The following is a 72,089-nucleotide window of genomic DNA, read 5'->3' on the forward strand; positions in this document are numbered from 1 at the left end:
GAGTAATGGACAAAGAACACTAAACTTCACCCAGAAATTCATTTTTGAGGGTAAATTGGTTTCTCCAATAAAATAATAATGTCAGAAATATCAACAGAAACAACATAAATAACTTTTTAATATCTTCCATCCCAGAAAAATCTGCCTGAGATACACATCACCAGAGCAGCCACGCTCATTCTCAATTTGTTCCAGAGAATGTAATTCCCCTACCTGAATCTTTTGAGATTATAGAACAAATTCAATTTTTTTTGTCTTCAGACATATTCACCTGCCTCCCACACCCCCCCAACCCCAATCTCATCCCACCCTCACCCCCTCCTCCTCCACCACTCAAGAGAACAACTGTACAAGACTATACTTGACGAGCCAATTAGTGTGTTATCATTATTTCGAATTCATTATTTCTGAAACATGGCGTTGATAGCAGTTCCTTTAAAGAATGGGATGTAATGTATGATTGTGATGAGAATGCTAGATATTATCGTTTTGAGCATGAGTACACTGACAAGGAACTATAAGAGCATGAATGACAGTTACAACATGCAGCTGCTTTTGTGACCAACAGCCACAAAATTTGTGGGGCCTAATACTACACCATGCAGTGGGAGAAAGCTTCTTCTCCCGGGCAAGTGACAGCTAAGCCCAATGAGACATGAAGGGCAGATTTATGACAAATAGGTAACACTTACATACCTTCAGTGGTTAGTTTGAATGATAGCTTGCTGCTCATGCTAGTGTTTAGATAGCATATTGCAGGTTAACATACCTAGTAAGCTAGCTAACATTTTATTGAAACTTCTCCAAAGTTTAATATGGATTATCCTTTTGTCTCATGAAATGATCCATGTTTAATGATACAATCTATAACAGCATACACCAGCATCATGCATCACACTCATAAGTCATAAATAAGAGAATGCTAAGGAAAGGTCGATGTGACATTTATTATTCCAATGATGAAAAAGTTGGTTATTGCAAAACCCAGTCATCCCATGAGCACTACTTACTGAAGTCCAATCCACATCTAATACAATCAAAAAGAGTGTAAGGAACTGTGGGTAACACAGAGGAGTGTTCTGGATGCAGGGTCTAGAAAATAAATACCCAGAGAACTACAACTTTAAACATTTTAAACCTTCCAACAGTGGATAGATCAACAAGATTGTCCTTTAAGGAAACTGAGTGCTGGCACACTGCTGATTGGTCAGTATATTTTGGACAGGGTCACATGAATTGACCCCTAACTTCTGGCCTCACCCTGAATATTGTGGCTGAGTGCAGTAGCAGGGACTGTAACCTAGGGGAAGGTGGGTTCAATTCTAGGAGGCAACCCTAGGCTGAGTCTGATTTCCATCAATGATAAATGATATATTAAATGAGTGTAAGCTAAAGATAAGTTGATCTGCACAGCAAATTATTTGCTGGAAATTATATAAAAGTATTCCATTGTGTTCATGTCCTCATCTATCACCCATGCGCCATGCTTCATCACCTTTGTCACCTCACCTCCATCAAAATAGCTTCCCCTTCCAGATCAGTTAGAGAGGGTTGCAGAGCTGCACAAAATTTAAGGCAAAAATGTCAATAAAACATAATGTAAATGTAAGGCTGCATGAACAAATGTCTTGCTTGTAAAAATAAATAAATAAATAAATAAATAATATAAATAAATAAATAAATAAATATTGCTTATTCCCATATGTATTTTTTTTCATTATTCTATGTTTCCAAATACTGAGTAAAAATGATTCCCAACCATAACATCTTTTCAAGAAAAATATCTCCCTCCAGCCCATAAATACTCATAAGATATCTCTATATGTACATGACAATCTGTGATCCAGTGTCCAACAGATGCAATGTTCCACAAAAACAAAGCAAAAAAAGAAAATTTTTTTTGCAATGACTTAATTTAGCACAGTGATGCCCGTTTAAAGGTAGAATGGTTGAAATGATTGATTCCACTGTTACTTTAACCTCCAGTGTCCTGGTATTTCATAGCCTCTCTAAAAAAAAAAGGTCTGTAAAAGCACCCGAACAAACCCTGGTAGAGGTAAGATGGTGGACGGGAGTGGGAGCAGAAGTCAAAGGTCAGTATTTGGGTGGGATGACCAGTATGGGATCTCTGTTATACGGCCTCCACATGAGAACCTGGGCATCGTTGGCATTGGGTTTGACCAGGGCGTTGGCTGGGATTGGCTCGTTCCTGGGCAGGATCTGGGGCTGCTCCTGGGCCGTGGGCTCCACCAGACTGGACCTCTCGCCCAGTGGCTTGTCCGGGTCTATGTGGATGCATAGCTGCATCCGCCAGCGGATGGTTTGCAACACCAGCGTCTCGCCGGTCGCCTGGTTGATGGCCACCAGCCAGGTGGTGAAGCTCTGGTCTCGGCGAATGCCAGTGAGGAGGGGCAGGTTGCTGTCGCTGATGGGCACGCCCCACGTCACGCTGGGGTAGAAATTGTCATTCATGCTCACCGTGAACTTGGTGTCCCTCCTGGTGGGCCCCACGATGGTGCAGGTCTCTGTGGTGTTGCCGTACCAGGGGTAGTTCACGCCATCTGAGTCACTGATGGCCTGGATTTTGCCATCCCTGAGGTCTGGCAGCTCCCAGCTCGACCTTCAGAGGAAAACAAGGGAACCAGAACTCAAGCACTCAGCTTCTCAGTACAGTGCAATGTGCAGGTTGTGCATAACTATGTAGAATTTGCAGGAGGTGCATGACTGTGTCGAACAGGGATACTCAAATTTGGCCCTGCTGGTTTGCTTTTATGCCTGATAGCTTATTGATCAATTACTGTCACTGACTGGCTAGAGCTTTAACTCACCTTTTTTCTCAAGTTTAAACCTGCCCTGATCAGAGGGTAAGAATGAAAACCACCAGTACAACGGGCCTTGAGGACCAGATTTGTGTATTCCCTGGTGTAAAATTTGCTGGAGGTGCATGACTACGTAGAATCAGCAAGAGGTGGGGGAGAGCGGGGAAATAACTAACAGTTTTCATATTTGGCTCAATTCTGATAACACTACTAGAGATAGATTAATCATTTTTTGATTCAAACAACCTACATCCCTTGGCTATGATTACACACCACAATGACAATTTCTGGGACATACCATTCACTAGCAATCTGTCTGAAAATACATTGAGTGAAATGTTACATTTAACCCCAAGGTTGGGGTAAAAACTAACACGGCGTGGGGTACACCTAACAGTCTTAATAGCTTTAAAAGTTCACACAAAGTAAGGCAATTCAATACAATTCCATGTTGTATGATACAAAGTGTCTTTAATTTATTTTTTGATTATATTAATATTCTTTTCGTGGGGACCTATATCATTGGCAATCTATCACAAAACTGTACAACCCTGATTCCCTTCTAAAGTCTGTTCAATCCAAACAGTATCAGTCGATGTCCTAAAGTTAAAGTTGAGTTAAATATACTGTATGTACAAAGATCCAGTCTGAGTTGAACAAACCCATTCAATTAGTTCATTAATATTCCACTGACACCAGGCTAACAACCCTGTTCGGTTTAACCTCACATGGGGGGTGTCTGCACTTTTGCCCGGCTAGCAATCCCAGCAACACACATTTGGATTACTTGACATTGGATTACACACACACAATACAGTAGCTGAAAAACACTTCACGTAAAAAAATTCACGAGCATATAGCCAAAACAGACTTTGAACTCTCTGCCATTTGTTAGAGAAAAGGGGATGGAAATTCTGCGTGTTTAACCGGAAATATGTCATTCAAGCTCAATGCATCTGCCTAAAAAGTCATTTTACATTTTACCCTGTGAGGTTTTGCCCCATTCGTCACTACGTGACTGGATAAAGTCTTAAAGAGGTAGGTGCATGACGGAATAAAATCTATCTGCGTAAAATCTGCGTAGAGATGCATGAGTGCACACTAGCTGCTGTGTCTCCAGGGAGGAGGTTCACCACACAGCGGCTGCAGGTGGGTTGGCTCAAAGACATCTCTGCCGCTTCAAACAAAAGCAGCAATACAACACCAGAGCAGCCTGTGCGCCCTTCCTCTCTGCATCGATTCACATGCTGCAGGACAAGAAAGGTGACCTCTCTCTGAGAACACTGCAGCATCAGTCTGCACCCACATAGCAGACGACAGATGGGGTATTTACCAACAGCCATCTTATACACACAAGCATTATCGGTGCAGTTAACTGTCAGCATATGAATATTCGGAAAAGCTCAAATAAAAAGAAAGGAGGTAAGCACCTCTGTGAATATGTGTGTGGCCTGCAGAATCCAAATCTAAAAAAGGCTCTACACACAGAAATATGCTACACTTCTTTTCATTCATGCCAAACCAAACAAAATGTCACACCTAATAAAGATCTTTCAGGTCTGAATGTTGTTTGGTTTGGCATGAATTAAAAATGGGGTGCACACTCTGATCCTGGAGGGTGCGTGCTGTGTTTCTTCTAACCTTAGTTTTAGTTTTTTGACAGCTCTATAAGCCATACTAGTTCACTTCTGTGCTTGAGCACAATAAAATCTTTAGAATGCACTTGCAGTCTGCAGCTGTAGCTGATGCTTTTACAAATTGCAGATCACAATGATTGACCTACTTCAATAATTAATAGCAGAATTATCCTGACATGAAAAAGCCATTGTAGTGCACCCTCAAATTAAAGAAGAGGAGCAAAATTCTGTGTGTGCAGCCTCTTTTTGGGATTTTTATGCAGCACACCTTTTTTCCCCACCAACAGACAAGAGGACGGATGGGCATGTCACTAGCTTAAAAGAAAGTGTGAGATGTGAGATTGAATTGCTGTACCCATTTATATACTTTCTGGGCTTGGAAGGCTTCCGTAAGTATAGAGAGAGGGGGTGGTGCAAAGTGGGAAGAAGAGGAAAAAGAAAGGGAGAATAAGGCACGGAGACAGAGAGTAGTTGGACAGACATTTTGAGATGGAGGGAAGATAACTAGCTGTCCAGACAGTTTTTAAGAGCAATTGATAAACGATGCTGTATAGAAAATGGCAGTAATAGCCATCTGTATTTTTCCAAGGAATAAATAAGTTATAGGTTGAATCCTTGTGTCGACTGGCTGTTTTCATATATTTGCTCACACAACAGAAACACGGAAAAAATGAATCACTTACCCACAGCCTTACAATAGTGACATGGACATCCGTCCTCTTGTCTGTTGTTTTATTTTTTTTAATAGGTCTTGGCAGAGCAAGTTTCATGATGTCCAGCCCAACACATGCACACTTCACTCAGTGCTCTGCTTTTGTTTCTGAAAGTCCATGTTCTCCTGCCCATGTCCTGATTGACTACTGTCAGCTACACTGACCACATCCACAGCAAAGCCTTTAGCTGGGCACTAATCGCACTGGCAAGTTAACAGCTGTTATTTATAGTGCATCACAGTGTTTGACTGACAGTGTAGAGACTGATGATGTAATCTGTGATTTACAATGGGTAGAATTTCACTTTGGTATACAAATGAGGTAGCACACATAGTGAGCTGGGAAATGACTCAGGTTTGACACAATGGAACATTTGAATAAATTGATTCAAACAGATTCAGTGTTATTACATAACATTACAGGCATTTAGCAGATGCTCTTATCCAGAGCAACTTACACAACTTTTACATTGTATCCAATCATACAGCTGGATATATACTGAAGCAATGCAGGTTAAGGACCGTCGAATCGAACACTATGAGCCGCTTGAACCTTCAGCTCCATATTGGCATCTGCTGGTGTACGGCAGTCAGGACAATATCATTGTTGTTGTCTATACGCGCCTGCTATCTTGGGTAGAAGATATTAATCTGCATTTTGTATGCGCTGTAAAACTACAGAAAATCTTACTTAAACACTTTGCCACTGCAGTTTTTCTAATTCGATTTAAGCAAACACTAAAGACAAAACAGTTTGAGTTCAAATAGGCAATAATTTCCCCAAACCTCTTTTTCAAAGTAGGCTGCCAATAATATTTTTATTTTATGTGTTATTATTAATATTATTAATATGATTCTATGATTTTATCAAGGTTGAACAGGGAAATACATTTATGCCAATGTCCCACTTGCCTTGTCATTTGCTTGTCACATGCTGAGAACGCAAAAATAATAATTTGCTTATTTTACAAGCCTATTTATTTATTTTTTATTCATTTATTTATTTGAGTAACTCAGTTATATAACTGCAAAATAAAGCTAATTTTCTATACACGTTTGGAAATGGAAAAGGTAGTTTTATCAACAAAGACATAATGTACTTTGGAAGTATACACTTGAATTATACATCTACATTATACATCTGACTTTGAATCTAATATCCCTGCTCTCTATAGCACAATTTTGGCAACACGTGATTTCATCGGAGTAATTGCAATCTGTACATTTTAAATGTAGCCCTGGTTAGCCAGATTATTTACATTTTAAAGTTTTCAGCGGTTAGCAGTATGGACAAGAAGAGTTCAGTCAATACTTAACTCTTACTCTTCATGTACTACAGTGGTATTGGATTAGCTATCATTAAAAACAAAACTGATGTGCTCATGATTTCTTCTGATGACCCACAAAGATTCATTGGCTGTCTTTTCTTACTGATCCATGAATGTAGCCCACCATGTCTAGCCTACAAAACCATAACCTGTTTTAGAAACAACTGACTCCTGAAGGGTATTTTATCATGCAGGAGTTAACCTGACAATTTTTGCAGACTAAATGTCTAGAAATAACTCTGGTTACTTCTGATTATAACAGATTGGTCCATATTCAAACAAAATGTTAACTGGTGAACAGTGTAATAGCCTACTGCACCATGAACCATTTATTTTATTTTATTTTATTTATTTTAGCATTTTTATCTCAAATTGTATCTTAAGTTTTGGTACGCACTTCTCGTTTAACATTGTTTCTTGTCAATCACATTAGCATTTGTATGGGATGCACATTGAACTGAATTTACTTGTATGAACAGTGCTATTTGAATAAAGTTTGTTTGATTGATTGATTGAAAGATTAAGCCCCTACTTACTAGCCAATTTTGGCAGTTGTATACATTCTCAAAATCATCTGCAGTGTAATGCCCATTGAGATATACTATATACTGTACTATATATACTATATAACAAAGTCCCCCGAAGATGTATATGTGTTGGATAGGCTACTTGCATACCTAAACTCTAGTACCTGCTTAAAATTTTGGATAAAAGCACCTTCTAAAAATGTAACACAATGCACTGAACATGGATGTGAATATTTGTGACCCATATTTTAACCAAATGCATCATTCAAGCATATATATTTTGGTCAATTCCAGCACTGTATAACACCTTCATAAGCATGAGTTTCTTGTTATACTGCATGCTGTGTAAACAATATGAAACCATGCACAAAAAAATACGACTTATCACTTGATGGCAGACATAAAAATAAATGTATACATACTTTATAATGTGACCTAAACTGGCAGTAAAAGCAAATCTAATCAACATGCTAACACAAAATGATTCCACAGCAAAAATCCTGGTAGAATATTTCATTTTTGAGTACTGTATTTCAATATTTAAAATACAAAACCTTTCTACAAAATTGTATATCAAATGCAAATACTTCATATATACACACTGTGTGCATGAGGGTATGTGTGCATATTTGTGAGTATATGTGCATGTGTGCCTGTACTTGTAGGAGTGTGTGTGTGTGCGTTCGTGTATGTACTGTATATGTGCATGAGTGTTTCTTTTTGGAGCTTTCCCCTTTGTGAAGGCGCAGGATATCTAAAATGTGTTAAAAGAGTTCCAGAGCAGGGCTTCATAAAGCCCTGCAGATCCACTCTGCTCCATTTGCTGATTAAATAAATGGCATAACACTGAGCTCAGCTGTTAGGGAAACTAATCCACCTACTCTGGCCAACATGTTCTCTGCCGTGAGCAGAAATGTTTCCCAAACAAAATTCACAAGTGAAAAATATTTAATCATTAGAACAGTGGATAGAGGCAAGAAGATGTCAAGCATTTATAAGCTTTTTTGGTTCTTCCTGTCACCAGGCCCTGGAGGCAGGGGGGTGATGTCCTGGTTTCTGCAACAGAGGAAACAATCCCTGGAAACGTGACCATAAACAGAAGCCATATCCATTTGTCCACACTCACCCAATTCCTTAGGGCTGGGCCTCTGGATCTGTGTCCCCACAGTCAGATGCATTGTCTGGACAGTGGCCCATATATTACCCCCTACTCCCCTCTCTCCTAACATGCGCATGTCTCCTAAAATAAGGATGTTTTTTAAGAACAAAAAGCTATTAAGCTGAAGATTCAATCAGCAGGCTAATTTGTGGCAGAATTTTGATGATGATGGGGTCATTAAATTTGGCTAGATGCTTTTTCTGTGTTATATCAATTGACATCATCTGCCATTTCTGCTTGGTTTCCTTTAATTTCTATAAGAAAAAAAGGATCACATGACAACAACAGTGAGCAATACTCTCTGTAGCACTGAAATGATTCGTATGGCATAGAAACATGCCTGTCCATACTAGCTGATTAGTTCATATATGTGTACAATACAGTAGATTTTTGGAGGCATGAAGGCATCATGGGAAATGAGACCCCTATATGACAGGGAGATGTGTCACTTCATTTCACTTCACTACACTCCAGTCCACTTTATTGGGCTTTGTTATGGTTTCCACACATTTCCCTCTGTCTGCACAGTAATTCAAATAGCTTTAAACTGAACAAAATGTCAGCACTTACACCCTTAACCCCACCCTTACCCCACCCTCAACCACATACACACACACACATACAGTACACACACACTAAAGCATACATACTGTACATGCAGACATATACAAACCAACATCCACACACATAGATACACACTCATGTCCATTGAAAGCATCTTGTTTTGAGCAGTTTTTGCAATCTCTTAAAGGGGAATTACACTTTAAAACACATGGACTTATTTTATTTCTAATTTTCTTCTAATGAATGTGTTGACCTTCATTTTTTGATTAGTTATTTTGTTTTGTTCATATTTTACAATGTTTTGTTGCTTACCTTTACAAATTTAGGAAGTAGACCTAGGCAGCATATCATTGTACGACTTCAAAGCTATGCTTTTCTTTGAAGAAGAAGAAAAAAACTGAAACTGTACTCCTATGTGAACTTGCGCTAAACAAAAAATAGGTCCTTGTTTCTAACGTTAGACATTTAAAACGAAATAACTAATCGAAAAATGAAGGTCGACACATTTATTAGAAGGACAATATAAACAAAATAATCCCATAAGTGTTTGAAAGTGCAATTCCCCTTTAACACAGGACCCAAAGAATCCAAAGAAGGCTAAAATGAGTTGAGAGCAGTTGGCAGTTCAGTATTTTAACAATTAAGCTTGTTTGAAAGGAAAGGGGTCAAAGCCAAAAACTTTCAGGTTTTCAAACAAGTGCAATGAGCAGACATCACAGCAACACTAATCTACCATTAGAATACTACTTTTACATTTCCTGTTGCTTCATGAGTTGAAAGATTTTTTGAGTGATCAGGCTAAGGGACAAAATGAAACATTACTTTTTTCCATCCCCTTAGCTTGTGTCCCTTCGGTGAAATCTTGGTGCAGACTTTTGTGTGTGTTTTTACAGTAAAATAGAATAAAAGAAAAACAATTCTAACCTTAGAAAAATTTCCAAACATTCACAGGAGTTTGGTACTCCACTACCAAACATATTTTTCATTGAATGCTGCTTCATTAAAGTCCATGATTAGAAAAGCAACTGGATAAATACTAATTTATTTCTGTCAACAGTTTATTTATTTATTTATTTGCTTATTAAAAACCCATTCAGGTCTGTAAGTAAAGGCTGAGGCTTTTAGCACAAATTGTGGCAAGGTAAATATGGGCCATGTCCTTAGCTATTACTGGGAGTTCTCATCTGCAGTCTTCTTAGGGCAGAAAGGTGAGCTTAGGTCAACCTGGTTTACTGATGCATAAGCAACACCTAGTTATTACTATGTGGCTCAGTTTATACAACATTCTGGTAAATGTGAGGGCATTAAACAAGTGCCTGTGCTTCATCTACAGTGCTCTCTTTAAAAGTACATTTGGCATAACCCTGATCCAAAGCACAGAATAATGAAGAAAGGGGGGGGTTGATGTTGGAACATTATTGAATCTTGCACATTATTTATTTGCTCGTTTTTATTTCTTTAAATGTCTGGGAGGTGTTTATATGTACACTTTATCTACTCCATTAATATTTTTACTATATTGAATATTACAGTCTCTCTAGGAAATTAAAGAAAATCTGAATGTGTTGTCTTAGTAGGCTATGGGCCTATTGACATTCTCTAACCTGCACAAAGCAAACTGATAGTGAAGCAAGATTAAACCAGACAATAATCAACTACTTTAAAGGCAGTGATGGTCCTGGTGTGTGGGACAGCAACCTGTTTTTCAGGTCATCTGGCATACAAGCAATGCCACCTATCAGCTCAATCACCAGGGCCCAGGAGTTCAAAACTTTTTATCTCAATCAGATCCGATCAGGGAAATCTGAAATCCCATAAGAAAAAGAAAAGGTTGTTTACATTTGTAGGGCCATAAAAATTGACACTCAAAAAGTTACATATTGCACCTTGAAAGCCCCCCGAATATTATATATAATTTGAAGGTTAGAAAATCGTAATCTTTTTCAGTAATGTTCCAGTGCTTTAAAGCACTGATAATCAGGATCTGGTAATCTTGAAAAGTCTGAATCTGGATCAGGGTGATCCTATCCTGAATTTCTTTGAAATACCAGGACAAAATCTGGCTGAGTTGCCTGATCCTGGATCACAAAATATGGGATTTCTAAATCTGATTGGGTTTCAGAGGTATGTTTCAGAATAACGAGTAGCAGTTAAAATATCATGTTTTAATTCAGTTTGTAGGGAAGTTACAAGCACAAAAAAACATCCATCCATCCATTATCAATACCCGCTTATCCTGGGCAGGTGCTGGAGCTTGTCCCAGCATGCATTGGGCGAGAGGCAGGAATACACCCTGGACAGGCTGCAAATCTATCACAGGTCACACACACCATTTACTCACCATTCACTCACACACTCATACCTATGGGCAATTTAGAGTATCCAATTAGCCTACCTGCATGTCTTTTGGACTGTGGGAGGAAACCAAAGAACCCAGAGGAAACCCACACGGACACGAGGAGAACATGCACACAAAAAACATACCTGACCAAAATATATCTGGCTGTATTCCTGTATGAAATACAAGAACCAATAGCACCTGGAGAGGCAATAGTTCTTCTTTCTTGCACACTGAGGTGCGCGAACACTCTTGATGGTTCTTAGGGTAAAAAAAAGACGTAGGTTCCAATGCATGCGAGCATGAGCTTAAGGTTGACGGGTGTCCCTTGTTCAAGGTACTTAACTAACTCCAAGACTTCATGGAAATTAAAATTTTGACACAGTCAAAAAACAGCAAGACTCCATAGCCATAATCTAAGACTAAACTACGGAAGCTCACGTCTGTTTGAATAGCATCCTCTCTTAAAGAAACGGTAACCAATTTCTCTCTATTAAACTCGGTGTAAATAATCTGTGTACATACAGTACAAATAGTTAAAATTACTGAAAATACTACAGTTCAAATTATACAAAATAAATATTTAAATATTGCTAATAATTATGTAAATATAACACATGTATTTATCCATTTTTAAATTTGGCTTCTACAACAGGTATGGTGCAACTATATCAATAGACAACATTGTTTTAGCCGTGATGCTTCACTTCACAAGAGCGCTCAATTACTTTGTTGAACAGTTTGGTTATATTTACTCTTAATCACTGAAGCTGAATACCTTTCAGTGGTACTATACTGTACTTTATACAGGGGGCTCAAATAAATATAAATAATTGAAAGCCATTATTTGAATTTTATATAATTGTAAACCCATTACTTCTCTCCCCTTTGCAACAAATACATCTCTAGACCTTATTATAAGTATCAAAGAATGGTTCTAAATAAGTGATGCCTAATATGGAATATTTTTAAATTCAGTCCATCTAATTAATTCGGAGGCCAGATGCTGGATGGTGCCACGCAGCAAGGTTTGAAAAGCTCAACAAATAGGGTTATATTGTCTCCAAATTAGATTATTTAAATTAAATGCAATAACTGGATGTAAACTTAGATCACCTTCAATCACCAGTTGGCTCAGAAATATGCCCAGTATAACTCTCAAGACCACTAATCAAGCATTGGCTATTATCTAACATTGACTATCACTCAGCTGTATCTTGGCCAAGAATCTCTGTGCTGTTGGTACTTATTTCCCACCACTGTGGAGCAAGACTGCAAACAAGAGTCATTTAGGCTGACATGAAACATTTTGCCGTTAGATATGGTCCCACGGGCTTGCTCTGTGTTATTTATTGTACATAACATTATTGTAAAGATTACATTTAAAATACTAGCCACTTATAAAACTGAATATTTCATTCTAAAGCAAAAGAAAGTGTTCAGATTCAATATTTTGCACAAATTAACGTCCCTGACCGACGCAGGATCTTAATGTGCAATCTCTGCGTTACACGGATTGGTCCAACTATTACCATACATACACAATGTTACTGTATGTCCGCTAGAGAGATTAGAAGTTGATAGACAATACAACATATAATAACACTTTATACTTACACGCCATTATTTCCATACATGTTGTGAAACTCCATGTGATTGCACGCTTGAATCCAGCCTATGGTCCAGGTCTCTTTTACCGACACGCGTGGCACAAATACTCGCGCAGAGGCTCTGAAGTGCGGGGTCCGGTATCTAAGAACCACATTCGAGGATTCGTCGATACTGGTGCGGTTAGAGTCGATTGAAGCGTTCACATCGAGGACGATTAGACTCTCACGGAAACTCTTGGGTTTACACCGAATGCTCTGAAGGCAGCCCATTGCACGAAAGATAAAAATGTTCCACAAGTACACACAGGCGTCCCCAAGATAAGGACACATGGATTTATGTGAATGTACGCCGTGAAATCACACACAAGAAGGTCTTATTGGTTATTTTCCTATGGACGCTGAGTTTCAGATTTCTTGCTACAGTTTGAAATGGGCACCGGTCTATATAGCCTAATCCAAAAGAATAATCCACTCAGCATAACGAAACGGGTTGTATTTTTATAGCACTTAAATAAAGCATCTTATTTAAAATTATGCCAGTATATTGTCAATTTTTCCGGTTTGGCACAGACAAAAGATTGTAATATTGGACTGTTTCGGGTCTGTGATTAAATCTTCCTCCATGCATTATGTGGGACGTTTGAAACGATATTTTCTGGTCTTTGATTTGTTTTTGTTTTCTTTTGTTTTTTTTTTTTTTTGTTTTGTTTTTTTATAAAGCCCATGCATTTTTGTTCGAAATACACCTTTCCCCATCCATTTAATTGCAGTCTTTAGACATTGACGTCCAAGGTGACACACACTTCGGTTCTTGCTGTTATCGATGTTGTCTGACTGTAGGCTATTTTAAAATATTTCATTTTCTCAAAATGTAATAATAGGCTATAATTGTTGTGTGATGGCACGAACATGTTCCTTTCCGAGCTACATCCATGAGTACTGAATGACTAGTCTGTATAACCGTTCAGTTTCTTGCAAACTGAGAAAGAGTACAAACTAAAACATCTGATCTAGTAGTGACTCAAACTGAGAATAATAATAAATAAAAATCTTCACACGCATCCGTTTGTAAATAAATAAATGAGACATAGTCTACCACCTGCCGGTTACACAAGCCCGCGTTTAAATAGAACTGACAGGATTAAAGGCAGGCTATAAATGACTGACCTATCCAAATGCACGCTCCTGAGGAGCATTTCCTTCGTTATCATCCTGTGGTTCTCAAAGGCGACGTTATGATTAAACTCCTTGTCCTGTTTTGCACTTTATAGTCCGGTTGATGTGTCATCAGGGTAAATTTGTTTCACGGACAGTGTACACAAAAAACCCAAATGATACCCAGTCGAAACTCTCCTTAGCGTCCCTTTCTTCGGCCATTAAGGAATCATACATAGGCTACAGAAAGGTTTTTATTGTTAAATTTAAACGTAAATTATGCCGGCCGGGAAGCCTTCTCGGTTCTTGTCCAGTGCGATGTTTCGGACATAAATCTCCTGAGTGTTTCATCCCCAACTGTCCCACCGCAACCACTGCAGGTTCCCATCTCATGTAACTCTCTATCCCAGCTTCTGCGTCTGTTTTATCCGTGCAGCTTTCAAACGACACTTCCTGTCCCCGTTCTCAGCATCACGGGAAGTGTAGTGTCAGCATCCAGGTTCCAGCTGCAGAATTCCTTCTGTTCCGTTAATGATTAATATCATTAAAATGGTGGTATTTTCACGTGTTTGATGCTAGTTTAAAGATTTGTTTAGCTGATTCCAATGATATAAACTCTTAAACAGCAAATGCGAGCATGTAGCCTACCGTACAACAGGGTATTTGGCTAATCCTTGCCTGATGAAACAACTTATTTTCCCCACTGAAAGACGTCACATGTATGCTATTCTTCAATTCGACAAATAGGCCAAATCATGTTCCGGTTTAAGCCGCAGAAATAGCACCAGTGAACTGAATTGTTACAGTTGTAACGGACTGACATTCACTTTTTCGTCAATCCATATGTTCACTTTTGTTCGTTTACTTGGTTTGAGAGTGGTGTAGGCTGCATACCACTGTCCATGGAAATTAGTGAATGTATGCTACGTATTAATCGATCAATTACTGCCACTGTAAAGTGTGTTAACGTAGCCAAAGCCAAAATACTGATTCGCCTTGCGGAACGCAGTGTTTCCTTCAAGCACCATGGAGAACTCCCAGCTGGAATAGCGAATGAAAAAAATCTAGGGGAGGGGGAGGGAGCAAATTTGGATGTAGGATTTGCTGAGGTGAAAGACTCTGCATTGCCCTTTAGGTACATCAACACTTTGATCAATGTACGTTTATAAGGGTGAGTGAATGCTTCTGATCAGGATGCATAAATATAGAAATGCACACAGCTGTTTTCCATCAAATTCAGCGCATGACAGGAATAGAACAGAGCCGCATTTCGAACTGGGTCGATAAACTGAACTAGCTGGTCTTAGATAAAACAGTTTTTGTAACCTTGTGAGAATTTTGCAACTCGCATCGAAATTAATTTAGATACAGTAATTTTGACAGTTTAGTACATCGACCTACATTTAGTACAGTTAAATACATATCGGCTTAGGATAGCCTACATGAAATCGTTTAAACTGCAATGCTGCGACAAGGAAGGAGGCAATACACTTCCCAACATGCTATTCGGCGGGTCTTTAAATATCCTTCGTACATTGGAAGCCATGTCACTTCACTGTCAAAATCTAAATCCTAGATTGTTTTTATTTTTCCCAAGACTGACCATTGTCTGATTGGCTAGCGCAGCTGTCACTCGTTCGGCCAGACCCCTGCTGCTAGTGGAGCGCAGAATAAACAGTATTGGCATGTGTTCCGCCCTGTTAGCCCACTGTGTTATGCTAAATATAGCTGGAGAAGTTGAGGCTGCACGGCAGCGGGTACAGGGCGAAAACCGTATCCGCATATAAACCTTGAACGTCTTTCTATAGTAGGCCTTGCGAAAGTAAAGTTATAAATATACCGAAAGGGTATTTTTAAAAGACAGGGAAGCGGAAAATCAGAATGCCTGCAAATCAAAGTAGATCGAGGACAAGGGATCGGAACAACGTCCTGAACAGACCCGAATTCATGTCTCTGAACCAGCCCATCAGGACCAATACCAGCGCTGCGCGGCGGCCCATGAAGCACCAGCAAAGCCAACACCAGCCAGCCGAGCAAGAACAGGATGGTCGAAGAGAATCCACGAAATTACCTGAGGAAGACTGCATGCAGCTAAACCCTTCCTTCAAGGGAATAGCGATTAACTCCCTTTTAGCTATTGACATCTGCATGTCCAAGCGTCTTGGGGTTTGCGCTCACACCACGTCTTCTTGGGGAAACATCCGCTCCATGGTCAACCTGCTCGCATTTACCGGGCACGGCATTCCCTGGATCTGTGGCACACTTGTGTGTCTCACAAGGAGCAACACGTTGGCAGGACAAGAGGTTTTGATCAATCTGATGTTGGGTAAATACTCCACACGGAACAACAGTGCATACACGTATTATAATTCGTTATTTTTGAAAATCTGATAGCAAGAGCTGGTACCGAAATAGATTAGCCTATAACGAGTGACTGAACACCAGTGTGTTTCATGTGAAGAGATGTAAGCTACAGTTGTTTGTCGTCCTCTCACTAGGTCCGTCCCGTACCGTGTGTCTGGCGGCTCGGTAGTTGGCTTATTTTACTCTGCTGTCCCAATCTCATTCGTCTCGTCTATGATTAAAATATAGGTAATTCGCAGTGTATTTGCCAGCGATTGAATCTCAGTTTACCACCAAACCGATTTGATTTGTTGCAATGTGTCTCCGTTCCAGTCGTGTTCATCTGGCTGTTCTAGTGAGCGGTAGGATTTTAGACGCGCCATCCAACTCCGTTTCTTGTTGTAGTAGGCCTATTCATCCTTGGGTATCAATGGCGAAGTTACAGTCAAAATCAAATATATCAGGCAGAGTACAATGTGGTCCATAAATGTAAAAGTAGTGTTTCATTCTCAGGATTGCATTTCTGTTGTGTGTGAAACTTCATGGGTTTTCGAGTGCGTGAGCTCTTTTACAGGCGTTCGCCGATATCAAGAGATTGTATTTTAGGAGTTGCAGGTTAGAATCAAGATTTTTGTATACGCATTCTGCTGTTTAAATGACGTTGCTGTGACAGATTAAAAGAAGATTACCCATCAGACTAGTCGTGAAATGTTTATCCCCAAGGATGAAATTGTGACCTGGACAGTAACTTGGAAAGGGCATAGGCCTATATAATTGCAATCCTTATGGTAGATGGATATTTTGGAACATGCCTGGGATACCAGTTAAAGGAGTGACACTCTCTGTTTCCCAGGCTTTGTGTCAGGCAACTATGGTAGCCTATAGGATGTCCAGAAGGGTAGATTTCTGGCTCCCAACCTCTTCCATTATGAGAACAGAAAGTCACATAGACGTGTGAGAGGAAGATGCTCTGTCCCAAAGGTGGTTTTCACTCACCTCATTTTATGTCCTCATTTTGGGGAACCCCGTGCAAGCCCCAGATGTGACAACCCCCTTAATCCTGGCCCCATTTAATTACAAATCAGTATGTTCTCTTTGCTTGTTCCTTCCAAATGGGTGAGCCCTTCAGCCTCAATTTTCTTAGACACTTCTGGAGGACTGAGGAAGAACTATTTGGATGCACCAAAGATCTTGAGTGCCAACAGCCCATAGGTATTCTTGCCTTAGTTGCTATACTGTGTATCATTATATAGTGACATCACACCACACAGCCCTCACTTTTCCCCACATCCGCTCTCCTCTCCTCTCATTTTGTGGGAACACAGGTGTAGTCCAAGGATCAGTTTCTCGGTTCTGCCAATCAGAGTGAGATTAATGTCCCTGTGCAATTATTTCATATTACACAATATACCTTCTAAAATGTGAGATAAAGGAAGATCATGTTAAATTTAGGCTTACTGCAGAGGCTGCATCATGATGTAGATGTGGTTTACAGGGCAGTGAGGCCTGAGGTTAGCAATGAGCTCTATCTCACCCCCACCTGAGTTACCCCTGAGTATATAGAACCACTGGACCAGCGCTGATCTGGCATTCAGAACCACAGCTCCAGTGGTAGTAGTGACCAGCGGTGCAAAATGCTGTGAATTCTGAGGTCCAGCCCCAGCCTGAGAGGTTATGTTCCAGACCTACATCTTCCACCTTAGTATTACCTTTAGACACATACTTTGAAAGTATGTAGTACCAGTGGCTGTGCTACAGACATGGGCTATGGGTTCCAGCAGGTGTAGAGTACTTAAGAGGTGCAATTTAGCACATGAGCTTTCACTACAGAATGTGATGTCACCCCTCTTGAAACAGTATTACGCCAGGATACCCTTGGCTGGGGACCTTGGTCTTTATCTCATAGAGCTAATTGTATCTTGTGTATCTCTTGTTGTTGCCCCGTGGGACTTTTAAGGGAGAGAATATAGCAGTTTTCATAGATGTGAATTAGCCTGTGAGTGTCCACTGCGGACTGTGACATCACCTGCTTGAGAAGCACTAAGAGTATGATTAGTTCCCTTTGCTGGGGACCTCAGTCTTTAGCTCAGCTAGCTAATTGTATCTGTTGTGTGGTGCTGCTGGCTGGAGCCATGATTTAAAACACATTTCAGATCCCTGTTACAGTGCTTCCCTTATTAAAATATTCTAAACTCTTCAGCACAGGAGATAAGTCAGTTATGAAATGGGTTCTCATCAAGTACCCTGCCTCACATTTCACTTTTTTAATTTACTAATTTAGTTTAAAATTTGCCCTTTTCATACTCAGGCTTTTTTAAACTCAGCTACTGTATGATGTAGGCGGTTGTCAGGGAAGAACTTGCATATAATTTGATTGAACAGGTTCAGTTCGAATCTATTAAGTCAGGTGTAATGGAGTAACTGTGATATAATTTATCTCGATTCATTTAGCCTATGTTGTAGCCACTCTTTTCCAAGGTTGCTATGGCACAGATACATTAAATGCATCTGGCTGCTAATTGGTTATAATCTGGGCCTCATTGGTATAGAAAGACCAAAAGCAAATACAGCCTCTCTCTTTGTATCTCCAGTACATTGCACTGACAAAGTAAAAGGGAGATGCATTTTGTCCACAAACAATGGCCTAAAATCTTTATTTTAGAATTAGAAACCTTCCTCTGACATTCTATAAGCCCTGTGACCTGTTGGGTTTTTTGTTTATTTTTTCTTGGGGGTGTGGAGGGGCGGTTGGGATGCTGTGAGGTTTGCGGGTCAGTGGATGGGGGAATATAATAGAGGATCGGAGCTATTCTATCTCTGACTGGTAGACACATGGGACTATCTTTCTTTCTATCTGCGTGGTGCATGCTGGGAGCATGGGTGAGAGCATGGTGTGGAGCGAATGTGTGTGGGGCGAAATTTGGATTCTATTGAGTTTCTACTTTCCTCATTTGTTTTCCTTCTATCTGTCCTTCCTGTGATTGGCTAAGAGTTTTTTTTCCTTTCTTTCTTATATCGGTTTACTACTGCATAATTGTATTAGTTGTGTAGTTGACTTGTAGCCTAATTCTGTCTATCTGACTGTTTGTAGCAAGTTTTGGTTTGATTGTTTGTGTAGGGTTTTTGTAGGGGTGGCGTCTGACACTGCAAAGTTCATTATATCAGTTTCAACAGGAACATGCAGAATGCAGAAGCTGGTAGGTCTTGATTTATTAAATAAAAAGAAATGCTTTAAGCTGAGAAAGCCTGTCACTGCTTTGGGAAAAGGAGCCATGTCTAAGAAAGGGAAGACTGTTGAAAACCAGAGAACAAAGAAAGCAAATAAATATCAATAATACATATTAATAATGATCATGCATCACAGGGTGTATTCTCTCCTACTATTTCCAACTGATTTCCCCCCTTTTTCCTATCTTAAGCCGATATGTGCAAGGTCTAAAGGTGGGCTCTTTAAACATCAATGGTGGAATGGATAGCCAGTAGAGGGCTGTAGTTTCTAGTTTTAGTGTGTGGGCAAAAAATATTAGATGTAGTTTATTGCAAGAAACCCATTTATTTAGTAATTTTAATAATGATGTTGTTTGGGGCGTATGGTGGAAGGGTAACTAAGCTATGGGACTAATTTATTATTTATTATTGTATTGTAATAAGAGGGGAATGGAACTGCACTGTCGAATTTAACTTAGACAGGACAAGTGAAGTACCACACCTTCAGTCATCTACTTACTTTATCTGGGGTAATACCTCAGCTGGAGGCAATTGCTGCTTGGGAGGTTAAACATCCAGCTCTAAGTCAATATACTTGGGTAAAGGTGTTGAATAATAGGGTGAGTGCAGCAAAGTTACACAGGTTTTATCTTTCACAGGCTTTTAGTGCAAGATTATCAAATAGTTTTATATAGGCTATCTTGTTGGTTTTATAGATCATTTGACTACCATTGAGTTATGTCTCTCCCCTTCAATGAAACCACAATCCTACGGGGGTTTTAATACCAAAGTCCTGCAGGACAATGATTTTAGTAGAAACATTTGTGTGTTTTTTGGATCTTTGGAGAGCTAAAAAGTGGGAGTTTGTCTCTTTGAGCCAATGGTGGGAGGTGACAAAGGCACAGATTTGTGTCTATTGTCAGCAAAAATATATTACTAACACTGAAAGCAGTTTGGTTAGTCATAGCAACCTTGATGATAGAGAACTGCTGTGAGATGAAATGCATGATCTGGACTGTTTTTTCCAATAGCAAGTAAAGGGGGCTATGCTCAGAGCTCAATTTTCTTAAATTTAAATATGTGGATGCACCACATTAATTTTGCTTTAATTTGGCAAAATCAATGGCTTGGAGCAACCAGATGAAGATGTCTTCACCTTCCAAATAGGAGGCTGACCACAGACATGAGGAGACATGTAGTGGGTTTCTATACTGTACTCTGTAGAGGGGAGAAATATAATAAAGAGTGCTGCAGAACTTCTTCAGAGACTGCCTTAGTGGAGAACGACATGCCTTAGGCCAGAAACATACAGTGCCCTGCAAACTCAAATGATAAAGCCAGGTCAACGCACTGCAAACACACATCCTGGTTGTACATACTCGATGTGCCTTATGTTCATGTGGAGGTAATAAAACTGAGTCCTCAAAGGGGCGATCAAGGACAGTTGTGAAAGATACAGTCAGCGTCCAGCTTCCAAGTATTTTTTGGTGTTCATCATTTTGGCTCTGTACGCCACCACAATGGATTTGAAATGAAACAATCAAGATGTGATCTAAGTGTAGACTTTCAACTGTAATTTAAGGGTTTTGTCAAAAATATTGTATGAACAATGTAGGAATTACAACCATTTTTATACATAGCCCCCCCCCCCAATTTTAGGGGCTCAAAAGTAATTGGACAAGCTAACATAATAATAAATTAAATTGTCGTTTTTAATACTTGGTTGCAAATCCTTTGCAGTCAATGACTGCCTGGAGTCTTGAACCCATACTCATCACCAGACGCTGGGTTTCTTCCCTGGTGATGCTCTGCCAGGCCTCTACTGCAGCTGTCTTCAGTTTTTGCCTGTTCTTGGAGGCATTTTGCCTTCATTTTTGCCTTCAGAAAGTGAAATTCATGCTCAATTGGATTCAGTTCAGGTGATTGACTTGGCCATTGCAGAACATTCCACTTCTTTGCCTTAAAAAAGTCTTGGGTTGCTTTCGCAGTATGCTTCAGGTCATTGTCCATCTGCACTGTGAAGCACTGCCCAATGAGTTTTGAAGCATTTGGCTGAATCTGAGCAGATAATATAGCCATATACACTACATAATCCATCCTGCTGCTTTAGTCAGCAGTCACATCATCAATAAATACAAGGGAACTAGTTCCAGTGGCAGCCATATATTCCCACGCCATAACACTAACTCCACGATGCTTCACAGATGGGGTGGTATACTTTGGATAATGAGCAGTTCCTTCCCTTCTCCATACTCTTCTCTTCCCATCATTCTGGTACAAGTTGACCTTTGTCTCATCTGTCCATAGGATGTTGTTCCAGAACTGTACAGGCTTTTTTAGATGTTTTTTGGCAAACTCTAATGTGGTCTTCCTGTTTTTGAGGCTTACCAATGGTTTACATCTTGTGGTAAACCCTCTGTATTTACTCTGGTGAAGTCTTCTCTTGATTGTTGACTTTGACATAGATTCGCCTACCTCCTGGAGGGTGTTCTTGATCTGGCAAACTGTTGTGAAGGGGGTTTTCTTCACCAGGGAAAGTATTCTTCTGTCATCCACCACAGTTGCTTTCCGTGGTCTTCCTGGCCTTTTGGTGTTCTTGAGCTCACCAGTGCGTGCGTTCTTTTTTTTAAGAATGTACCAAATAGTTGATTTGGCCACACCTAATGTTTTTGCTATTTCTCTGATGGGTTTTTAGTTTTTTTTCAGCCTAATGATGGCTTGCTTCACTGACAGTGACAGCTCATTGGACTTCATATTGAGAGTTAACAGCAACAGATTCCAAATGCAAATGCCACACTTGAAATCAATTCTAGACCTTTTATCTGCTTACTTGTAAATGAAATAATGAGGGAATAACACACACCTGGCCATGGAACAGCTGAGCAGCCAATTGTCCAATTACCTTTGGTCCCTTAAAAAGGGGGGGGGGGGGGGGGGGGGGGGGGGGGGGGCACATATAAAAAGTGCTGTAATTCCTACACCGTTCACCCGATTTGGATGTAAATACCTTCAAATTAAAGCTGAAGGTCTGCAGCTCATATTTATTATTTAATTTCAACTCCAATATGCTGTGGTAGACAGCTAAAATAACAATAACTTTGTCAATATCCAAATATGTATGGACCTGACTGTAAGTGGAAAAAAGCAGAAATCAAAGAAGACAGCTTCATCTTGTTATCTGCTATAATGCCACTTGATGCGATACTTGAAACTACAGCTCGCGCTTGCGTTGCATTAAGAATTTCAGGTGACACATTTTAGAAACGCAACGATGCATGAAATTGGCTTTATGTAGCGTGATATGTCTGCATTCGCATACTTATGTAGCAGGGTTTCCGCCAGCGGCCCGCCGGGCCTAAGTTGACCCCCCGCCGGGCCTAAGCATCGGGGAATTTATTATTTTTTTAAATGTATTTTTAATATGTTTTTTAAACTACAGTTACAGTGGGGCGACTCGGTTGGAAAGCTCCCCAGTGACATCTGTTGGTTAAAACGTGAACGCACATAGGAAAACAGCAGGTCGGAGATCAGTGTTCTTTACCCTCATTGTGCATAGAGTGACGTTCAGCACTTGACGCTTCCAACTATCACAAGCTAATGTTACCTAGCAAGCCACCATTTCTTATTTAGTAGGCTAACCTCGTTACAAACTGCGTTATCACTTCATCTCGTCAGTAAGTACATTGTTTTTATATTAACTTAAGCAGCGTGTAGGTAACATTAAACTAATAGCATAAATGTAACGTTTGATACATGGTAACATTACATGACTCATTAATCGCCATTGAAATAACGACTTCACTTGTTTATTAATAATGTTAGCTTGATGACATTGATGTGCACGACAACATGGTCATTTAGCTAACTTAGCTAGCTAGCCAAACAGTCAGTAACACTGATACATAGATATTTTGTTGTTGATGAAATGTGCCCAGCATTCCAAGGCTGTACATTGTTGTAAGATTCAGTATCCAATCAGTAGGCAGTGTTGTGCATATCCCGCCAGCTCCGTTCCAGCCCAAACCACTACAAAGAGAGCAAACTTTTTTTGTCCATTTCCTTCTGACATCTACGACGGCAATCGCAACCACAACATTTATTTTGCCTTTTTGTATAGCTATTTCCATAGATAAAATCGCATTTATTATTATTATTTATTGGTAAAAACATTTACTTCATATCCAAGGAGATAGCCAACTATTTGCTCGTTACATGACGTGTGTAGCCATTTAGTAATACGATAGCATTTCAGGCTAGAAAATAACCAGTTAATCCAGAAAAATTGCTGAGTTACATTACAGGCATTTAGCAGACGCTCTTATCCAGAGCGACTTACACAACTTTTACATAGCATTTTTACATTGTATCCATTTATACTGGATATATACTGAAGCAATTTCGGTTAAGTACCTTGCTCAAGGGTACAACGGCAGTGTCCCACCCGGGAATCAAACCTGCGACCTTTCGGTTACAAGTCCAGTCCCTTACCCACTGTGCTACACTCCGTCCTAGTTATCTTAGAATCTTTATCGCAACAGAATGTATCAAGGCTGGCAGCCCGAATCAAATTTTTTGCGACAGCTGCCGTCCAAAACAAACACCTGAGAGAGGCTGCCTGTGTGCGAGCCTCCCAAGCGGCCAAAACCAGACTTTGTTTTTGAAGCTCATTTCCTGGTCTTGTTGTTCCTGGTTGCTCACTAGCGCCACTACGGTTGGCTCCAGTATAGGTGTTTTCATATCCGGTTTCCATGTAAGTCTACGGTACAAATGCAGTCAAAATACAAAGTCAGTAATTTTTTCTCATAAGAACAAATAGTCACAATATGTGTATTTTATTCGTCTTATGACTGATTTCATGATTTATTGTGTCATTTGGGCACTGTTATAATATTTGTTGTGGACCAATGAGGTACAGTTTGCATCACTTTCTGATTACTGCGGAGGACTAAGCTACAGTAAGGGCTACAGTCTATGGTCACTGGGGTGGGAGGTGGCGCCTCTTGGCCTTAACATTGCAGCTCCGACCACGGTCCACCTGTGCAAAGTCAGAAAATGCAGGCATCCCATTTCGTAGTGATTTCATTATGGCGTGTGCTATTTACAGCTGCACTAGACGACCATAAAATAATCCTCCTCTGAAGTTTTTCGGTAGCCGAGTCATTTTTACTATTTCCTTTAGCCTACTTAACCAAATAATTAGTTGGCAGAAAGCGTAATCAGCTTGCTATATTTGGTAGTCCAGTAGCCTATGCTAAAACAGTTCGCAACTTCGGCTAGCAAGCCATTTGACTAGCTAGCTAACCCTAAGCTGCAAATATTCAATCTGTCAAACGTGGTTGACGGCTTGTCAGTCGTGTACATTTTGTAAATGTCTACCTGGGCCGTGGTTCACGCATGTGACAAAGCTACTATAATCCCGATTTTGGGATAAACACTGCAAAATTTTCAGTTTCACGAAGCGAATTAAGAGTCTTAAGGTTTATTTGCTGAATAGCATACAACACACAATGAAATCACACACACAGAATTTAACGAAATTAACCATCTTTGTAAGACTGGCATTTAGAAAGGAAAATGTTTTTAGCATTTAAGAGACCGACAAGAGCATTTAAGACAGTGGTTCTCAGAATCGGTCCTGGGGGCTCCTTGCGTATATTGGCTTTTCTCCATTGGTTTTGATAATAAAAATAAAAGTCTAATAATAATTAGAAATTCAATGTAGGCTACATTATTTTTGTCTTTATGCAACAGGTGGAAAACTTGCTCTTCAAAGTGCGTTGTCATATTTACACGCCTGTAGATCAGTTATTAAAATACTCGGTAGATTTGTTAATCACCGCTGACAGTGTTAATTTTTATTCGGTAGAAAGTGACTTGCGAACGATCGGTCAGCTAGCGTCACCCAGCAAGTAACACCACAAACGGCGATGGAGTAGTAGCAGTAATGGCTCATTAACTGACTGTGGCGAAAACCTACGACGATAACTTGCTCGGTTAACAGCAGGTCTACCAGACAGCTATACGAAAATGAGCCTAGTCAAATCACCAGTAGCCTACACATCTCTGATTGATTGACCATCATCAGTGTGGTCGATGTTCTTCCCCTGTGGTTCATATTGCTAATGCGTGAGCTAACCACGGATAGCCTACCTAGCTCACTGGCAAGCTGATACGCTAGCTAAGCATATTCGTTTTGCTGAGAAACATAAATTGAAGATAACTGAACATAATTGTATTATTAATGCCATACATATAACGTGATTACATGACACAGTACAGTCACGGATGGAAATTAAACTCCGTAAACATGTGATAATATATTTCAAAACATAACGGCAGACAGTCAGCTAGCCTCAAGTTCGTTCTGCAATCGTTCGTTCAGGTTGATGGGCTTTTCCGCACCGGACTGTCAATCACATTGTAAAAATCACAAGACCGCTTAACTCTATGGTTTTGACTCCAAATCGAGAACATGGCCGCGCCCGCCATTGAGCTTCAAAACGTGTTTTACAGACCCACGGAGAGGCAATGGGTGACGTCACAGTAGCTTTGTCCATATTTTTTACAGTCTCTGGGACAAAGCTACTGTGACGTCACCCACTGACTCTCCGTTGAATTTCAGACTACATTGAATTTCTAATTATTATTATTTTCTTGCTAGCTTCTAGCTTTGTCACATTCGTGCAGCCTAGCCCAGGTAGACATTTACGGAATGTACACGACTGACAAGCCGTCAAACACGTTTGACAGATGGAATATTTGCCTGTTAGGGTTAGCTAGCTAGTCAAATGGCTAGGTAGCCGAAGTTGCGAACTGTTTTAGCATAGGCTACTGGACTACCACATATAGCAAATAAGCGTTAGCTGATTACGCTTTCTGCCAACTAATTATTTGGTTAAGTGGGCTAAAGGAAATAGTAAAAATGACTCGGCTACCGCAAAACTTCAGAGCAGGATTATTTTATGGTCGTCTAGTGCAGCTGTAAATAGCACACGCTATAATGAAACCACTACAAAATGGGATGCCTGCATTTTCTGACTTCGCCCAGGTGGACCGTGGTCGGAGCAGCAATGTCAAGGCCAAGAGACGCCACCTCCCACCCCAGTGACCACAGATTGTAGCCCCTACTGTAGCTCAGTCCTCTGCAGTAATCCGGAAGTGACGCAAGCTGTACCTCATTGGTCCAGAACAAATATTGGCACTGTGCCCAAATGACGCACTAAATCATGAAATCGACCCATGGACAGTCATAAGACGAATAAAATACACCTATTATGACTATTTGTTCTTGTGAGAAAAAATTATTGACTTTGTATTTTGATCGCATTTGTACCGTAGACTTACATGGAAACCGGATATGAAAACACCTATACTGGAGCCATCCGTAGTGGCGCTAGTGAGCAACCAGGAACTACAACACCAGGAAATGAGCTTCAAAAACGAAGTCTGGTTTTGGCCGCTTGCTTTGTCCATATTTTTTACAGTCTCTGGTGCCTCCCCCAACGCGTTACGTCATTGTTTTGCAATGCGCAGTTGTCGTAAAAACGTGCTGGCTTCGATAAGCGGAATCGATAAGCTCGGAGGCATACGATTTCAATGAATAGGACAACTTGGAACCGGTTCTTGATTCCCATGCCTATTTAAATGTGCCCAGCATTCCAAGGCTTGTTGTAAGATTCAGTACCCAATCAGGGCTTTTTTCAAGTTTTTTTTAGAGTGCAAAAACTTTGATATTATTTAATTTAATTTAATTTAATTTATTTTGTTGTTGTTGAAAACACAGCATTCCAAGACTGTACATTGTTGTCAGATTCTTTGTAAGACTCTGCTATGCTGTAAATAGTTGTTGATTTTTTTAAATGTGTGTTGAATAAATGACTTATTTATAACAACATTCACATTACGTAGTCATATTTTGAAATCTCCAGTCAGCTTTTAGCACTGATTTAATGTAGGGTAGTATGGAATCTGTGTTATAGCTTTTTTAAATTCTCAATTCCACGATTCCGTCCGTGATTCTGTTATCACAGAAACTATAGGGCCCTACCTTAATCCTGCCATCGGTCTGTCGCTGGCCCATGCCGGACCCCTGTCAAAAGATACTTGCCACTGGGCCTAACAACTTTTCTGGGGGAAACCCTGTGTAGGGTATGTTTCAGGCCTTAGAGACTGAGATCAGGAGTAGCTAACAACAGTAGGACAGCTGGGTTCAGGCTAAGCACCTGGAATAGATGGACTGCCTGCAGAATTTTAAAAACATTTTTGGCAATACTTAGGAGCTGACTTTCAGGAAGTGTTGCTTGACTGTATTTAAAGGGGTTCATTGCTAGCTTCATGTCATCATACAGCCCTTACTCTGCTTCAAAAGGAAAGGGACTTGGCATACATACAATGCAGTCTATAGATGATTTGACAGTGACACAATTTTTTTCTTGGCTCTGTGCTCCATCACATTAGATGTAAAATGTAACAATGAACATGAAGTTAAAGTGCCGACTGGGAGCTTTAATGTAAGGGTATTTACATCCATATCCAGTGATACATGTTGGAATTACATACGAAAGGCAGGTCATTCCAACATTTAGGTACCTTGATGGCAAAAGCCCAGTCTCCGCTACCAGCCTAGACTTTGGAACTGAGAGCAGAGCTTTGTCTAATGATCTAAGCATACGCCCCTGTACTACAGTTCAGAATTGTAGATAGGGGCTAGGCCATTAACTGTCTTGATTTTAAAATTTTAAAATCAATTCTAAAATAATTTTGGAAGCCAGTGCAAGCAGGCTAAAACAGGAGTGATATGATCTCTTTGCTTATTGCCAGAGTCTAGCAGCTGTATTTTGGATCAAGTGCAGACAAGCTAGTGATTTACTGCTTAAAATTGCTGGATTCTTTTTAGCCTTAGTAGTAGCTGTAGTCCTGTGTTTACAATCAAAAGGTCTCCTCCTCCATCTTCAACCCCATCCACTCACTCTTGAGTACCCCACCTAATATGGCTAGCTGGATAGCTAGAGGTAAGTACTGTGAAATGACCGTGAACAATAGTACAATGGCTGATTTTGTATAGCTTAATTAATTCCATTATGTCAAACGTAATAGTGGTTTTATTATTGCAACTTTTATTTAGAAAATTTCAGACCCTTGAGAGTCCTTGTTGTTTTTCACACTACAGGCAATGTTACTTACAGGTCCAACAGAAAACAAACCAACTTTGCATTGCTTTTCATCTACTTGGTGAACGTCAGCTGACGCCATCAAGGAAAAGAAATTCCAAGGTTAGCTGTAGAATGAGTTAGACATTCTTGAATGAGTCCTGTCATAATATGATTTTGTTTTGCTGTATCTGAGCTTCTTGACTAGCTAGCCAGCAACAAACATTCCGGTAAAATATGATCCCAAACCACAGGCTATACCCACCCATCCCCACACAGAAAAGCGCCACACCCAGAAAAGTGTTGAGCACATTTTATAGTAACACATACAGGAAAGGTTTAAATTGGAATCAAAAATTATTCCTAGGTTTCTGGCAAAGGGCCTGATATTACTTGATATTATAGGAGCCTTAACTAGTATATCAATTTTGTTAAAGCTCTAGGGTTATGAGAGCTCCCAGAGATTAAATGAAAGAAATAACTTTCTCTAGCAATTAAATTCAGCCATCAGTTATTTCATGTGCACATAAAAGACATTACGTTTAGTCTTCTTCCATTGTCTTTTGTCTTTACAACATTCTATTTTAATAATTCAGGTGTGCTCATTTAGCCATGGAGAACCTTTAGGTGAGAGCTTTCTTTTATTTTTGAAAAGGAGACATTTTATTTTGGGTAGAAAGGCAAAATGTGTTATAACTCTCCGGTATACCACCAATGGCCTAATCAGAACACTGTTGATTGAAGACAAGTTCAAATTGACTAGCTGTGGTAGAGTTGATTGAAGAGGTTAGAATGAAATTAGATGTGGTATGTGTGGGAGAGAAACAGGAAAAGTCAAAAACAATTTCAAAATGATCAGAGACTGTTATATTCATAATCTCTGGGTTGTTTATAGTAAAACCAGGTCAATAAATGGTCAAGAGTGTGTCCATATTTATGGATAGGACCTATTGCATTGCGGGATCAAGTTAAATTAAACAAATTAATTAATTAATTTGTTATCTAGAGATTTACCTGGAAAGATATATGAATATTAAAATTGCAAAAAAATAATAAGCCTTTAATATATTTTTCTGTGATCAAGAATAATTATGAGATTAAATTCTTAATGACTTTTGGGGGACGTTAGATTAGCACACAGAAAACAGGTAGCGTCCTATTAAAAGAAAATAAAAGATTCAAGAGACACAATGACCAAAACACACATTTTGCATTTATGGCTGCTAGCATGGATGATGGTCACTCCACTTCCACGACCCATGTCTGTGCTTATGAAATTAGAAAGGGGTGGCCTCATTTAGTGAAAGAGAGTCTTTTTTATACAGCCAGATCTTTCTCAGAATAAGAAGATCAAGTTCAGTAGAAGTAATCAAGTCATTGATTTCATGTGACTTGTCTAACAATCTCACGTTTTGAAGACCCTGCTTCAGGACTGAAGAGGCATTTTCTAACTTTTGGTTGTGTGGAGATGGTGGAGGGCTGAGTAGTATACAGGTGGATGAGATGCAGTATTGTTCCACTGAGAGAAGGAAGACTATGCCTGATCGTAGTAAGGTCTGGAATATAGAGTAGAAGACAGTAGAGGGTGGTTGGTGGCCTTAATCGGAGGTAGCATGCTGATATTAATGTGAATACTGACACATTGCCACTATTTGGATTTTACCATATTGTGGGTATTGTGACAGTTTTCTGTAATACTTTTGTGGTTGCATGTGTACTTAAAACACAGGGCCAGAGTAAAAAATTAAGCCTGGGAATCAGTGTTTTGTTTGCCATTGTATTGGCCTATTTGAGCGTGTCAGGTGAGCAAGAAATATTCAGGTTCCTGCTAATCCTAGCTAGCAAGCTAACATAATCAAATGTTAGCTAGTTGACTAGCGCTATCAATAAATACAATGTGGGAAGTCACCTATAACATTAAACTAAAACAGATAATGAGTGTTGACAGTTATCTTACACATACACCAATCAAGCAAGGTATTGAAAACATTCAGTTATTCAGTTCAACATTCAGGCTGTATAGGCCCATGCATTCATTTTGCCAAATAAAAAATTTTAAGCACAGTATCCAGACAGCTATCCATTGAAAAATATAATACAAGGTCACAAATCCTTTGGCAATTCCACAAGGATTTGTGAAAAAATGAGCAAACTTGTAGTCCTGTGTTATAACAATATAATTTAACCTCTTAGTGCAAAGCCCCTAGTGGTCGGCACGCCGACTCAAACATTCGGTGCTACTGCAACCAAAGTATGAGTTAAAAACAGAAACGCATTGTTTCAGTTTAATTAGTAGACGATACATGACAACTATGCTGAAAACGGAGTTTCGCAGCGCCACCATTATCGCTCTGGTCTTTCATTTAGCACGCACCCCCTCCCTGCAGTCTCATCTACAAAACACCCCCCACCCTTGACATAATGGACAATATTGTCTATCTTAGCATTCATAAAAATATCATAAAAAATCATATTCCATCATAGCAACAAGATAACCCCGACAATAGCCCTAAGATATGCCTATACAGCAGTGAAAACGCTGCTCACTGAATAACGAAATAAACGAGAAAAAGTTTTTTAAAATGATACTATGTCATTTTACGGTCAATATCTGGGACTAAATATTGAATAAATATACAACCTTACTGTTGGTTTTACGTGTAGAGATGTCCCTTTTGAGACTGCGTGGTCATATATTGTCTTGGACAATCCGTTTGGGAAATATACGCGCATTTGTGACGCATGGGGATCTTCCAAAATAGCTGTGCATAATACCACACCTGTTGTTTACGGCGTCGTCGTCCTTTTTAGTACAGTCTGGCTTGATTGACAATTCATTTATTCAGTAGGAGAGAGTATAAGCTTTCTAACGATGTATAACATGTCTAATTCTGTTTTCGGAATAGCGTTTTATAGGTCAACGTAACAGAAAATATTCTTAGCATCGCATTTACTTACGCACTCTGTGGTAGCAGTAAAAGACGCTGCACCTAACGAAACGTGGTCAACGATATTTCGTAATTTCTTGGAAAATACTATTATTATTAGAGGACTTCTGGACATAGCTAGGCCATATGTTTGCTGATAGACCTAGCTGACATTGTTTTCTGGAGCAAAACAGAAGCGAATAGAACAGTGTCATTGATACTGTCTTTGTCTCCATCTACTGAACATAGATGAGATTTCATCATTGCTATGTAAGTATTACTGCTCAAAATATTTTGGTTATATACGTTATTTTTGAAATTTAGTATCTTTAAATAGGTTAGTGGTGTTATATAATGTGGATATTTCACACTGTAATGTAAGCGTTAGATGGTAGTGTAATAGGTTTTGTGAAGCATGCAACAGTGATGACCTGAGAGTTGGAACATTGCCAAAACGTGGTGGACGGTTGAAAATTGTTTTCATGTTGTCCCATCCCCATACATACAAGAAAACATACGAGAGTACAGAGTATAGAAATACACACAAGTTAATTATTACACATTTAGGTACTGTACCGCATTGTGTGACAATATTTTTGCATTATTTTTTAAAATTTGATAGCAATGTTTTATCTTAAACCTTCATAAGGGGCTCATTTATATGCTTTATAATGGACAAAAAGCATTTTATTCAATTTTGGAGAGATTTTGGATATGTTTCTGGACCCCTAGATATTTTAGACCACTGTACTGACTGAAAGTTTGTAATTCCCACTTGAAAATTATGCAACAGTGATTTTCTTGAGTCAAAACAGTTGATTTGTAGTGAAATACGTGGATATGTTGTGATTTACAGCAATGCATAATTTAGACATTTTGGATAGATTTGGAGACGCTGGGTACACTGCTTAGTTTTTGCTTCATACATCTATAGTAGTTCTGCATATCCACCCTTAGATTTTATGAACTTGTGGTCAAGAAGTTTTTGATCTAGCACATGTATAGTTTAACCTGCTGTATATATACAATCTCTCAGTATTTCATTGAAAACTTAAAAAGTGCAAATTCATTTTTGATTTTTTGTCAAAACAATTGCATTTGTGGCACTTTATTTATTCCAAAATTATGAATATAAACTAATCCGCATTAGTATTGTAAATTGGTAAATGTCTAGCTTCATTTAAGCCATTTTTTTAAGCTTTAAATAGGGTACCCCCTAAATGGGCAAGGGTTGGCAAGATTTGGCTTGTGCGCTAAGGGGTTAAAGTCGGTGCTTCATGTAAAAATGCCTGCTACTGCAACACATGTAAGGAGTCTAGCCAAGAAATACCTGTATATCCCCGCCACAGGTTTTCCATCAGAGAGGACTTTCAGTCCAGGCTGTAATGTGGTGAGCACTCAAACCTGAAACTGCAAATAGACTGGTGTTTCTTGCATGTAACCTTTGAAGAGTGTAGGTGAACTACATGCAGACTTGTTGACAACTCTGAGAAAGTTATGAGTTTAGAGTTGTAAATTCATTGCAGAAAGGACATATTTGAACTGAAAAATCAGTAGCAAAAAACACTGAAATGTTGAAAAGAACATATATTATTTTATACTTATCACTTTGTATAACTTTTAGCAATTTTAAAAACAAATTTGGTTGAATAAAAAAACCATGTTATTTTAGCCTTGGTGCTGGATTTACAAAATTGCACAATAAAAAATATTATTGAGTATATCGAGTCATGTCTTTTATATAATCGTATGGTATCCAAATGATTCCAAATTTTAAAAACTGTGTCATGATAGCATATCGTAATCACGATAACATTGCAAAATATTGTGATATTAATTTTAGGCCATATCCCCACCACTACTGATAGATCAGTCGCTCTCGTTCTCTCTCCCTCTGTCCTGTTTAGCCCTTGTGCTGGATGTAATGACCGTGGCTGGTGTACAGAAGCTGGTGAAACGCAAAGGACCATGGGAGATGAACCCCAGCTTCCTGGATTACCTGGCCATGGACGTTTATTCTTTCCCAGCAGCCCACGCCAGCCGCGCTGCCATGGTGTCCAAGTTTCTGCTGGCACACCTGGTGCTGGCTGTGCCTCTGCGTATCTTGCTGGTGATGTGGGCCTTCCTAGTGGGCATGTCTCGCATTCTCCTGGGCCGACACCACCTGAGCGACGTCGGCTGTGGCTTCGCCCTGGGTTTCCTCCACTACAGCCTGGTGGAAATGGTCTGGCTTCCTTCCAGCACATGCCAGACTCTCATCTCCATCGGAACACTCAGTTGGAGTAACTTCTATTAGAACTGCTCACCCTGTCCTTACTGCCCTTCCTGGTCTTTCTCTTCTCACCACTCTCACTTCCGCTATGCTCTACTTCCTGTTCCTAATCCACTTCCCACACCTGCTTAATTTCCTTTTCCTGTTACTTGTCATTCCTATGCCCTTCATCCAGTGTGAACGCTAAATCCTATACCTGTTGTACTTCCTTTTCCTGTTCCATTTACTGTTCTTGCTTTATTTGTACCTCTCTGACACTGACTGTCTTTGTCTTCATACCTTTTTATTCAGTTCAATTTTAAACAAAAGAGTACACATCTGCACTTTAAAAAAACATTTTGGTCTGTCTGTGCTGGATGAAACACTTTTCCTGAATGTTGGCACAAATTTTAACCAGGAAGGACAATGCTGCTAGGCTGACAGATGGCTCACTCTGGCTACTTTTATAGAAATTTAACATGCAAGTTTTGTCATTGTTCTTATTATAAGATATGTTGTGCATGTGGCAATAATGGGAATTTTCTGTTGAACAGTGTCATTTGACTCTGAATTAAGAGCTAAAATAGCTTTTTTTGAGTCCTCGTTTTTATAATCAGTGGAATTTTTAAAAATTGAAAAGTAATTATACAGCAGATCAGGGATTTTACTATTTCAGCATAGTTATTTATTCAAAAATCATTTCAAACATTTTTAACATGGCATTTTAATGTCTGAAAGCAATCGATTTTCATTTTCTTTTTATTTAACATTCTGTTCTTTGTTCATTTTTGTCATGTCTCTTTTTACTGTATAGAATTTGTGTATTTCTAGCAGAAAGAGATGAAATTTTGAAACTGAATCTGAAATGTTGAACTGTGGTTTGTTCCGAATGCAGAAGTCACAGCTGAATTTCTGAATGGATGGAATTTTCTCTGAAAAGAAGACATGAATGTCATCACTCAACAAATGTGTACAACAAAAGTTTTTTGATCAATTTTGTATTGGGCTGTGTTTTTGTGCTTTCAAGTAATAGCTTGTTAAAGTAATTTTGTCTTTTGAATGAAAGCCTTTTATGCAGACATTTCAGGTGTTTTTTTGTTTTTAAAAAAAAGCAATTTATTAATCTCAGAAGTGGTTTCCATGTTTAGAGTCTGCACGGCTGTTTAACTTGAAGACAACAACCAATCAGTCTTTTTGAGTGACTGGAGTCTCAGGTAAAACATGTTTAAAACATAGTATAGTTTTAATATATCTTTATCCTTATACGTTTTGCTGGAAGACAGTTAAGGGATCGACCCCTGATTAGTTCAACTGAACAGGTTTTCTTTTGGGCCCAGAAAACCTGAAGGAGTTCAAATGAGGCCTTATCCTTCTTCTAGTTTGAGTCTGGTGCCTTTGATCTGTGCCCCTGCAGTGCCCCTTCTGGCTATTACCTGCATTGCATTACTACTGTTGTCTTCAAAAACACCATCTGAAGTGTAAAACCAATCCAGAAAATTGTCTGCTTCTCCCCAGAATATCAAGGATATCACCACATTCTATGGCAATGAGGAACATAAATATCTTTATTAGAATTTTCGTTAGAAGGCTATTTGCCGAACCATGACTGTATAGTGACTCAACCAGTATCATTTGCGTGATCTTTCTCATCAAAATAAGAGTGGAAATGTATATTTGCACGTGTGTGTACAGGTCAATTGGTAAGCTTATTATTTGTAAAAATTTGAAACATTTGGGACAATTATGTCAGCTCTGTCTCCACTAATTGCTAGACTACCTTACTAGCAGCTTATGATTCTTTGTCATTATGTCCATTAAGGAATCTCACCATAGCAAGTGAAATAGAGTATGTAGAATCCCAATCAACATCTAAGACATCTCCAGATCTACGAGGTTGTGTGTACAATATAAATTACCAAGATGTTCTGCACCAGACTGATTACTTCAAAGTTAACATTTCATCATTGTGTAATGTCTTTCATGAAACATTTGTGTTTAGTGTAAACCAAATCATCCAAATGATGACAGATGTCTTAGTGTGTATTTGACAAAGACAATTAAAAGACACTTGTCTCTTTCACAGTGGTGTGCCCTGTGGTCTGAGTAGAATCCAAGTCAAACAAGTATTAACTGGGAGTCCTTCCCAGATAGGAAGAGATTCAGTTAGCAAATTAACGGATAAGTCCCTGGCTGCATGCTCAATAGCAACTCCTCTGGTCAGTTTAGCACCTATGGCCAGCTGCTTAATATGTGCAGTCCTCCAGTGTATTAACTGCAGCAGCTTAGCTGGAGGATCACAATGAACAAGAGGCAGCCAGATAACTTTATGTATGTGAAGCCGTCTGGGCAGGTCCTCACACTCTTGGATTGACAGAAGACTACAGCGATGGAATGGGCCTACAATTATAGCGGAGCATTCGTTTATTCAAATAAAATTGGATGTAGTAAAAAAGAAAAAATACACGCATGCTGCATGTCTGAATACATTTATGTCTCATTTTTTTACTTTTTTTTCCACAATTTGGAATTATCAATTGTGCTTCTCAAGTCTACACCACCTGTCAAAGGAGCACTGCAGGACACGCATATGTATTCCTTAAATGTATTCACTTGAGAGTCAGTGACTATTTTAGCTAACAGGCCAAAGGGAGCTGCAGGAGAGCTAGGATCAATTTGAGGAGCTTTATATGTCACTAATGATAGCTGGTTGCCTGTGGGCACATTGCTTGTTGTTGGGAAAAGGTAATTCAGCAGTAATATGAGGAACCCTCGCAGACTTAAACTAAGCACTTTCCTGAAAAGACACTGCAAAGGCCTTCCTCTATGGAAGTTCATGTTATAGTCTGTTGTTGACACCCAAAGCTCAAACCTGCAATCCAACCCTGGTTTGTGCTGGTGGTGAACTGCTTTTTTTTTAACAGAGCCACTTAAAGACCCAACGTCTGCCTTTAAATCTTTATTTGTCTATTAAAATATAATTTATTTCACTCCAGAACATTGGGGGACACAAAGGCTGGAATGTATCCTTGAGTGAGGCAGGGCAGCATGAGCATCTGTTAATTGAGTCAAAGATAAAATCCTCATTCTTTCTTCCTTGTAATCTCAAATTTGCTTAATGAAAATTGTGCAATGAAAGTAATTTTGAAACTGGCACCAAAAGATAGAGTTGTCCATGTGTGTGTGTGCTTGCGTGTGTGTGCATGTGTGAATGAGACAGAAGAAAGAACAAAGAAAGGATTAATCTAAGTACCCGAGTCATGTAGAATGAGGTGATTTAGGAGGATGAGAGATGAGGGTAGACTAAAGGATGGAGGGTGGAAGATGGATTGAGAGTGATTGACGAGACTGTGCCAGGTCTATGCTCTCACAGGGGCCTTCATTCTGCTCTCCTTTCTCTTTGTCTCAATTTGTCTCCTGCACCATCCCTCCTGTATTTTGTTCCTTGATCATTGTTTGAAAATGGTCCCTGCCTAGATATCCTGGTTTAAGCAGGATAGTCATGGAACTTGCTCACCCTGAGCTGTTTTAATAAAATAGACTGTTATTTGACTGTTATATAAGCTTCATGTTTTAAGTCCAGATTTTAAAATATGCATGATTTTGTTTCTAAAATAATAATGCAAGTGCTTGGAACTTTAATCTATGGACAATATGAAATATTTCAATAAAAGTCTTTTCAAACCAGATTCTTTTAAAATGGTTTTTCTTTAACAGTTGTGGAATGGTTTAGTAGTTCTCCAGTCTGAGTTACTGTATGACAGAGCGGAAGCTCACTTTTACTAGCTTAACATGAGAACAGACACATTTGAATAGAAAGCTTTTTTTCAACATTTAGGAGCAATACAGCAATAAAGCAGACAGCAGTGAATCAGATAAAAAAGTGTTGTCTGCTGGGGATCATGTCTCTAGTATACACTTTGGTTCAGGGATGGATTATGGGATTTTGTGATTAGTGTGTGCGCGTGTGTTCATATCTATGCAGGTCTGTTGCCACATATAGTACCTATTTAAATGCGGTGTGTTGAGCATCCATGGGGGTAATACCTGTATTTAATGTTTCAGTATTGGGAAAGACATGCATGTTCACCCTTCTTGTGTACATTTAGCAGTAAAACTGAAACTTGGTAGAAGAGTATAAGAGAATCTACAACCTTGGTCTTCCTCCAATCTTCATTTTGTCTATGCAAAGGTCAAACCTGGGGCAAATGTTGACTTCAAATTTAAAGACTTCAAATCTTAAATGAGCTTCCAGCTCCAGATGGAATAGTAAAAGTTCAAAGGTCATGGTGAAGTTAAGCAGATATATTTTCAGGAGCAGCCTTGGCTCTCAGTGTGTGGGGGCAGGGCCAGATAACCCAGCAGAAGTGTGGTCAGATTACTGCTCTGCTTCCCCACTCGCTGCTGTGCTTGCTTGAATTATTCCTTCATCAGCTCTGCCTCTCTACTCCAGCACACATTCTTCCCTCAATAGTTCCTCCTGTCTCACTCATCCAGAAGGGCTGTCAGTGTGCACTGTGCAACCTGTGTCCCTGTCTACACTGTGTGCAATAACGTCTGTCCCAATGAAGTGCTCACACTACTCACTGAGTAATTATCTATCCCGTTTGCTGTCAGTGTGCACTGCATAGCATATGTCCCTTTCTACACTATGTGTAATAACCTCTGTCCCTATGAATCACCCTCATTATGTACTGAGTAAAAGGTTTGCCCAATTAAAGTGCTTTCAAGTGCACAACGTGTAATCTCCCTCTATCCTTTTATAGTGCTGTAAGTGTGCACCGTGTAATACTGTTCAACCTGCATTGCTGATAGGATGGCCTTGTATTTCCTGTTTTTCAAAGGATTGAAACCAACAAACATTTTTCAAGACTTTTTCAAGATTTGGTCCCGACAATGTCAGTTAATGTGCTTTTGTGAGATTTTCTGTGTCATGTCAAAACCCCTGGATATTTTACTTTATGGTCATGAGTATTGTCATAAAAACCATTTTGATGCTTTTTCAAAAAGACTGGCTTCCTCACCTCTGCCTTATGAACAAAATTAATCTACATTTTATGTAAATCATCGATCATCACAAAGCAACAAACGTCAACATTTCTCACGTTTTAGAGAATGACTTCCGATTAATTTGACTTTAGATAAATTAATAAAAAATGCAATTATTATGGCCAGTGATGCTCTCATTCTCTGTGTATATGTAATGTGTAAAGAGTGTGTTTCCTATACTTTTTGTGTAATATGTACACATAGTGTGTACAGATCATGTATTGGGCATGTACATGACATTACATTTATTTAGCAAACGCTTTTATCCAAAGCGACGTACAAAAGTGCATATCATGGTCATTGGACAACTACAAAATGTATGTAATATGTAATGTAGTATGTAGCTCCAGTAACAGGTATGTATTGTGTATGATGAATGAGATTCCTGTATTGAGTTTATGCTCAAAAGGTTTGAAGTTGGCTAACTGCTTCTTTACCACTCAACAAGCTCCACAAGCTTCTACAGGTGTCATCCAGCTGACTGAAACCTGGTTGGTGCTATAATTTCCCATGGGACTCCTGGTCTACACTGGTACAGCACAGTCAGGGTTTGACAGGCTTTTCTTAAAGTGCTGCAGGTTTCTGTCAAGGTGCTACAGATCTCTCTCAGGGTGTTGCAGGTCTCTCTCTGGGTGCTGCAAGTCTCTCTCTGGGTGCTGCAGGTCTCTCTCAGGGTGTTGTAGGTATCTCTATGGGTTCTGCAGGTCTATCTCAGGTGTTTCAGGTCTCTCTCTGCGTGCTGCAGGTCTCTCTCAGGGTGTTGCAGGTCTATCTCAGGGTGCTTCAGGTCTCTCTTTGAGTCCTGCAGGTCTCTCTCAGGGTGCTGTAGGTCTCTCTCTGAGTGCTGCAGGTCTCTCTCAGGGTGTTGTAGGTATCTCTATGGGTTCTGCAGGTCTATCTCAGGTGTTGCAGGTTTCTCTCAGGGTGCTGCAGGTCTCTCTTAGGATGCTGCAGGTCTTTCTTAGGGTACTGCAAGTCTCCCTCAGGATGTTACAGGTCTCTCTCAGGGTGCTGCAGGTCTCTCTCAGGGTGTTGCAGATATCTCTTTGGGTTCTGCAGATCTCCCTTAGGTGTTGCAGGTCTCTCTCAGAATGCTGTAGATCTCTCTTAGGGTGTTGCAGGTCTCTCTCAGGTGTTGCAGGTATCTCTCAGGGTGTGGCAGATGGTTGGGTGCTTCTGGCCCGATAGGTCACCATTAGCAGAGACTGTAGGCAGGACGTTGGCACAGCGTCTAAGTTGGGAGGGCTCTGAGCAGGCTAAACACACACCCTGATCCCTGCAGCTGCCTCTGTCCATCCCCGTCCTCCTCCATCATGATCAGATAACCCTTCATTGGAGTTCAGCTCTGACACAGCACTTTATAAATGCACCCACAAGAGTCACTCACACCAAACAGCATGATGCAGAAGCATGAGCACGAGCGAAAGAGAGCAGCAGATACTAAATTCAGATCACCATACTTTGGTGACTGACTTTCACCACACTGTAAGAATGGGCAATGTTGCAAAAAATCTCATTTAAAATTGTTATTTCTATCTTTCGTGGCTTCTTAAGTGCTGTGTGAAAATACACTCAGGGCCAGTTTCACTGTCACAGATTACAGTTAGTTAATTCTGTGGCTGAACCACCAACAATTCTTTACCAGGGTGCAAGGACAACGGGCAATTTTATACTAAGACTTTGGTTTCCAGAACCATGAACAATAACATAACATAACCCTTCTGCTCCTTTGGCTGGATAGCATGCGGACAAAAGTACTTTTGGCACTCGCATGCAGATGTGCTACTAGATGCGCACTGTAGTACAACTGTCGATTTGAAAAGCAAAATGTTGGCATAATAAGGCTAAAACTGTGACAGGATGAGCGGAGCGCATCGCTAAGGGACAGTTTACGAGTGCCTCAGACCACCCTGAGGTGCTGGGAAACAGCTCGAGACCTAAAGGAAGACCTTAAGGTATACTGTACGACGCACATAGCGCAGCCCTGTACTGTTTTGTCATGCTTGTGTCTTTGTTGGATGACTTGGTGTTTTGCTTGGATCTTTGAGTATATAAGGGGAAATGTTCAATGGTTCGGGGAGACTCGTCAACACCAGTCTTCCACACATATTCATATAGCCATTCAATCCACAAACACTTTTGCACCGCTGTATACTGTCATTATTAACATACTGTACAATAAATTGCATTCACTTTAACCTGGCATTCCTCTTTGACTCTTACCACTGTACACCTAGCAGTTTAAAGGTCCTAACATACACATAAAAACTCTGATGTAGGATATCTGCACACTGTAGTCACTAGCCTGTACACTCAAGTCATAGCAGGACATTTATGCAGGATTGCGGGCTACATAAGCCAGTGGCACATACGTGTCTACCAAGATAGATAGTGATCCGTATAGAGCCATACTACTGGCGGACAGTAGACTCCTCCGTCTATGCATAACTGTTAGCATAGAGGAAAGGTTAAAACATTTTGGATTCAGATAATTGAGATAACATTAAATAAAGCCTGTTCCAGTAGTACCAGGTAAGATTACATGCATTCCGTCCCCACTCAGATATTTCCACTGGTTGGTTTGATGGATGTGTTTCTCACAGTTAGTGACCTGACCTCAAAATGATAAGTTCTGGCTTCTTACAGTTGGTAACCCCAATGCTGTTTGGTGTATCTGAGGGGTTTCTTACACCCTCACAAATCTTTGTGTGGAGTATTTCCTCTTTTTATTGATCCTGTAAAATAGTTCCTGTCATAAATTACATTTCTGAAACTCAAGATTCTTCTGATGGAACTTATAATTTGACTAATTTGAGGGCAAGGTGATTAATGTAAACAGAGAGCATAATGGTTATGCAACTGAGTTTGCAAATCCAACATTGTAAGTTTTAACCCCAGGTGGGGTATTGCAGTTGTAATCTTGAATGAAGTACTTGAATAGATTGAATACAACAAATGTAAGCTGTGTGTGTCTGCTGAATGCCTAATTACAGAATCTACCAAGGTGTTTGGTTTCGAACAGCTAAGATAAAGGTCATATATATCCCTCTGCTGGACAATTCCCTACTTGCACTGCAGTTTGCACTTGTAACAGGGTTCATACACCTTTTCACCAATGATTTTCAATGACTTTTCCATGACTTCTCCACAACCTTTAACTGAATTTCCATGACCAAAACAAATGACTTTATCTCAGCGGGACGATTTAAAATTATTTATTGTAACACAGAGTAAAATTAGGTCTGCATCTGAAACATATGGTGCCTCTCTAAAACAAATAAACACCAGACAGACACACTTAGATACATTCTTTCATATTTTAATTCGAATAGTTTAACATTTTTGTCAATGTCTCAAACAGGGCTCGAAATTTCATATGCTCGCATATGCTCCCGAAATTTAATCTGTGCGACTTTGAAATATAATTGGGAGCATTTGTGCGAGTGCAAATAATTGTTCTGGTTCAACCTTTTTTTTTTCTTTTTTCAGTCGAAGGTCTCTTCCTCTGTACATTCGCTAGTTAGTACACTCAATGTGCCTTGTGAGCTGACGGTGACCCTTCTAACCAATCGTGAGCTTGACATTCTTACCTTTAATGCTGATTTTAAATTGGTTAATATTAGCCTTCAATCACTCCCTTTTGTAGCACTCCACTGTCACGCGACACAGAGAGCTAATGCGTTTACTTATGTTACCTGAAGACAAAAGTCTTAGCGTTATCGAAAGCTGAAAAGTTGAAGCGAACGATTACGGCATTTTTTTTTTTTGTGAAACATTAACGTAGTGTTTTGTGTAGCGCCCCGGTTGAAACAGCTAATTTCTCCGATGCAGTTTACTGGCAGTTGATTCAATTAGCGGTATTAATGTGACGAGAAGCGCTTTGTCGTTTGAATGCATAACACGCAATTCCTTGAAGAGTCGACATTTTAGGCGTGACAGTTTAACTGTTACGTGTAAACCGTACTGTTATATTGTCGTGTTTTATCAATAACAAATCTATTGCATATATTGTTAGTGCTTCTTACATTTTGGTGGGTGGTCCTAACTTTTTTAAATTGGGAGCACCAGTGCTACTAAGTAAAAAAGTTAATTTCGAGCCAGAGTGTAAAAAATATGGACAAAGCTACTGTGACGTCACCCATTGCCTCTCCGTGGGTCTGTAAAACACGTTTTGAAGCTCAATGGCAGGCGCGGCCATGTTCTCGATTTGGAGCCAAAACCATAGAGTTAAGCGGTCTTGTGATTTTTACAATGTGATTGACAGTCCGGTGCGGAAAAGCCCATAAACCTGAACGAACGATTGCAGAACGAACTTGAGGCTAGCTGACTGTCTGCCGTTATGTTTTAAAATATATGATCAAATGTTTACCGAGTTTAATTTCCATCCGTGACTGTACTGTGTCATGTAATCACGTTATATGTATGACATTAATAATACAATTATGTTCAGTTATCTTCAATTTATGTTTCTCGGCAAAACGAATATGCTTAGCTAGCATATCAGCTTGCCAGTGAGCTAGGTAAGCTATCCGTGGTTAGCTCACGCATTAGCAATATGAACTACAGGGGAAGAACATCGACTGCACTGATGGTCAATCAATCAGAGATGTGTAGACTACTAGTGATTTGACTAGGCTAATTTTCATATAACTGTCTGGTAGACCTGCTGTTAACCAAGCAAGTTATCGTCGTAGGTTTTCGCCAGTCAGTTAATGAGCCATTACTGCTACTACTCCATCGCCGTTTGTGGTGTTTACTTGCTGGGTGACGCTAGCTGACCGATCGTTCGCAAGTCACTTTTTACCGAATAAAAATTAACACTGTCAGCGGTGATTAACAAATCTACCAAGTATTTTAATAACTGATCTACAGGCGTGTAAATATGACAACGCACTTTGAAGAGCAAGTTTTCCACCTGTTGCATAAAGACAAAAATAATGTACATTGAATTTCTAATTATTATTATTTTCTTGCTAGCTTCTAGCTTTGTCACATTCGTGCAGCCTAGCCCAGGTAGACATTTACGGAATGTACACGACTGACAAGCCGTCAAACACGTTTGACAGATGGAATATTTGCCGGTTAGGTTTAGCTAGCTAGTCAAATGGCTTGGTAGCCGAAGTTGCGAACTGTTTTAGCATAGGCTACTGGACTACCACATATAGCAAATAAGCGTTAGCTGATTACGCTTTCTGCCAACTAATTTGGTTAAGTGGGCTAAAGGAAATAGTAAAAATGACACGGCTACCGCAAAACTTCAGAGGAGGATTATTTTATGGTCGTCTAGTGCAGCTGTAAATAGCACACGCTATAATGAAACCACTACAAAATGGGATGCCTGCATTTTCTGACTTCGCACAGGTGGACCATGGTCGGAGCCCCAATGTCAAGGCCAAGAGACGCCACCTCCCACCCCAGTGACCACAGATTGTAGCCCCTACTGTTGCTCAGTCCTCTGCAGTAATCCGGAAGTGACGCAAGATGTACCTCATTGGTCCAGAACAAATATTGGCACTGTGCCCAAATGACGTAATAAATCATGAAATCGACCCATGGACAGTCATAAGACGAATAAAATACACCTATTATGACTATTTGTTCTTGTGAGAAAAAATTATTGACTTTGTATTTTGATCGCATTTGTACCGTAGACTTACATGGAAACCGGATATGAAAACACCTATACTGGAGCCATCTGTAGTGGCGCTAGTGAGCAACCAGGAACTACAACACCAGGAAATGAGCTTCAAAAAAAAAAAAAAAAAAAGTCTGGTTTTGGCCGCTTGTTTCGAGCCCTGATATATTATTGAAGCTGCACTTCCCTGGCATATTGTTGGCACAGTAGGGCCTACGTTTACTAACTGCTACATTGGCAGAAGCGTGCCTGTTGGGCGTGCCTGTAAACAGACTGAGCCAGACCGAATTAACTTCTCACAACACCAAAATACCTCAAAGGTTACGTGCCAATTTACGTTTTATTACTATACATACTATTTTTATGATTGGATTAATTAGCAATTGTTTTTTATGCAACTTTAGCTATATTTCCATTACTTTTCCAAAACTTTTCAAAAAATATTATTTTCCATAACTTTTCTAGATCCTGGAAATTGCATTTTAAATTTCAATGACTTTTCCAGGTTTTTCATGACCGTACGAACCCTGTTGTAAATTACACCAGCACAAGATGGCTAAAGGTTTGCAGGTCACAGGTTTGATTCCCGGGTAGGACACTGCCATTGTACCCTTGAGTATGGTACTTAACCTGCATTGCTTCAGTATATATCCAGCTGTATAAATGGATGGAATGTAAATGCTATGTAAAAAGGTTGCTCTGGATAAAAGTGTCTGCTAAATGCCTGTAATGTAATGTCATGTAATGTTTGCAGGGCCAGGTTGTGAGAGAACAGTTGAACAAGTCAACTACTCTGCAAAGCTTTAGAAAATATCCAGCTGTATAAAAGAACAATAGATAAAATATAGCCTTGGATGATTAAAACATGAAATATGAAGCAGGTTTCAAAGAATAACAACTATGCGAAAAATGTGCTTTATACATTGTCATTAAGAAACAGATCAGAAATGTTAACATAACATAACATAACATAACGATAGGAACAGGCCATTCAGCCCAACAATGCTTGCCATTTTCCTGACTAAATTAGTGCACTGATTGCCTACAGACTAGTATCTAACACCGTATCAAGCCTAGTCTTGACAATCCCCAGAGTTTCAGCCTCTAATGACCTGGCAGGCTATTCCACACATGGACTACTGTCGGCATGAAAAAATTATTTTTAATGTCTGCATGGAATTTACCTCATTCTTATTTCCATTTATGTCCCTTCATTCTACAAACAGAACTCAACCTGACAAATCTCTTGTAGTTCACTTTGTTGATCCCCTCTATGAATTGAAAAGCCTCAATCAAATCACTTTGTACTAAGCTTGAAGAGGTTAAGCATCTTAAGTCTTCCCTCGTAGCTTTTATCTTTCATTCTAGGAATCAATTTGGTCGCTCTTCTTTGAACCTTTTCCAGAGCCTCTATATGTTTTTTGTAGTACGGTCCCCAGAACTGCTAACAATACTCTTGTGGCACTGTGGCCTAACAAATGTATTGTATAAGATCAGTACAACTTCTTTGGATTTATACTCAATACTTTTGGCTATATATCCCAGCATCCTGTTGACCTTTTTTTTTTTTTTTTTTTTACTGGTACAGCACAGTGCCTAGAACCTGAAAGGCTTTGATCAACTATTACTCCCTGAGAACATTCCAATTTTGTTCCTCCCATAAAGTAATCTTGCCTAATGTTTTTATTTCCCACATGCAAAACTTTACATTTGGCTATATTAAATTTAATTTCCCAGGTTTCCATCCACCATGCAGGCTATCCCTTATCCCTTCCAACTTGTCTCTAATGACAGATTCCAGTATGTTACATGTGATTATAGACTGGCAGGCCTCTAGTTTCCTACATCAGTACGGTCCCCTTTCTTATATATTGGTATTATATTACCTTGCCTCCAGTCCTCAGGTATTTCTACAATTTCTAAGGTCTGTCTAAAAATGATTTAAAAATGATCTCAGCTAACTCTTTTAGTACTCTTGGGTATTTGCCATCAGGGCCTGCTGCCTTATTAGTCTTTAGTTGAAGTAATTCATCCAGTTCTTCTTTATGCTCTATTTCAATATCTGATAAGACACTCTGAGTACTGAATATGTCTTCCAGTCTATTAGTAACCTCTTCTCTAGTAAAACTCTCAACAAAATAACTATTTAAAGCATCAGCAATATCTTTATTCTTAAAAAGCAATGCTCCTTCTTCATTCCTGACATACCTGATATCCTTTTTGACATTCCTTTTCCTACTACAGTATTGAGAAAAACGTTTAGGATTACTTTTTGCATCTTGGGTAATTTGCCTTTCAAAGAGCTTCTCATCTTCCCATAGTTCTTTTTTAACCTTAACACTCATATTACAATTTTCAGCCTTATTACTCTCAGTGCTGTCATTTTTACGTATCTTATAGGTTTTTTTTTGTTTTGTTTTTTTCAAACTCTCCTGTATGGCTTTGTTCATCCACTGGGGAGAGCACTTCTTCAACTTACTTTTTTTTTTAACCTTTGGAATAAATTTAAATGGTGCCTCAAGAATAACCCTTTTGTACCTGCCCCACTTTTCATACACAGTCTTGCAGTTAAGAAGTTTCACCTAGGCAATGTTACTTAAATTTTTTTGCGTCTTGCTGAAATTGGCTTGTCTGAAATAAAACTAGTCCCAAGTGGCTAAATTACCTCTATGCTACAAATTTTGTCCAGATCCAGAATTTCCCTCTTTTAGGCTGACTGACATACTGTGTGAAATCTAATCTAAAAATTCTTCCTCACTTTTTCACTTTGTCCTGTCATCATCATTTCCCAATTAATAGCAGGGAAACTGACGTCACCCATAATAATATATATATATATATATATTTTTTTTTTTCCAAAAAGCATTGAGTTCACACTACTGTCTAAAGCTGGTGGCCAGTAACACACGCTACGGCCCTTTTCATGTTCCCCTATAAGCCTTATCCAAATATTCTCACTAGGCATGAGCTGGTCAATTTCTGAAATTTTCCACACATTAAAATATTATTTTGCATAGAGAGCTACCGGATCCATCCTTCCTAATGAGTATGTACCCTTCTATATTATATTCATCCCCATTCTCCCCCCCAAGCCATATCTCTGTAATCCAAGCTGTGTCATAGCCCCCACTATTCATAGTAGCCTCAAGTTCCAAAAATGTATTTTTTATACTTCTAGCATTTAAACAAAGACATTTCAGATTATTACTTCTAAAAAAAAGAATTACCAACCCATGTGCTCAAAGAAGTTTAACAAACGATATAACAAATAAATTTGGTGCGTTGGTTTCTCAAATATAATTACAGAAAGGAAAGACGGGAGCCTGCACTCTTAATGAATGAGATATAAATTATGAATGTCTATGTAATAAAATCATTTTCAGCGTATTTTATTCCTATTTGGACAAAGAGACAGACATGTTTCGGCCTAAGACACCAGTCTTAGGCCGAGATATGTCTGTCTCTGTCCAAATAGGAATAAAATACGCTGAAAATGATTTTGTTGCATAGACATTCATAATCTCATTCATTTAGATTATTACTTCCACACATCCTCTCCCATTCCCTCACCCCCGCCATCCCAAGCCACCCTTACTAAAACATTGCTTTAAAGAGTCCAACTTTGTTGGATGATCAGATGGATTATTTATTCATTCTGGAGTGGCTGAAGGCAACATGGGAAGGAAAAAAAGCCTCCTTTTGCAGCTTTTCAAAGATAGTATTTTTCCTCTTTACTCTTCTCCCTTTTTTATTTTAATCATGTTTGCTCTTTTATCTCATAGACTCTTTATGGACTGGATATCTTTTTCTAGAAGATTCAAGAGTAAAATTTCATTGCACAATCCCTGTCATAACTTGTGAACAGTGGGGAATTGTGCTTGGGCATCAATTGGCATTTTACTAGCACTAAAAATGTCTTTTGCAGATATCACCAGAATTCACTTGTGTTTATTTATTTATTAATCTATTTATTGTATAATAAATTGTATTTATTCATTGTTTTTTGTTTTTGTTTTTTGTTAATACTTGACCAAGCTTAGTCTAGTGTTTTCGTGCTCTGTGATGACTGTACATTTGCCATTACCTTTAATTATGCCTTCACCCAGACGTGTAAAAAGCTTGTAAAAAGAAAAATAGAATCTATAGGGAATTTATAAAACATCGAAAAAAGGAAAAGGAGGACATGTATAAAAATACAAAAACAGATTGACATTTATTATGAGATTGCAACAAAAAGATTATTATAATCAGTTGTTGCAAAATCATAAAAATAGTATTAAGGCTATCTGGAATGTGTTTAATGACATGATCAAAAATAGTAGTAAAAAGGATTTTCCAACATATTTTGTAAAAAGTGGTAATTCAATAATTGAAAATATAGAGGAAATCGTTGATGAGTTTAATGATTATTTTGTTAATGTAGGCCCAAATTTGGCAAAGGAAATTAACCTTCCTACAGATGAAGACAATAATTTCGATTTTGCATTTGACAACATCAGTTCAATGTTCCTTGGTGGAGTTTGTGAGACCGATGTTTTAGAAGTGGTCAGAAAGTTTAAGAATAAAAAAATACACTGATGGTAATTCTATTGTACCAAAATAAACTATATTAATTCATTCATTCATTCGTGTGAGTGCGTATGTCTGATGGCACTGAAAACAAATCAGAACAATGTGTTGAGACTAGTGTCTGGGTTTGTTCTGGATAGCTGATTACTTCTTTCTTTTGGACTAAAAATATGAATTTCAAAATATTGCAAATATGTTAAGTAAATATGGGCTACTGAAAGATTTCATAATAGCTCAGGGCACTTGGATTGAAGTGAAGTGAGACATTTATAAAGATCGTGAAAGGTTTCTTTGAATGGTTGTGTGATTATTTGTCATAAGGATATTTACTTTGTGTTTTCTTGAAGTCTAGTTTCTCATAAAAAACAGTTACTTGGAAGCTGAAATGAACACTGCATTTCTACACTTGTGACATCACTGGCCTGGCATGTTGCATTTTCTGTATATAATACAGCTACATAGAAAAGTATTGGGACAGTGACACAATATTAGTTGTTTTGGCTCTGTACTCAGCACATTGAAGTTGAAATAAAACAATTAATATGACGTTAAAGTGCATTCTGTCAGTTTTCATCTAAGGGTGTTGACATCCATACCGGATGATCCAATTTCAGCTCTTTTTAAACATAGTGTGATGCAGGGCTGAAGGTAACCAATGTATCACATGGTGGACAGACAGAAACACAAAAAGAATAATAGGATTGGAGCAGTTTATTTACTCGAGGAACAAAAACCAAAAAATCATTAGAAACCAGAAATACCGCCTCGAGGTTGCATGCCTCCGTCAACCAGTAGCTAGTTTGGATATGAAATGTTATCACTTCATCATTTTATCCTATTAGACATTTGTGTGAAACTTTGTCATAATTAGCATATGAATTCTTGAGTTATGGTCAAAAGCGTGTTTTGTTAGGTCACAGTGACCTTGACCTTTGACCACCAAAATCTAATCAGTTCATCCTTGAGTCCAAGTGGACATGTGTGCCAAATGTGAAGAAATTCCCTCACGCCAAAAACGTGTTTTGTATTCCCTCAAGGCAAAAACGTGTTTTGTGAGGTCACAGAGACCTTGACCTTTGACCACCGAAATCTAATCAGAGTCCAAGTTGACGTTTGTGCCAAATTTGAAGAAAGTCCCTTAAGGCGTTCCTGAGATATCGCGTTCACGAGAATCGGGACGGACAGACGGACAACCCGAAAACATAATGCCTCTGGCTACGGCTGCGCCATCTCCAAGGCATAATAAAACAGGACCAACCTGGCAACCAAAACCTTCTGAAAAGGCAGGCAAAGATACAAAATCTCAAAGGGAACCAAATGCAGCAAAGTCCCCATGCACGGCCACACATTCCAAAAACCACACTTCAAGGCCTGACAATCAGGCCCTTTTTATTAGGCCCAATAATTAGGTAATGGGCCACAGCTGTAGTGATTACAATGTCTCACAGCTGCAATCATGCCTGTGCATAGGGCCGGGGCTGCCCTCTGGTGGACAGCACCCCAGTTTCCTTCCTGGCACCACAATAGTCCCCCGTTTTAGGGGAGCGAAAGTAATAGGACAAATTAACACTATCTGATGAAGTCGTCATGTTTAGTACTTGGTTGCAAATCCTTTGCATCTGATTTCTGCCTGAAGTCTGCGGCCAATAGACATTACCAGACACTGGGTATCTTACCTGGTGATACTGCACTTGGACTGTACTTCAACTTGTTCCTGGGACATACTGCCTTCAGTCCAAGCAATTGCATGTTCCATTGGATTCAGTACGCATGGTTGACTAGGCCATTCAAGAACATTCTACTTTTCGGCCCTGAAAACCTCCTTAGTTGATGTAGCAGTGTGTTTGAGGTCATTGTCCTGCTGCAAGGTGAAGTGCTGTCGAATGGGTTTTGAGGCATTTGGTTGGATCTGAGCAGATAAGATGTTTGGATCATCAGCGGTTCCTTTTTTCTCTCCATACTTTCCTCTTTCCATCACTTTAGTACAGGTTAATACTCATCATATCAGTCCATGAGACTGTGTTACAAAACTCTACAGTACATTTACATTTATCACAACATTCAATATTTTTTTGATAATAATTTGAAAAAAAAAATGGTTTCAAGTTTTCCAATTAAAATGACACAGGTCACTTCACCCCCATGTGTTTAGGGCAACTCATATTGCAACACAGACAAAAGTTTGAGTCTGTGTTGCACTGTTGATATCAACGTGTGCATTCAGAAACAAGGCACATGCTCGAGCCTACCAGACCAGGGTAAGATGGCACTGGATGATAAAGCTCATACAATGAAATGGACAGACTAATGAATTAGCCCCGCCTCACAAACATCACCATGTTTCCACTGCACTGTTCAGCCCCCCCTCCCCATCCCCACTTTTTTATGATAAGGATATAGACACTTGGATTCTATATCTCTTCCAAAGATAGGCCTCAGGCTCAAATTTAAAAAGAAACACAAACAATTTTAGCTGTAAGTACTTAAGCTGGGCAAGGATGGATTATGTCTGCTTTAAATGCAAAAAAATAAAATAAAAATAAAAACTTTGTGACTACAAAGGCATCTGTAAGCAGCACCGAACAGAGTGTCAGCATACGGTCAGTGTTGTCAGGATGGCTGTTGCAGGACATTCAGTTATTTATATTCTTACAAAAGACTCCTTCTGCTGAACATCCAGAAAGAGAAATTGATGCTCATAAAGATGCACCTAAGAGACAACACATAAGATCAACTGAATCAAGGAGAAGATTGTTCAGACATACAGTGAGCTCCATAATGTTTGGGGAAAATATATGTTTTGCAGCGGCAAATATGTGTCACCCTCCAACTACTGAACACAATAATGACTCAAGCATAAAATATACAACTGAAGTAAAATGCATGGCTAATACAATCATTCTGTATTTTGAAGGGGAGTGATGCTGGTGGGGGTAAGGGGAGGGGGATAAGACAATAATAACACAAGCATAACAATCACTACAACTCATGGAACATTACCAGACATCAGTTCTTGCATACTGTTATGGTGAGCCTGCTAATATACACATGGCTGACTCTCAATGCTGCATTTTTGCAACATGGTCAAAATTACCTTGAAGTAATAGTTACATTGTTTTGTTTTACATAAACTGATTATCCTCATGTACTACATATATTTGGTATCCCAATAAAAATATTGGAGGCAATTTATTTACATCAAGTGGTGGAAAATACAAATCTGTGAGAGACTACGCGGATATGCTTCAGGAGCCTATGTTGTGTGTTCTCTAAAAACTCTGTGTAACAGTTGAAAATGCTTCACTCCAAACATGTTGCTAAAATACAGTATAGGGCCTAAGGAACTGGAATATGATGTTCTAAACTAATATTTGGAAAACAGTTTTATCTCTAGGGTTATTACTGAGCTTACCACTGGTCTTTTTCTTCTTAATGATGTTCCAAATAGTTGATTTTGATAAACCTAAGGTTTGGCCTATGTCTCTGACTGCTTTTTTTATTTCTCAGCCTCGTGGCTTCCTTGAGGGCAGCACGGTGGTGCAGTTGGTAGCACTGTTGCCTCACAGCAAGAAGGTCCTGGGTTCAAAGCCTTTCTGAGTTTGCATGGTCTATCCCGTGTCTGCATGGGTTTCCTCTAGGTACTCCGGTTTCCTCCCACAGTCCTGCCCAGGATAAGAGGGTATAATCAATTAATCAATCAATTTTTATTTGTATAGCTTTGTCACAAAGTAGCTTTACAGAGAACCGGCCCCCAAAGAGTAAGCCTAGGGCAACAGTGGCAAGGAAAAACTCCCTGACTGATAACAGGAAGAAACCTTGAGCAGAACCGGACTCAGAGGGGGAACCCATCTGCCACGGGCAGGCACCGGTTTGTTATGGAAATGGCTTACAATACATAAACAACCAATCCAGTATTAATTAAGTCTAAGCAAAGGTGACTCTGGTCAAGTAGAGAGATGGCAGGGTCAGACAGGTGGACAGGCTTGGTGCTATAGAGTTATATAGAGTTCCGGACAGGTGCCCAGAGCCAAGGAAGACAAAAAAAAATAATAATAATTGTTAGGGGGTTCAAATGGTAGATTAGCAAGCAGAGCAGAAGAGACAGAGGTGTCTGCGTGCAATAAAGAAAACCCTGGCAGAATAAGGCTATGGCAGTATAGCTAAGGGAAACAGAGGCAGGGGCCAACACAGCCATGAGGGCAGGCTTGAGACAGTCATCACCAAACCATGACCGGTTCAGCTTAACACAGCACTACCAATGATGATCCAGTGACAGCACTAACCGCTTAGTCCACCAGAGACTCTATAGCTATGCCCGCCACCCACTCCTACCCCTGAAATATAGGAGAGACTAAAAAGATACGTTTTGAGCCTAGATTTAAATAAGGTGATAGCGTCTGCACCCCGAACATGGGCAGGCAACTTTTTCCACAGGAGAGGAGCACGATAGGAGAAGGCTCCACCACCTATGGTACTTTTAGCTATTCTAGGAATAACAAGCAGGCCTGCACCCTGTGAACACAGCGTTCGTGAGGAAGAAGTAAAATCATTTAAGTACAAAGGGGCAAGCCCATGTAAGGCTTTTTAAAGGTAAGAAGTAGTATCTTATAGTCTATTCGGAATTTAACTGGTCACCAGTGAAGCGATGCTAACACTGGGCTGATGTGCTCAAATCTCCTTGTTCTATTGAGAATACAAGCTGCTGCATTTTGAATTAGCTGGAGCCCTTTCAGAGAGGAATTTGCACATCCAGACAAAAAGAGCATTGCAGTTATCTAATCTTGAAGTAACAAAAGCATGAACTAGCTTTTCTGCATCATATAAGGACAGTATTTTCTGAATTTTAGAGATGTTTCTCAAGTGATTAAAAGCAACCCTAGAGATGTTTTTAATATGTATATCAAATGCAAGATCTAGATCAAAGGTAACACCAAGGCTTTGATCTTTGACAGCTGGACAACTTCATCAGGCTTAACTGAGAAATACAACTGGGTGTCATCTGCATAGCAGTAGAAATTAATGCCATGTTTGTGAATAACTTGTCCCAGGGGGAGCATATAAAGAGAGAAGAGCAAAGGCCCAAGCACAGATCCTTGTGGTACTCCATATCTACCCTGGATTGATAAGAGGAATCATTATTGAAATGCACAAATTGATATTGGTCTGATAGGTATGATCTGAACCAAGAGAGTGCCTGTCCAAGGAGGCCTACAAGATTTTCAAGTCTATCCAGAAGGATGAGGTGATCAACTGTGTCAAATGCTGCACTTAAGTCTAAAAGCACACGTACAGAGATGCAGCCATTGTCGGAAGCGAGAAGTAGGTAATTGAATACTTTGACCAGGGCTGTTTCAGTGCTGTGAGAGGGTCTAAAACCAGATTAAAAAACTTCCAATATATGATTGAAGTGCAAAAATGAACCATGTTGTTTTGAAATAATGGCCTTATCTAGTATTTTAGAAAGGAACGGGAGGTTCGAGAAAGGCCCTGTAGTTAGACAGGTCATTCACATCATCCAAGTTTGGCTTCTTAAGAAGGGATTTGATGACTGCAAGTTTAAGAGTCTGTGGTATGTGTCCAGATGCTAAAGATGCATTGACAATATGTAACATTGGTGTTCCAATCATCGGTAGTAGCTCCTTGAAAAGCTTCGTAGGGATAGGGTCTAGAAGACAAGTAGAAGATTTTGAGGAATTAACTATGCCATTAAACTCCATGAGATCTATTGGAGCAAAAGAGTTCAGATAGGCCACCCGTCTTTCTGAAGATTCTTCTGAAGATTCTGCATCCATGTGTTGAGCGGATGGAAGGGCAGACCCTATATGAGGGGTGGTAGGAGAACTTTGAATCTTGTCCCTGATTTTTATAATTTTGTCATCAAAGAAATTCATAAAGTCATTGCTACTAAATGATATTGACACACGGATCAACTTGATTCTTGGTCAGTCTGGCAACAGTGTTAAACAGGTGCCTAGGATTGTTTCTATTTTCATCTATTAAAGTAGAGAAGTATGAGGGACGTGCTGTGGAGAGGGCATGTTTATAAGTTAGTAGACTGTCTTTCCAGTCCTGGAGGAATACCTGCAATTTAGTAGAACACTATTTGCGCTCAAGTTGGCGTGAAGCTTGTTTGAGAGCACAAGTACGGTTATTGTACCAGGGTGATAATGTCTTATAGCAGACTTTCCTCTTCTTAAGAGGTGTGATAGTATCCAGTGTTCTGGAAAGTACGTAATTTATGTTGTCTGTCAGCTGATCAATTGAGTCTGGGAGCTCATTAATAAAAGCATTTGCAGTCCTGGAGGAAAGCTTATGGCTAAGGTAGAATGAAGGATCTGGTGACACATGACAGACTTGTGAAAGTTGGAAAGTAATTAAATAATGGTCTGATAGCACAGGGTTTTTAGGCATCCTATATTTGCTATTTCTGTATAAGTTAAGACCAGATCAAGAGTATGGTTATGAGAATGTGTGGACTGATGTATATGTTCATCGAAGCCAATAGATTCAATGATAGACAAGAATGCTGATCTGAGAGGATCACCTTCACTATCCATGTGAATACTGAAGTCCCCTACAATTACTAGGATATCAGCAAACTCAAGTAAAAAACCACTGTATGGCCCTGGTGGCCTGTATACAATTGCAAGGATAAAACTGACTGCTTTTTTGTCCGGATGTGCAAAACTGAGAACAAGCATTTGAAAAAAGTTACATTTGAAGCCGAATTTCAAAGTAGCAAAAAGATTAGAATTATATACAGCAGCAACACCACCGCCACAACCCGTCAGACAGGGAACCTGAGTATAGCTGTAGCCAGGAGGGGTGGATTCATTTAAGGCAACATATTCATCAGTTTTAAGCTAAGTTTCAGTTACACATAAAATTTCAACTTGGTGATCAGTAATTAATTCATTTACAGGAGTTGCCTTAGGGGCCAGTGATCTGACATTAATTAATCCAATTTTTAGCGAGTTTGGTCAGCCGCATTATTAGTAGAATAACAAGGTCTGATTTTTTGCAGATTAGCCATACAAACACCCCTAATAGGCTTCTTCGCAAGGCTTAATTTTGGTTGAGGGACAGACACTATCTCAATAGCATGTAACCTGGGCAGCAGTTTTTGGGAACAAGCAGAAATCTGTGTAAGACCGTAGGTCTGCTGCCTGGCCTTGGTTCTGGTGTGTCAGGACACAGAATTTCTAAGACTATATGATAAATTATTAGAGATAATAGCGGCACCCTCCCACGAGGGGTGAATACCATCTCTTTTCAAAAGACCACGCATCCCCCAGAAAGTATAGAGGGTATGCACATGACGTCACAGTAGGTGGAAGTCACTGCGGTTACACCCACTAAGTGGCAGAAAGACTACTGAGTGATAGTGTTAGCGTTCAGCTTGAATGCCATGAAAACACAGAAAACACATCTAAAATGGGAAAGAGCTGTTGTGCGATTGACTGTACAAATAGATTCAACAAGAAATTGGAGCTATCTTTTTTACAGACTGCCGAAGGCTAAAGAAAAGAGAAGCAAATGGATCGCTGCAATTCATAGAAACAATGGAATGCAGGCACCGAAACATGGATTTGCGGTTGTCATTTTGTGTCAGGTATGTTGGATTTTTGGGTAAAATCATGCCTTAGGTTATGTAGGCTACTACTCATCAATGAAATATTTAGCATCTTTCATTTATATTCTGTGTAACTGTAAAGTTTTTGTCAGCATTTATTAAAAAAACATCCATGATGATGAGCTTTGTGTTCTACAAACAAAGGGGGGATGGTTAGATAGCATTAGCTAGCCAAGGATATAAATTATTAAGGTATGATTTTACCCAAAAATCCAACATACCTGACACAAAATAACAACCGCAAATCCACGTTTCGATGCCTGGATTTGAGTTGTTTCTGCGAACTGCAGCGATGCATCGCTTCTCTTTTCTTTAGCTTTCGGCAGTCTGTAAAAAGATAGCTCCGATTTCTTGTTGAATGTCCATGGACCACTGGCTTTTTGGTAAGTTGTAAGGATCACTGTCAAGTCCAACTGCCTTTAATTTAAGCAGATAATCGTTTGTTTTACTCCCGGTTTTGCAGTTTCCTACACTAAAGGCAGCCATGTGGCAGCATGTTTTGCCACTCAGTCCCAACTGAGGGGGCGTATTCCGGTGGGAATGTGACGTTAATGCATACCCTCTATTCCAGTGGTCTATAAAGCCAACACCATTTGCAGGGCACCAATCAGACAACCAGCAATTTAGTGATGTCAATCTGCTGTAGATTTCGTCACCACACCGAGAGGGAATGGAGCCAGAGTGAATAACTGACTCAGACATCTGTTTCGCCAATTCACACACCGATTTAAAATTATCTTTGGCGATCTCCAATTGCTTCAACCGAACATAGTTAGCGCCGACATGAATAACAATTTTAGAAAACTCACGTTTAGGCTTAGCCAGCACTTTTAAATTTGCCTCGATGTCGGTCACTCTAGCCCCGGGAATGCATTGTGCTACGGTCGCTGGAGTCGCTAAATTCACGTTTCTTAAAATAGAGTCGCTAATTACCAGAGTTCTTTCAACAGGTTTCACAGCTGGTGTGTTGCTGAGGAGGAGAACCTGTTTGAAACGTGAATAGGACGTTGGAGCACTGGTGGCTTAAATTTTCGACTACGTTCCCGAACTGTAATCCACCCGCCTTGCTGCAAAGGCTCTGGTGGGGTGCTAACTGTAAACAGACTAACTGGTGCATCTGGAGCCGAGAAGGATTCTACTTCTCACTATCTCGAATTTCATGTAAGGTACGGATGTGAGTTTCCAATTCAGCAATCTTCTCCGTCAGCCTAGCATTTAACCTACACTTATCACAGGTAAAGTTATCGTTAACGGCGGAGAAGGAGTAACTAAACATATCGCACACAGAGCAGGAGACAGCCCAAGAGGGAGAGAGAGGTTGAGAAAGAGGGTATACCGGAGGGCAGAAAACAGCCATTAGACCTCGTAAATTACTTACGTTTTATCTGGCTGATTAGGTAGAATTAGCCGAATAAACATGGTGCTCCAATCACTGGCTCGTGTTGCGACACTTGTAATATCGGTGTTTTGTTTAAACAAAAAGCCCAAATATATCAAATATACACTTGAAAGCACAATACAATCCTGTAACAAACTTTTTCAAACACTCGTTGCTCTCATTCCACCACAAACAGGAGATAATGGATGGATGGATGGCTTCCATGACTTCACTTGGTCACAACTCTGGTCCTCATGTTGACAAATATCAATAACAGACTCCAAAGGCAATCAAAAGCCTAGAACAGGGTGCACAACAAGGGCCAATCCATTTCAGGATTTTGTGCGGACATTTGGCAACATTTATTTAATTAGCCCAATCATATCTTGATCTGACATGTGTATAAGCACCAGCTACAGTCGCAGACTGTAAGTGTATCCTAGAGATTGTGCTGTGCTCAAGTACAGGAATGAAGCAGTGTAGTTTATAGAGCTGTAAGAAATGGTAATCGGTTGAAACAAAAACTAGCACACAGATCGGCCCTCCAGGACCGGAGTTGTGCACCCCTGGCCTAGAATCAAGACTAGATACTGAAAGCTCTTTTATACCTGCACCGAGGAAGCAAGTGAACACACTTTACTATTCAGAAACACCTGTGAAGTAATTTGACCAAAACATTATAGTGCCGTAAAATTGTGTGGTGGGGGGCAATATACAAAAAGTGTTAATATGTTCCAAACATTATGGTACTCTTCAAAACACCCTTCAATAAAAGCTGAGATTCTGCTCTTTAACCACATGTGGACTGTTTGATTACAAATCTAAAATAGTGGAGTACAGAGCCAAATCAAGAAAAAATACATTGTTGTCACGCATTATGTAGCTTACTGTAGATGAGGTGGAACATAATGATGGCAAAACGTATGAGTTTGACGCTGAATGTCTTACAGATAGAGTAGCTGTGTTAGCCAAACCCAAAAAGCAAAACCAATTCATGACATTTATGGCTATCAATTGTGTTGTCCAGGAAATTTCTAACCTTGCCTCTGACAATGTAGGTAAATTGCATAGGGAAACAATGTTGGTTCTGCAGAGACCTGGCCAAAACGAAAATCTAAAACTATAATATTTAAACCATGAATTCCAAAACATCTGTGCCATTTCAGGACTTACAGACAGATTATAAACAAATACAATACTTTGCCCAGTCAGGGTGCTTGATTAAGCTAATTGAAGAACCGCTAGTACATTCAAAAAAGAGATTCAATGTCAGGTATAGTTTAACAAGTCCCTGTTAGGGGCATTTCACAGACTTCCTCTGTATCCCTTACATTTGAAAATATGTTACATTGGCAAAGGAGAAGGGGAGATGCACAACAGGATTTTACAAAAGAATTTGCCACCAGAACTCCTTTGAGTATCCTATTCCTGACATCTGTTTACAAGTCAGATGATATAAAGACTTATAGAATTGATGCAATTCTGAAACCCATTGTTGAAGAGTTGAAGGACATGGAACTCAATGGCATTGAAGTTCACACCCCAAATTCCAAAGTAAGGTCAGAATTGGGGTTGCTCAAGCATGCAGCAACAACTTGGGCCTCAATGCCATTCTGGGATACACTGAGAGCTTTGCAGAAAACAGTGTATGTCACTGGTGCTGTATGCATAGTAAATACCATGCAAACACATACAAAGGAGATTATATCTCTGCTGCGAATCATAGACAACTACGAGACTGACTTGGCACTCAAAAATCTTTTTGAAACGGGCATACCAGGAGGTGGGCGCCAGACATTGTCTAGAGTCTTAGCACAGGCTCCCTCCAAAACACTAATTTCATCCTCTTAGACTCCAGAAATTCAGCTCACCTTGAAGTCGATGTGTCCCTTGTTTTAGTTTTCCTCCAGTCCTACTCAAATCTCAATGGGACCAAATTTGGTTAAGACACTTGTGACCATGTGCACAAGCATATCCTTCTCCTCAAAGTGCAAAGCACACAGAAAAGGAGGTACCGCTGATACCCCTGCCCAGCTCACTGGTTTTCTTTTTTTTTTTCAGATGAGAAATGTTACACAAGCACCCATGAACATTTGAATGTTATGTCAATAACCTAGCTGAAATGCTGAAATGTAATAATAATGTGTTTTCATATTTTATCCAGTTTGTTTAATTAGCATACTAGTTGTTCATCATTAGCATGTTCACTAGTGAGTGAATCCTGTCACGGTTTTTAGCTTTTGCTTTTATTGTAATTATGATATATCCATGATACTTCACTATATGTACGTATGTTTATTTATATGTATAGACAAACAATGGTTTTATATTTTGTATTTGTTTCAGCCTGGCTAATTAAAAGTAAGCTGAACCTGTCCCTGGCATCCTAGGGCCAAGTGACTTGAAACAATTTAGGAGACTTTGGGTAGCATTACTTTGGAATTTAGCTAATTTCTGAGGCAAGATAGCCTATATTGTTTGTAGTACAGTAATATTTTTAATGGCAGGCCCAGATTTAGCCAGTTTGAATGAATGACTAACAGACAGTGCTTTGTAAGTGTGAGTAACTTGGCATTTTTGTACGTTGAAAACGTGTTTTTAATGAGACATCATTTCTTTTCTTTTTTAGGGGGCCTTTGCCCCTAATTATGCTAATTTATTTGTTGGTTTTTTCAAGCATAATGTTGTTTTTAACCAAAATAGAAACCCATTTGCTGCTAAAATTATAAAACGGTTCCGATACATTGATGATATATTTTGTGTATGGACGGGTACCGAGGCAGATCTTCTGGACTTTACCACGCTTCTGAACAATGGGAGCCCAGATCTAAAATTTTCAGCAGAGTACGATACTGTGCAGGTACATTTTCTATACATGTGGATCAAACTTAATAATGGTAGTCTCACCACCACTTTATATCAGAAGGAGATGATAGGAACACACTCATGTATAGGAACACATGCTAGTAGTGCACACCCTAACACTCTTAACCCTCTGGGGTCTGAGGGTAAAATGAGGCACACTGGTGATTGTGCCATGCTCTGACATTTGTGTAAATTTCATCAACTTTATATGCAGTGATTCCAAAGTGTTTCATATCTCTGTTTTCAGCACAAACTCAGCTACAATAATATGGCAGCAGTAAGTAGGTCATAATCATATGTGGATTGTAAATTGCTCTAAAATCACACAAACTGTAAACAGTAGTTTTGAACATGCACAGGAATGTTGTAATAAAACACACTAAACAATAGTATCTAAGTTTTTGGATAACTGAAATGTGTTCATTAGGGTCTTGGGTATCAAAAGATGACAAAATATTTTAGCAAATCCAATGAGAAATATTAAATAAATTGCTAAAAGTTAGTGTTGTGACTACTACTTTTCAACACCAGGTGAGAATGGGAGGGCAAATGGCCTTTCTGTAATGAATATGCATTGGGTAGGAGGACCTGCCAGCTAAGTAGGTTATTCACACCTGGCCGCATGCCTCCCCACCACTAAGAGAAAGACTCAGTGAGCCATTTAGAAGACAGAAACGAAGACATCTTTTGATTTTAGAACGTTTATTGAAGTAAACTATATGCATGGAAGAAGAGATGAGACTGGTGTACTCTTGCAACGCCTGCGTGGTCTTTTAGCTAGTGGTGAACTAGGTCGTGTTTCCTGATCAGCATCTCTGTAAATAAGATAAAAACAAAATTGTTAGGAAACGTGACATCAAATCAAACTTTATTTATGTAGCACATTTCCTTCAACAGGTAAAAATTAAATGTGCTTTACAAAAAAGGGACAAACCACTAACTAATGAAAACAAAACTTAGGAAATGTGACATGGTTACATCATATACAAACAAAGAACCAAACAAACACAACCAGACGCAGAGAGGTAGCCTATAATTTTGCGAAGCAATCGTTCGTAGTGTGGGAATTTACAAGCGCGCATATTAGTGAATATTCCTACAAACACACAGAATGTAATACAGCACATATTTACAAATAGTGCAAGCCATTGTAACCCACCTAAAGGGTCAGTTAACAGTAGGTAAATATTTTTGGGTTAAAGCTAGGTTCGTAAGGAGAGGTTATGAATAAAGAGATGGACACAATGAACAACCGGAGCCAGAAAGTAAGTGCAAAATGGTTAGAACTGTATTAAAGATACATATCACTTATCATATTCAAACACATTCATTTGTTTTCATATCAACGTCCTGAGTGTTGTAACTGTATTCACTGTCCATTAAGTTCTGAATGTCTTCTGTTCAGTCTGGTTCAGTTCAATTGGTCAAGTTCAATTTAGTTAGTTTCAAGTCAGTTTTGTTGGTTGGGTGCACCCTTTTCACAAAAAATAAAGTATCAAATAAAATTTAATTGCTCAGTCACAATCCTACCACACCGGAGTGGGGTTGGGAGAAACAAGGGGTATCAGGGGGTCCTTCCTCAAATGGATGAAGATGAATCAAGTTGATCAAGTTGGTCGGCTCGCCATCTCCCTCGTCAGGGAGAGAATCCTAGGTTCACAGGTTTCTTTTCGGGTATCCAAAAACCCAGCCTGTATGATAACAGGCTATTATAACAACTGCATACTTTTCTCAATCTTAGTTTTTTTCTTTAAGGCATCATTGTAACCTCAAAAGTGTAAAGGTGTTACTAATAAACCAAATAGTACACTTTATAAATGTTCAACTGTACAGTTTCATTATTTCAAATATTCTATCACTCTTTAACCATTATCATGAATTATGATCAAGGTATTTTCCATGTAACTATAGCAAATAATTTTTAAACCATGAACTCAATACAAATACATGGCAATAAACCTTTAACAATCAGGTAAATCATTTGTTGATTGTAAAATCATTTAAATGCATGTGAACTAACTCTTGCATTGTCATGCACAATAGAAGATATGGCTACATCATATACCCCACTGTAGCGCACTTGCTAAGTGCTAGTGCATGGTTTCTAACAGTACTGCATTAGCTAACTTCATAAAAGTGCATAGGCTCAACTAATAGCTACCTTGAATGAGCTATAGCCTACTTAAAATCAACACAAGGTTATTGCATGGCACATTCATACACATATTACATAGCACATTCATACACATATGCCATTCACGCTTTCAAATAGCAACATTCAACTTTATATGAGAGAAACTCAATAGCTATACATACCACGTGTGGCTAATGCTATTTTCAAGGAAACACGGAGTTAATAACACACATGTTGCTGCTACAATGGCGATACTTTAGCTAAATTTCAAATTTAAACTCGCTGAGATCCCAAAGGAAGAAACTGAAGTGTGAAAACTGAAATATATTAAACGCCACGTGTGGCTAATGCTATTTTCAAGGAAACATGGAGTTAATAGCACACATGTTGCTGCTACAGTTACGATACTTTAGCAAATTTTAACATTTAACTTACCAAGATCCCAAGGAAAGAGATTGAAGTGTGCGATCTGGAAAATATTTGGTCCCTGGGTCATTTAAGGAGCTACTCTTTAGGTTTACTGCTTAAATTAACAATTATGATTTTCTGTTTCTGATCACTTTTTCTCTCTCCCGTTCTCCCCTCTTGCTGTGCACTCTCCTGTGTGACAAACAGTCTCAACCAGAGACTGTAAAAAATATGGACAAAGCTACTGTGACGTCACCCATTGCCTCTCCGTGGGTCTCTAAAACACGTTTTGAAGCTCAATGGCGGGCGCGGGCATTTTCTCGATTTGGAGCCAAAACCATAGAGTTAAGTGGTCTTGTGATTTTTACAATTTGATTGACAGTCCGGTACGGAAAAGCCCATCAACCTGAACGAGGCTAGCTAACTGTCTGCCATTATGTTTTAAAATATATTACCAGATGTTTACGGAGTTCAATTTCCATCCGTGACTGTACTGTGTCATGTAATCACGTTATATGTATGACATTAAAAATACAATTAGGCTATGTTCAGTTATCTTCAATTTATGTTTCTCAGCAAAACGAATATGCTTAGCTAGCATATCAGCTTGCCAGTGAGCTAGGTAGGCTATCCGTGGTTAGCTCACGCATTAGCAATATGAACCACAGGGGAAGAACATTGACTACACTGATGGTCAATCAATCAGAGATGTGTAGGCTACTGGTGATTTGACTAGGCTAATTTTCGTATAACTGTCTGGTAGATCTGCTGTTAACCGAGCAAGTTATCGTCGTAGGTTTTCGCCACAGTCAGTTAATGAGCCAGTAACTGCTACTAGCTACTCCATCGCCGTTTGTGGTGTTCACTTTCTGGGTGACGCTAGCTGACCGATCGTTCGCAAATCACTTTCTACCGAATAAAAGTTAACACTGTCAGCGGTGATTAACAAATCTACCAAGTATTTTAACAACAGATCTGCAGGCGTGTAAATATGACAACGCACTTTGTACAGCAAGTTTTCCACCTGGTGCATGAAGACAAAAATAATGTAGCCTACATTGAATTTCTAATTATTATTAGGCTTTTATTTTTTTTCTTGTAAATCATCAAAACCAATGGAGAAAAGCCAACATACGCAAGGAGCCCCCAGAACCGATTCTGAGAACCACTGTCTTAAATGCCTAGCTTGTCGGTCTCTTAAATGCTAAAAACATGTTCCTTTCTAAATGCCAAGATGGTTAATTTCGTTAAATTCTGTGTGTGTGATTTCATCGTGTGTTGTATATTCAGCAAATGAACCTTGAGACTCTTAATTCGCTTCGTGAAACTGAAAAAGTGTTTATCCCAAAATCGAGATTATAGTAGCTTTGTCACATGCGTGAAGCATGGCCCAGGTAGACATTTACGGAATGTACACGACTGACAAGCCGTCAAACACGTCTGACAGATTGAATGTTTGCCGGTTAAGGTTAGCTAGCTAGTCAAATGGCTTGGTAGCCGAAGTTGCAAACTGTTTTAGCATAGGCTACTACTGGACTACCAAATATAGCAAGCTGATTACGCTTTCTGCCAAGAAATTATTTGGTTAAGTAGGCTAAAGGAAATAGTAAAAATGACTCGGCTACCGAAAAACTTAAGAGGAGGATTATTTTATGGTCGTCTAGTGCAGCTGTAAATAGCACACGCCATAATGAAATCACCATGAAATGGGATGCCTGCATTTTCAGACTTAGCACAGGCGGACCGTGGCCGGAGCCGCAATGTCAAGGCCAAGAGGCGCCACCGCCCACCCCAGTGACCATAGACTGTAGCCCCTACTGTAGCTCAGACCTCCGCAGTAATCCGGAAGTGACGAAAGCTGTACCTCATTGGTCCAGAACAAATATTGGCACTGTGCCCAAATGACGCAATAAATCGTGAAATCGACCCATGGACAGTCATAAGACGAATAAAATACACCTATTATGACTATTTGTTCTTGTGAGAAAAAATTATTGACTTTGTATTTTGATCGCATTTGTACCGTAGACTTACATGGAAACCGGATATGGAAACACCTATACTGGAGCCATCCGTAGTGGCGCTAGTGAGCAACCAGGAACTACAACACCAGGAAATGAGCTTCAAAAACGAAGTCTGGTTTTGGCCGCTTGGTCTCAACCAAGTCCCTGGGGTGGGCGGGGCTAACTATTTTCCAGAATAATCTTAAGACATTACTGCCTGTTACAGCCAATAAAACTAATTAGGGATGCAAAACAAGTCCTCCTAACAAGTTAGATAGGGAGCCTCCCTTTCTTAAAGCTACAGGACTCTTTTAAAGCGTTGCTATTTTTCTAACGGGTTACGTGGCATGTTTTAAGGGCTGCTCTACAATAGGCCCTTTGACTTCCATTGGTAGGGTAGCTAACCAATCATTCCCATCACAACCATTAAGGGAGTTAACAAAAGCTGTACTCAACCCTTGAAACAGCGAAGTAACTACTGAGACTAAGGGGTTCCCTAACTGAGGGTAATGGAGTCTTCGTGATGGTTCACGGTGTCGGAGTGAACTTCAGACAGGTTGGTCTGCCTGTACTTCAGAGGTTTGTGGTGTTGTTTCTGTTTTAAGTTCATTGATCTGACTTCAAAGTTCTGTTTCATTCACAATTTGATTTCCTGTCTTCGTTGTGCTCATTATGGGTTCCTTGACAGTTAAATCCTCCTCATCTGTTTCCTGTTCCACATGACGTTTTTCAACAGGTTCAGAACTTTTCTCAACTGATGGAGGATTTAAGTCTCCACACCGGATGAGGGATGTGGAGGAAAATCCCTTCTTAGGTTCGGTGGGTGAGTCGGTGATGCAAGAATAAAGACTAGAATTTATGATTTCTTCTAATAACCTTTTTATTCTCTTTAATCAATAATCCTTTTCATGTACGTAGGCCTACGGGAGGTCTCTAGTACCATAAAGATACATAGAGAGCTTCCTCGCATTTTTTACATCCTTTTTATACAACCAGATCTCCTGCTACCCTGATGTATCTTCCCTTTAAACTAACCAATCCCAGCCTAGGTCAAACATATGTTTCATAAGTTAGTTTAACAATAACTATTATATAATCTTTCATTTTAATCAATGACAGATATTTCACTACACACACTTACAGAGAAATGTATATGCATGACTTGAATAACAAGTATTTGTCCTCATGGTTAACAATTGTTCCATCTTCCAGTTTCAAAGTACATGCACTTTACATGCATTCACTACATGCTGTAATCCAACTGAAATATTGACTCATATACACACCACCATGTTCTAACAAACTATGTTTATATCATTACTGTTGCCGTGATTACTTTGATTTTCATTCATTCATTTTAATAGAATATAATCTATACATTTACTAGATATAGCAAATCAGTTCTTTCTAGATCAGTATCCTTTCTCTTCTCTTACAACTCAAAGGTCTTCTGCACAAGACTGTTTCCCAACAGAAGTTACTTACAAAATTCCACTAAGTAAATGTTTACAATTTTCCCTCCTGCAACTGGGGTTCAAAGATTCTCTAGGTAGTATGCATCAGTGTACAAGGAGACCACTGTCTTTCCTTAGTTACAAATAGACATAACACAGAATACCTATTGTTCTTCAGAGATCATCCCATAATCACATACATTTAAATATATTCTTGATCAGTACAATCTTTAATAAGAAGAAATGTAAAAACATTAAAAGAATGAAGAAAACCCATACTTCCACAGGGATTCCACTCCCGTTAATTGTAAATCATTCTCCTTTTCAGGTGCATTTGACTGATGATCAAAGGAAGATTCAGGTAAGTCATCAGGTAGGTTTCCAGATTCCTTTTCAGGTAGATTTTCAGATTCCTTTTCAGGTAGGTATACTTCTTTTTCTTCAGCAGGTAAGGCTGGTGCAGATAAGCCTTCACTTTTAGTATAAAAATACATTTTTGATGTCACAGACTCTAGTTCATGAAGAGTAATTGCAGGTGAGTGACCCTGTTGAGCTCTTACAGCGGAGTCACAAGGGGCTGAATCTAGCTCTTCATCAGACTGATGGGTAATCTGTGTTGTTTGGTCTTTGGAGACTGTGCTTCCATGGAATGGAGCTACTAGAGACTGGGCAGGGCGTTCTCCAGGGGTAACTTTATCAGAGATTGGGTTCTGTCTTGGTACATCATAGACTTTAACAACTCGGCTCTCTGTGGCACTTTGAAGATTATTAATTCTGTAACAGTCTTCATCATCATCCTCCTGAACAGAGTCATTGTCCTCATGTTGGGCAGGGCTCTGCCTCGTCTGTGGTCTTCTTGGCTTACTAGGAGCCATAGGTCCCTCCTCCTCCGCTTCGGGAAGAAAGCCACAAGGGAGCAAAAGGTCCCTATGTAGAGTCCGAAGTGGTCCATCCCCTTTCTCTGGTTTCAGTGTATAAACTGGCAGTTCTCCCATTCGCTTAGTGACAACATAGATTGTGGGTTCCCATCGATCAGCTAATTTGTGTTTGTTTCTGAGGCGAAGGTTGCGAACTAAGACTCGATCTCCTACATCAAGATTGGATTCACGAACAACCTTATCAAATCTCTTTTTGTTCTTCGCTGCTTTGTTTTCCACTGCAATCTGGTAGCTTTCTTTGAGATGAGTTTTCAGGTTCCTCACATACTGAGAATGTGAATGTGGCTCATTTTTGGTGACAGGAAGTCCAAAGGCTATGTCTATGGTTAGCCTTGGCTGTCTCCCAAACATCAGTTCATATGGAGAGAAGCCTGTGACATCATTTTTCGTACAATTATAGGCGTGTGTTAGAGGTTTTACATACTCGCGCCAACGTGTCTTCTCCTTATCTTTCAGTGTGCCCAGCATGCTAAGGAGGGTGCGGTTGTACCGTTCCACCGGAATTCCTCTGGGATGATAAGGGCTAGTCCTGACTTTACGGATGCCTGCCAATGCACATAGCTCTCTAATGGTGTGAGATTCGAAATCTCTTCCCTGGTCGCTATGGAGCCGCTCAGGGAAACCATAGTGGACAAGAAATTGCTCCCACACACACCTGGCTACAGTACTGGCCTTCTGATCCTTTGTTGGAATGGCTACCGCATACTTTGTGAAGTGGTCAGTAATGACCAGGATGTCCTTAGTGTTCCGGCTGTCTGGCTCCAGTGAAAGGAAATCCATACAGACTAACTCCATTGGCCAGGTAGTCTGGATATTAACTAAAGGAGCAGCCTTGTCAGGCTGAGCTTTCCGACAGACACATCTTTCGCAGGTCTTCACTTTTCTTTCAATGTCTGCAGCCATTCTTGGCCAATAAAATCGCAACCTAACAAGCTCAACAGTTCGCTCAATACCTAAATGCCCCATATCCTCATGGAGATTTTGAAGCACTGTTGGTCGTAGTACTTTTGGAAGTACAAGCTGAAACCAGGTCTCTTTATCACATTGACGTTTGCGGTATACTAGACCATTCCTCATCTCGAGACGTTTCATCTCTTTCAGAATCAGGTGTAGATCAGAGGAGTCTGCTTTGAAATCAACAGGCAAGTTTTCTCCTGATTCCATCAAATTGATGATTTTGCTAATGACAGGATCTTCTCTTTGTAGCTGCATGAGGTCAGACTCACTGTACTTTGGTACAGTTAGCAGACTGTCATGAAGACTTTCCTCCTCAAAAACAGTGGGAACAGCTGTTTCAGACATAGCGAGAGACTCCACAAGACCATAAGAAGGTGAGTATTCTTCAACTTGGTGTACTGTGTTTTTCAAGCAGGTAGCTTTTACAGCATCTGTGGAGACTAGTTCAGGATTGTTCATGGATGACAGTAAGTGGGATCTAAACTGGTCGATGCGTTGGCTTTCCTCCTGTGATGCAGCGTCATTTTCCAGTCTGCTATGAGGTCGTCTGGATAGACCATCAGCATCCATATTCTGTCTTCCAACTCGATACTTGATACTGAACGAGAATGTGGATAGTGCTGCTAGCCAACGGTAGCTTGCTGCGTCCAACCTAGCTGTTGTGAGTACATAGGTTATCGGGTTATTGTCTGTGACAACTGTGAAATAATTCCCGTACAGATAATCATGGAATTTCTCTGTAACTGCCCATTTGAGGGCTAAGAACTCTAACTTATGAGCTGGGTACCTTGATTCACTAAAGAATAGGCTTCTGCTTGCATAAGCAACTACCCGTATTTTCCCATCCTGTTCTTGATATAACGCAGTTCCGAGTCCGGTTGTGCTCGCATCTGTATGAAGAACATACGGTAATTTGGGATCTGCATAGCCAAGGACTGGAGCGGATGTCAACTTGTCAATTATGTCTTCAAAGGCTTGCTGACAGGCAGGACTCCAACGGTCGGCGAAGGGCTCACTGGGATTCAAGTACTTGCCATCAGTTGGGTTGGTTTGACGTCCTTTCCGTCGAGGTGGGTAACCAGCAGTGAGGTTGGTAAGTGGTTTGACTATCTTGGAGTAGTCTTTTAGAAAACGTCGGTAATAGCCAGTGAATCCCAAAAAGGATTGGAGTTCTTTCAAGGTTTGGGGTCTTGGCCAGGTTTTTAAGGCTTGCACCTTTTCAGGATCAGTGCTCACTCCATCTCTGGACACAACATGCCCTAAGTAGCGGACGGACGTCTGGAAAAACTTGCACTTATCAGGTGACAGCTTAAGTCCATACTCTCTCAAACGACAGAGTACGTGACTGAGTCTGGTCTCATGCTCTTCCAACGTACTTGAGAACACAATTAGATCGTCTAAAAAAACAAGAACCTCTTTCAAGTTTATGTCCTTCATGCATTTCTCCATAAGCCGTTGGAATGTGCTTGGAGCGTTTGTTACTCCCTGGGGCATACGATTAAATTCATAGAATCCAAAAGGACACACAAATGCCGTTTTTGGCTTGTCACTTTTGTTCATCTCGATTTGGTAGTACCCAGACTTTAAGTCCATCACAGAGAACCACTGTGATCCAGCAAGAGTTGAGAAGGACTCTTCTAAATTTGGCAGCGCATAGGCATCTTTGATTGTCTGCAGATTCAACTTTCTGTAATCTACGCAAAGACGCACATCCCCATTCTTCTTTCTCACTACCACGATTGGTGATGAGAACGAGGACTCAGATTCCCGGATGATGCCTCCACCAAGAAGAGTTTGAAGATGCTTTTTGACTGCCTCAAAGTCATGCGGGTGAATTGGACGGGATCTCTGTTTGAACGGGGTCTCATCTTTGAGTTTGATGTGATTCTGGGTTTTAGTTGAATGACCAAAATCAAGATCATGATGTGCAAAGACATCTGAGAAGGTATTCAACTTTTGAGTAACACTTTCCTTCCATTCCTCTGAGAGAGGTGAGGAACCAAAGTCAAAGCTCAAATCAGGTTTTTTCTCTGAGGTCATCTGTTGACTAGCACAGTTAACAGCAGACTTCTGACTAACCCCATCCTCTGACAGGGTGTTCTGGTTTACAGAATCTGCAGCAACTAACTCTGCAATGATGCAGTTGGTAGGTAGCGTTATGTCATGTTTGGTTTCATTCCTGAGTAGAAAGGGCAGTTTGTGACAGCCATGCTCAGGCAAGGATATGAGACAGCAGTCTACAAACACACCACCTAGCAAGGACGAACTAGATGGCTGTTCCAGTAATGCCCAGTTTTCTGTGTTGACTGTGTTGGCACACACAAAGCCTTCCAGCTGCACTTTCTGTTTAGCTGGGAGAATTTCCTGTTGTCTACCTCTGAGTTTTACTAGGCCAATTTTCCCATTCTCAGCCTGTTTCTTCCTCAACTTCAGGGTCTTGAGGACCTGCTGGTAGCCATAGCATGGTGAATATTGGTGAGGTAAGGGCTCCTCACAATATTGGTCATACAAAGGATCCAGGGTGTTGGTGCCAATTAACAGTGGTACATCACAGTTGGAGCGCAGATCGGGAACAATCAAAGCCAAGGTGGGAATTTCAGGCTCTGATTCAAGGATGTCTTTAGGGAACTTGATTCTGGTTTGCACATATCCCAAATATGGGACAGCCTGACCATTCGCTCCTTCCACCTCAAGAAGGTCACTTAAGGGTTTGATAGGCTGATCAGACAAGTGGTCTTTGTAGAAGGACATGGCTACTGTTGTGACTTGCGACCCTGTGTCAAGTAGACAATTATACCCCACGCCCTCCACAACTACATTAGCTGTGCACTTACTGCCTACAAGCCGCTTTGGAAGTCTAGCATTACTTGCAACTCCATGGGAATGACATACAACTTTTCGCTGGTTTGTAGATATGGGACGTGTTGTATCTCTGGCTCCTGTTTGTCCCTTAACAGAAGCCCGATTTAGTTTAAATCAAGTGGGTCTTTAGAATTGTACTGCGTCTCCCAAGCACGCTGTTTCTCCTTGAGTGCCTTTTTCTTAGCCTCTACAAGTGCAGGATTTAGCTCATTACTGCAGGTGGAGGCAATATGACCATCCTCCCCACACCTGAAACAGTACCAAGGCTTAGGCTTTGAAGCCTTTGCAGTGATCTGCAGAAGCTGCCCTTTTTCTTGCCCATCTTCAGCCTTTTGGTCCTGTTCTTTGCTCTTTGATTTCTTTTTTTTAGGTTTCTTTGTGCTTTTGGCTTTGAGTTTTGCCAATTGAGTCTGGTCAACAATCTGTTTTCTGAGATCAGCTGCAGCAACGGTAGGGTCATTAGTCTCTGTGAGGGTGTCAA

The 72,089-nt window shown here is 39.8% G+C and overlaps 2 protein-coding genes across 2 annotated transcripts; one reads left to right on the plus strand and one right to left on the minus strand.

Annotated features, from left to right (window-relative positions):
* Positions 1–927: 927 nt before the first annotated feature.
* Positions 928–15,046, minus strand: fam78aa (family with sequence similarity 78 member Aa). The gene is made up of 2 exons (XM_035379477.1): positions 12,702–15,046; positions 928–2,620 (listed from the first exon to the last, which is right to left on the minus strand). The coding sequence occupies exons 1-2, from the start codon at positions 13,022–13,024 to the stop codon at positions 2,095–2,097; spliced, it is 849 nt and encodes a 282-aa protein (XP_035235368.1). The 5' UTR covers positions 13,025–15,046; the 3' UTR covers positions 928–2,094.
* A 321-nt stretch (positions 15,047–15,367) lies between these two features.
* On the plus strand, positions 15,368–37,412 carry plpp7a (phospholipid phosphatase 7a (inactive)). Its single transcript, XM_035379478.1, has 2 exons — positions 15,368–16,175; positions 33,383–37,412. The coding sequence occupies exons 1-2, from the start codon at positions 15,731–15,733 to the stop codon at positions 33,769–33,771; spliced, it is 834 nt and encodes a 277-aa protein (XP_035235369.1). The 5' UTR covers positions 15,368–15,730; the 3' UTR covers positions 33,772–37,412.
* Positions 37,413–72,089: the final 34,677 nt, after the last annotated feature.

The sequence above is a fragment of the Anguilla anguilla genome, chromosome 10 (genome assembly GCF_013347855.1).
Source record: "Anguilla anguilla isolate fAngAng1 chromosome 10, fAngAng1.pri, whole genome shotgun sequence".
In the NCBI taxonomy this organism is placed as follows: Eukaryota; Metazoa; Chordata; class Actinopteri; order Anguilliformes; family Anguillidae; genus Anguilla; species Anguilla anguilla.

Bases quoted from the DNA above. Each gene is read 5' to 3' on its own strand.
- plpp7a (XM_035379478.1), top strand. From the start codon at position 15,731: ATGCCTGCAAATCAAAGTAGATCGAGGACAAGGGATCGGAACAACGTC. The intron at 16,176-33,382 runs GTAAATACTCCA...TGTCCTGTTTAG, and splicing joins TTTGATCAATCTGATGTTGG to CCCTTGTGCTGGATGTAATG.
- fam78aa (XM_035379477.1), bottom strand. From the start codon at position 13,024: ATGTGTCCTTATCTTGGGGACGCCTGTGTGTACTTGTGGAACATTTTT. The intron at 2,621-12,701 runs GTAAGTATAAAG...TTTCCTCTGAAG, and splicing joins ATGTATGGAAATAATGGCGT to GTCGAGCTGGGAGCTGCCAG.